We start from the raw sequence: 72,089 nt of genomic DNA on the forward strand, positions 1-72,089 counted from the left end.
AATGTTCTGACCATTGGCTAGATCTGGGTCGGGGTTTAAAGTTTACCGCCTGTATTGTCCTTGGCTGGTGTCTTAGTTTGAGTGGGACCCCTGGGCCCAAATTTGCCTATCATAATGTTCTACTTGTAGGTTTCTAGGACCCTCTGGTAGCATGCAATTTTAATCCCAGCACCAATAAGGTATAGACAGGGACATCCCTGAGACTCACTGGCCAGTCAGCCTAGTCACTTCGTGAATGTAGGTTGGTAAGAAACTCTGTTTGAAAAAAACAAAAACAAAAAACAAAAAACAAAAACAAAACTGTAGGCTGGAGAAAGGACTCATTAACTAAAGCCCAGGACAGTTCTTACAGAGGACCCAAGTTCAGCTTTCAGCACCTACATTATGGAAACTTACAACTTCCTGTAACTTCAGCTCTAGGAAATCTGATATCTTCTTCTGGCTCTCCTCCTTGGGTACCTGCAGACACACGCACATATCCACCTACACACACACACACACACACACACACACACACACACACACACACACACGCTAAATAGATAGATAAACAAATAATAAAAATAAAAGATTGATGACACTTGCGGAATAACACCTGTCTTCATGTCTTCATCAGGGTTACTACTGCTGTGATGAAACACATGACCAAAAGCAGCTTGGGGAGGAAAGGGTTTACTTGGCTTCCACTTCCACATGGCTGCTGCTCCTCATCAAAGGAAGTCAGGACAGGATCCCAAACAGGACAGGCACCTAGAGGCAGAAACTGATGCAGAGGCCACGAAGGAGGTGGTGCTTACTGTTTTGCTCCTCATGGCTTGCTCAGCCTGCTTTCTTATAGAATCCCAGACCACCAGCCCAGGGATGGCCACACCCACAATGAGCTGGCCCCTCCTCCCACACTAGTCACCAATTAAGGAAAATGTTCTACAGGCTTGCCTGCTTACAGCCCAGTATTACGGAGGCATTTTCTTAACTGAGGCTCCCTCCTCTCAAGTGGGCATAAAACTAGCCAGTGCAACACTCGAGGTTGGCTGTCTTCTGGACTCCACATGCACCAATACACATGTGCACACATGCATACTTGCACACACGAACGCATGCACAGCTCAGGCTACTATAAATGTAAGAGACTGTTGCTTATAATACATACCCATTACCCACTGCACCAACATAAGCTGATATCCTGTTAGGCAATACTTATATTTAAATATTTTGTACTGTTTTAAGTTACAGCATATGGCAAGTTTCACATGCTCTGTTTTTGAACTTGTCATTATGCATTAAACACGTCGCTTAAATATTTCACTTGACGTGGCTTATTTAGTCCTTACTTTTGACACTGAACAATATACACCATCTTAAGGTGGCACCAGAAGTAATTCAGAAATTGACTTATGGTTAAACAGTTAGGTCACGTGTGTTTTTAGGGACGGTGGAGGGGCATGTGAGAAATGACATATTTATATATACACGTTATCTCATATTTTAGATGCTTTCTTTCTTTAAATATTTTCTCTTATATATATATATATATATATATATATATATATTTTAGTTTAATGAGTGTGAATGTTGCATGCATGCTGGGAATAAAACTCAGGGAAACAGGCCCCATGGCGAGATGTCTTTACCTGATGAGTCAGCTGACTGTGGCACCTTAGGTGGGTTTTTTATGAGTAGTTATGTCTTAGAGATTAAAATGGCTGGGTTGTGATACCCGTTAACATCTTAATCACATGTTTTTTTTTTTTTTTTTGGTGTGCATGCATGCACTTTTTTTTTTTTAAATCCGAGGTGGCCCTTAGCCATGTACAGCAAGCACGTTGAGCTCAGAGGACAACTTTGCAGGAGCTGGTTCTCTCATTCCACCACACAGATCCTGGGAGTCATAGGAATCAGGCTTGGTAGGAAGTACCATCACCCAAATTGTCACCTCACGGGCCTAATTAATATTTAAAACTCGTAGCGTAGTATCAAATTGCTTCTGAGTGAGATTGCTTCTGAGATTGACAGCTTTGACAAGTACCTTGGCCCGGTCCTACACTTTGCTGGACCCATCTGGCTTCCTAACCTTAGTGATTAGGGGAATAAGCCTGCAGGTGTGTGTGGGAGGAGGATGCCATATCTGCTTCTTTCCAGTTTCTTCCTGATGCCCAGCCCCTAAGGGTTGAGTTCACCTGCAGTGTATGAAGCCATGGGCCTCGTTTGGTTTAAGTGGGCACTTGAACATCGTCAGTGGGACATCCCTGGAAAAGCCCCTCATAATTTTGGTAGAGCTTGCCTTCCTGAGGGTGTAGATAATCAGCCCAGGGTTTTACTTTCCCCAGAATACCAAGACTTATAGAATCCCTGGGACTTTGGTGTTCATAGTACACATCTGAAATATCAGCACTTGGGAGACTGAGGTAGGAAGATCAAAGGCTTGGGGCTGGGATAGGCTAGATAGTGAGACTTTAGAGAAAAGAGTGGGTAGAGGAAAGGAGAAAAGGAGGATGGGGAGAAATGGTGAAGAGGATCTTTCTTCATACTAGGTACCACTAAGCCACGTCCCCAGCCCCCCACTGGGGGACTCTAGGCACGTGCTCTACCACTGAGCCACACCTCCGTCCCCTCACTGGGGGATTCTAGGCAGGTGCTCTACCACTGAGCCACACCCCCAGTCCCTCACTGGGGGATTCTAGGCAGATGCTCTACCACTGAGCCACACCTCCATCACCTTACTGGGGGATTCTAGGCAGGTGCTCTACCACTGAGCCACACCTCCGTCCCCTCACTGGGGGATTCTAGGCAGGTGCTCTACCACTGAGCCACACCCCCAGTCCCTCACTGGGGGATTCTAGGCAGATGCTCTACCACTGAGCCACACCTCCAGCCCTTCACTGGGGGATTCTAGGCAGGTGCTCTACCACTGAGCCACACCCCAGCCCCTCACTGGGGGATTCTAGGCAGGTGCTCTACCCCTGAGCCACACCCTCAGCCCCTCACTGGGGAATTCTAGGCAGGTGCTCTACCACTGAGCCACACCCTCAGCCCCTCACTGTGGGAAGCTAGGCAGGTGCTCTCCTAGTGAGTTGCAACCCAGCCTGGAGGACTGCATTCTCCCAATGCGCTATATCTCCAGCCCTCTCTTTACATTTCATTTTGTGACAGGGTCCCATTAAGTTGATCTGACTGGCTTTGAGGTTTGCCATCATCCTGCCTCAGCTTCCCTAGTAGCTGTTAGTGGCTGAGGTTATAAACTTGTGGCACGAGGCTGGGCTAGAACAGAAGGCTTGAACTAATTCAAAGTCCGACCTGAATGTTTCAGAGCAGTGTCAATTCATGTCCTGAAGTCACCTCGAGTCAACAAGGAGATGAATTAGTTAAACCGCCAACATGCGAGTTGCTTCCTCGGGGTCCTCTATGCCATCATCTTCTACAAACACTAGGCAGAATCCCTTCATTTCTTTGGGATAGTCAGCCAGTAAATGCTTTAATTACAAGTTGAAAAGGATGAAATAAAATCACCTAGTGGAATGGCCTTAATTGGAATTTAGTGAGTCAGGCAAGCAATTAATGCATCTAAGAATAAAGGTTATATTCACATATTTGCCTCTAGTTGAGCATCTCTAATTTACATGAAGAGTTGACTCAGATTCCTCAAGCTAAACAAAGGCCATCATGGTGATGGTAATCAGGTAGCTTGAGCTAATAACAAGTATAAAGGCTAGGGTCTTCTTCTGCACGTCCCCTCATCCTGATGGTTGAACATTCTGGCACGTAACAAGCTGTGGTTAGGACACAGCCACAAAATAACTAATATAATTAAGATTAGTAATTAATTCCAGTTGTCATATTTATTACTTAAACATTTTTTTTGTGTGTGTACATTTGTGTATATGTGCATGTGAGTGCATTGCCCATGGAGGCCACACGAGGTCACTGGATCCCTTGGAGATAGAGTGACAGGTAGTTGTGAGAGGTCTGACATGGGAGCTGGGAACTGAGCTTTAGTCCTGTCTATTCAGCCATCTCTTTCGCCCCATCAGTTTTTTTTTTTTTTAAATTTCTCTCTATCTGTCTCTGTCTCTCTGTCTCTGTCTCTCTCTTTCTGTGTGTGTCTGTGTGTATGCAAAAGTTTATATGCATACATTTGTGTATAGTGGCCAGAGGTCAACTTTGGGAGTCATTCTTCAAGTATCTTCCATCTTATTTTTTAGACAAGCTTTCCCAGCAAGTAGGTTAAAATGACCAGCCAGTGAGTCTCAGGGATTTTCTCATCTCCACCTCCTCATCTCTAGACTTACAAGCCTTTGCTGCCATCCTGGCCATGGGACTGGGTTCTTAGCAGCCTTAACTCAGACCTTCATGTTTATGTAGTAAATGCTACCCTGCCTGAGGCTAATCTCCTCAGCCTCTAATTTTAGTTTTTTTTTTCTTTTTCTTTTAAATTTAATCACTTTACAGCCTGATCCCAGCCCCTTCCCCATCTCCTTTCAGTCCTGCCCTCATGCCCCCTCCCCCATTCCCCTTCTCCTCAGAGAAAGAGGGGTCCTAAAGGGTCCCAACCCACCCTGGTACCTCGAGTCACAGCAGGACTAAGTGCACCATCTCCTACTGAGGCCAGACAAGGTAGCCCAGCTAGGGGAAAGGGATCCAAAGGCAGGCAGCAGCCAGAGACATATCCCACTCCCATTGCTGGGTATTTTATTCTTTGAGAAGTTTGTACACATATTACAGTTCATCCTGAGCCCCATCTTAAACCACGTACAGACACCAGCCCCACCATGTCCCCCTCTCTTTCAACTTCACGCACCTTTCATATGTGCCTAAGTGAAGCATCAATCTTGGAGCATGAGCAACCAGGGGCCATGTGACTTTCTTTGAAACCAAATTACCTGAGAGAGAGAGAGAGAGAGAGAGAAAGAGAGAGAGAGAGAAACAGACAGACAGACAGACAGACAGACAGACAGACACAGAGAGAGGAACAAGAACAAAGGGAACAATTTGTCCCACAGACTCAGGTATTTGAACACTGGGTCCCCAGTTGGTGTTGCTGTTTTTCTGGAGGAATTATATAACTGGGGGTAGGGCTTTAGGTTTTATGTCCTGTCACTACTTACTTCCTGTTCTCCATCTCTGCTCCCTGTGCTGTGTTCCAGTGACTGGCTTCCTGATCCTGTTGCCATGCTTTTCCTGGCCGTTGCTATGCCTTCTCTTCCATAACGGACTCTGTTCCTTTGAAACTGTAAGCCAAAACAAACCCTTTCCTAGTCTAAGAAGTTGCTTTTGGTTATGGCATTTTATCACGATTGAAAAGTAACTAATACAATTTTTGAGCCCCTGCTGTATGCCACATATTACTCAAAAAATGTATACACCTTGTGCTCTTCAGATCCTTCATGACTGAGACAAATACCCGAGGGAGGGAGGAGAAGGAGAGAAGAGGGAGAGGGAGAGCGAGAGGGAGAGGGAAAGGGCAAAACACTTAAATAAGGAAAGATTCAAGAGCTGTTAGGAATTCCAAGGTTTCCATGGTGATCTGGATCCATTGCATTTTAGGCTTGTGGGCAGTGCAGGGGCATCATTGCAGAAGAGCACAGTGGTAAATCAGTGCTCATTTCATGACAGCTAGGAAGCACAGGGAAACCAAAAAAATGGACAAGGGACAAGAAATAGCCCTTATGTAGCCAATCATGAGCTCGAACTCCTGGGCCTTCTGTGTCTACCACCCACATGCTAGTATCACATGTGTGCACCACAGTGACCTGATAGGGCTTTGTACATGAGAGACAAGCTCTCTACCCACTGGGATATAGCCAGAACCCCTGCATTTTCTTTCTTTTAATGCATAATAGACTTCCAGAACACGGTTGCTAAACTGAATTGAATTGTATACCTTTCAATATCAGTTCATTGTACTTTCTGTTTTAGAGGGGAAAAAAAGTGCCAAGGAGACACTGGCAGAAGACAAAGCCCCAAGGAAGAACTTTGACCAGTGTGTGAGTGTGTGTTTGTGTGGTGAAGTGAGTCTAAGGATGCTCAAAGAAGCCAAAAGAAGGCATCAAGTTCCCCAGAGCTGGAGTTACAGGCAACTGTGAGCTGCCCACTATGAGTGCTGAGAATGGAACTCAGGTCCTCTGGAAGAGCAGCATGTACTCTTAACTGATGATCCATTTCTCCAGCCCCAACTTTTACCCATTCTAATGTCACTCTTCTGTCCCCAAGCCACCTCCTCTCCTTTTCTCCCCACGTGGATGGCTCTGGGTTTAGTACTTTGTCCCTTTAGACATAATTAGTCAAACAGTTCCCTCTGCCTAGGATGACAGCTTAGCCTTTGCTTGGAGGAGCTTGTAAATATTAGATGGAAATGCCACTTATTAGCATAGACCTGGGTGTCTTACAAGACATGTGGGCCCAACCTGTGTTTCAAGACACTGCTGGTTCACTCGTGCAAGTGGCTGACCCGCATCCTGCTCCCACCAGGAACTGAAAATCAACACTTCTTCTCTTGACATAGAGGACAAGCTGCTTCTACAGGAACCATAGTTGTTGGGTTTGGTTCCCAGACACCCACTTTGCACTGGTCCCTCAGATGCTCAGTTGTAGGCTCATCCCACCTGCAGATCTACTTGCAGAGGGTGAAAGAACAGCCAGGGACGGTGATACTTTGGTTCTTGGGAAACTAAGTGTGACCTTGGCTTCAAACAGTTGGACATGTGAGCTTTTTGTAGAATGTTCCAGTGTCATTTCCTGCTAGCATTTGTATATGTATGTGTGCGTGTATGGATAGATGTATACATGTGTTTGTATGTATATAGACATGTGGGCATATCATACTCAAGTACATGTATATATACTTGTATGGAGGCTGGAGGGCAACCTTAGTTGTCAGTCTTCAGATGCTGTTCACCTTGGTCTAGAGCAGTGGTTCGTGTCTCTCACTGCTCTAGAGCAGTGTTTCTCAACCTGTAGGTCTTGACCTCTTTGGGAGCGGTGTTGAATGACCCTTTCACAGGTGTTATATAGCAGATAACCCTGCACACCAAACATTTACATTACAATTCACAACAGTAATGCAAGCATGGAAGCACAGGCCTGTAATCCCAGCATTCAGCGGTGGGGACAGAGGCAGGTGAATTGCTGTGAGCTTGAGGCCAGCCTGGTCTACAAAGTGAGGCAAACTTGGTCTATAAAGCAAGTCCAGGACAGCCAAGGCTACACAAAGAAATCTTGTCTTAAACAAAATAATCATAACAGTAGCAAAATTTACAGTTATGAAGTAGCAAACAAATAATTTTATGGTTGGGGTCACCACAATGTGAGGAGCTATATTAAAATGTCACAGCATTAGGAAAGTTAGATCCACGGGTCTAGAGCTTGCCAAGTAGGCTATATTGGCTGGGCAGCAAGCTCCAGGCATATGCCGGGTTTTATTTCCATAGCACTGAATTTCTAAACAAATGTCATTTTTCTTGGCTTTTTGTGGGTTCGAGGAATGAAACTCAAGTTTTCAAGTTTTCTGAGCTGTCTCCCCAGCCTTGATTTCTAGTCTGTGCCACCCTGAGGCAGTCATTGCTCCGGACCACATCATGGTGTCCTTGTGCTACCTTTGCCATCCAGTCCCTGGAAATGAAGCTTCCTGTCCACTATTATTGTCCATCAAGAAATGAATAGTAGCTTTTCCATATGCCCCCGCCATCATAATAGGAGCTGATACACTGTGTCTGAGTCAGCATGAGACTCTGCGCTTTAAGGGCATTGCTTCCATCTTCAATCTCGAGGCACTTGTAGAGATTTCCCACTCCCAAGGGGCTGTGGCTGTTTTTCATTATTTTAGTTACATTCTAATTTTTGTGACCAAATACATGGCCAGAAGCAAACTTAAAAGAAAGAGGGTTTACTCTAGCTTACGGTCTGAGGGTACACAGTCCATCAAGGCTGAGAAGTCATGGCGGCAGAAGCGTGAGTCAGCTAGTCACATTGCATCCACAGCGAAGGAAACAGAGAGAGAGAGAGAGAGAGAGAGAGAGAGAGGGACGAGTGAGAGAGATTTGAGAGGAGAGAGGAAGAAAAGAGAGAGAGGAGGCGAGAGGATGGAGAGAGGGGAGAGCAGAGAGATGATGCTATGCTGCTCCGCTCTGTTGTTTTATTCAGCCTGGGACCCCAGTTCATGGACCCTGCTGCTCACATTTAAGGTGTGTCTTCTTACCTTCAGTAGCTCTAACTAAGAAAATACAGATATGCCTCTTAGTTATTTCTATGCAATTCTAAGTCATGTCCAGTTGAGAATCAATTTAAATTGCCACACTGCCCTTGAGGGAAAATTTTCACCTTCTTCATGCTTCCTCTCGGAGTTGTGGATGTTTCAGGAAATGCAGTTCTTAATTTTTTTTCTGAAAAAATTCTGTCTTGCCTGTGTTCTAGCATTCCACCCATACTTGCCAGTGGTCCAGCATTCTACTCTTGCCTGTCATCCAGAATCCTCCTGAGATGCTACATCCTAACTCTCTGATCATTTGAGCTGAGGTAAGATGATTTAAACTTGTGTAAATAACAAGTCCTCAATTGTGTTTAATAAGAGTGGGTAGGTCAGGGTGTCAACATGACTGGGCTTGGCAATGCCCAGATGGCTGTTAAAATATCATTTCTGGGTATGTAAGTTAATTTTGCATTGCTGTGATAAAATACTAGGCAGAAACAACTTAAGAAAACAGTGGCTTGTTTTGAGCTTGTGGTTGCAGGGGCTTTAGTCTATGGTATTAGGGAAGACATGGTAGAGCTGCTCCCACTGTGTGACAAGGGTACATCAGGAAGGCTACTTTTCACTTCTTGGAAGGCAGGAAGAAACCAGATCATATATCCTTAAGATAACATCACCAGTAACCCATTTCTAAAGGTTTGATGACATCCCAAAATAATACTGCAGTTGGGGACCAAGCATTCAAAACATGAGACTTAAGGAACATTCAATATTCAAACAATAACCCTGAATGTCTGGGGGGAGTATTTAGAAATGAAAGAGCTCTTCATTAAGTAAAGAAGATCCATGTTGGGGACTAGAGAGGTGGTTTGGGGCTTAAAAATGCTCACTGCTCTTACAGGTGACATGATCTCAGTTCCTAGAATCCTCATCAGTGTGGGAGAACATCAAACAGCAGTGTTGGACAGAAATAAAGCAAATAGGTAGGAGGGTGAATTAAATCTTGTTGTTGAAGCCAGGAAAGCCACTGACTCTGTGTTCTTGACTTTTTAGTTTTTGAACTCAGACTGGCTTACAACACTGGGCTTCCTAGTTATGCTTGCAGATGAAAGAGGATTGTGGGAGTTTTAGCCTTCATGATCATGTGAGCCAATTCTTGCTATGCACACACATGTGCACACATACATACACACATTCATGTAATATATTCTGATGTAGCCGTTTAGTCTGAGATCAAACAGTCCATCTTGGAGGGAGGCCCTTTAAGACATAGGTTGTTAAACATTACATCCTGCAGGAAAACTCATTAAACTCGTGCACTAAACAACTCAAAAGCCCTAGGAAGTTCCCAAAACTGACCAGATTCACTAGGCCTCTCCTTCCCAAGCTTATATAAACAGTAAGGACTGCTGAGAGACACACTCTAACAAGCCACACTTCGTAGAAGAGGCTGAGGGAAGTCAAGCTACCTGGAAGGCAGACTAAGCTGAGTTTTCTAGAAACACAGTCCACTGGAGGAATCTGGAAGAGGCCCAGACCATCTTAGTTGCTTGGAACACACTGTAACCTGTTGAACCTCTTGTAAGTTTTTGGACTGAGCTCCATGTTCACAGCTTTCATGAGCTGCTACCCCTTCTGGTCTGGATTTTTGGTCAATCTGCTGACTTTGAGCAGTTTCTGCCCCTGTAAGTAACCCCAATACAGCTCATTAGTTCACCAAGTTGGGTTTGGATGATATATTTACTTTTCTTTGTTGTCAGTTTCCTATCTGGGGTGAGTTGACATTTGTTCACATCTCCCTATGAGTAGTGTCAGTAGACACACACACACACACACACACACACACACACACACACACACACACACACACCACCTAAAACTCAAAGAATTCTTAAAGAGCCAAAGTTTAGAACACAGTGTTTTAGGGGGAAACCACATAACTCAAGAGTCCATACAACTTAAACCATGAACTGCGTCCTCGAACAAAACCTAGCTTCCAGGTGAGGCTATTGGAAAAGTCAGAGAAAGGTGCACGCATCACTCCTGTCCTGGAATACATCTTGTATCTGGTGTCATGATACAGTCGTGGAAGCCCTGGTATTGCAAAACCCGCCATGAGGCCAAGATCTTTTGCTCCCATTCCTAAGATCCTAGAGCCTTCATGGATGCAATGTCATTATACTCTTGTCTGGGGCGTTTGTTCAGGCTTGTCATTCAGTCTGGTGCCCTCATTCAGTCTGCACAACCTGTGGAGAGATGTATATCACTTCTCTGTTTAGCCTTAGCTTCACTACACTACAAGAGCCCTAAATGAAACCATCTCCAGTAGAATAAAGCATCCTCAAAGCAGGTAATTGTGGAGAATTTCCCATGAGGTGGGAGATACTGGAAGGCAGCTGTAAAGTCTGCCTTCATGCATGATTGTCTCCGAGCTAAGCCCAGATGAGGGTGCAGAACGTGGAAGCCTTGTTGCAGAGTTTATATAACCCAAGCTGATCCCGAAGCAATCATTGTGGGAGTTAGCTAATGGCAGGGTAGGAGGGCCTCCCACTGAGATTCCATTACCTTGTAATTTTCAGCTTGTTCACTGTTGCAATAAAGCCCCTCTGTCTTATAATCCCCCAGCATTCACGTCTCATCATCTTCTCAAGAACTGAAGTATGTAAGATGCTTTCTGCTGGGGATTCTCTGAGCTACGTTATTGAAGTCAAGCCGAGAGGCAGGCTTCTGTGCTTAGCTAGCTATTCATCTCCAAATTTATGTTCACGCTTGCTTTTGAAGGTCTAATGTAATCTCAAACAAAGTGCTTTCTTTATGTCTAGAATTCATACATTTTTCTAGGGTATAGAGGTGAGGGAGAGAGAGAGAGAGAGAGAGAGAGAGAGAGAGAGAGAGAGAGAGAGAGAGAGAGAGAGAGAGAGAGAGAGAGAGAGAGCCAGGAGCTCCCACACTTGAGACTCATTAGCAATAAGGGGGCTTGGAGCAAATGCCTTGTTTTGATGTAGTTTCTATGGAACAGGAGATGTCCACACTCACATCTGTTCATCTGGAGGAGTTACCAGTGTCTATAGGAACTCATTAACCTGGCCCCAGAGTCAGACTGTGTGAGTTTCTGGATGATCTTGGTTTTGTAGTTTGCTCCCCCTCCACACCCCTTGAGCATTGCTCTCTCCCACATCTTGTTAGTTGTTTCTTAGACACATGCCTTCACTTCCCTCTGTGTATATAGCCCTCCAACTGCCCTTGTGTCCCTTCCAGCTCTAAGGCTTGTTGTGTGTGTTAGCCAACCTTCTTTTACTGGTGATAAGATTCAACTTAAGAGAAGGTAAGGTTTGCTTCTGGTCAGATCCAGTGGCTTCAGTACATTCTTGGTCCAGTAGCTTTGGGTCCTATGGTGCAGTAGGTAGTCATGGAGGCAGGGAGCATGTGATTGATGAGGTTGCCTACATCATGGTGTCCAGGAAGTAAAGAGGAAAAGAGGAGGGTCCAGGGGCAAGACATGCCCTTTGTAGCAGCTACTTTGCTCACTGCTAAGATGAAAATATCTAATTAAAACAATTTAAGAGAAGAAACATTTAGTTTGGCTCACAGTTTGAGGGGTCACAGTCCATCATGGCAAGGAAGGCATGGTGGCTGGAGAACAAGGCAGCTGGTCACATGGCATCTGCAGACAAGAAGCAAAGAGAGATAAATCCTGGTGCTCTGCTTGCTGACTATCTCCTCATTCAATATAGAACCCAGCCCAGGGAGTAGAGATAGCCATGTTTAGGATGAGTCTTCCTTTGTCACTTAAACCAATCTACAAACTCCCTTATAGACACACTCAGAGGTTTGTCTCCTAGATGACCTTTGATCCTGCCAGATTGGCTATCGTTACTATCCTACTAATCAAATGCATGAAATGCCACCAGTTATCTATTTCTTTCAACCAGACACGGCCTCTGAAAGTCCCCTCCACCTCTCAATAATTAAAAATAAAAAAAGCTAGGGTATGGGAGGACCATGAATTAGAGAGGATAGTAAGTGCTATACTAGTTAAATCGAGGTCAACTTGAACCACACCGCCACTCAAGTGCATCTGGCTCTATTTGGCCCCTAGGTAAAGAGTACCTACACATTCCAGAAGCTTTGGTTTCAACTGTTTATTACTTCATTTGGTTGATTTTAAAAACAACTTCATTTTTATTCTAAACGGACGTGTGCACGCACATGTGCATGCTCACCCATTGAGTACAGGTGCCCAGAGAGGCCACCAGTATCGAAACCCTCTGTACCTAGAGCTACAGAAAGTTGTGAGCTGCTTGACACGGGTATTTGGAACCAAAATTCAGGTTCTCTGCAAGAATTATAAGCATTCTTAACCCCTGGATCATCTCTCCAGCCCAAGCTGATTGGCATTTAGTTTAGATTTGTTTTGAGAGAGGGTCTGGCTATGAAGGTCATGCTGGCCTTGAACCCACTGTGTAGCCCAGGGTCAGTTTGAATTCTGTGTAGTACAGGCTGGCCTCCAGGTTGCAGTCTTGTTGCTTCAGTCTCTCAAGGACTGGGTTGCAGCTCAGTTTCACAATGCCCAGCTTCGTTGATACTTAGTGCCATTCACCTACCAAGTGGTAAACTGAAAGCAAGGCATAGGAGGGATACATGGATGCTGGGGAAGCCCGCTTTGTCGATGCTGGCTCATCATTGGCTATTAGAAATTCAATTCAGAATTTCCATAAGTCACAGCCACAAGACAAACAAAGCAGGGCACAATTGATTTGAAACAAGAGGTACCCCTCCCTCCCCATCAACTTTTGTTGTTGTTGCTGCTGCTGCTGGTGGTGTGTGTGTGTGTGTGTGTGTGTGTGTGTGTGTGTGTGTTTGTTCATGATCACCTATATGTACAATTGTGTGTGCTTGTGGTGGCAGAAGATAATCTCAGGTGCATTGCCTACGTTTTTCCTCCCAATGGAGTCTTTCACTGGCCTGGAACTTATAAACAGACTAGACTAGCTGGCCCAGAGATAATCCTGTATGCACTTCCCAAGCATGGGGATTACAAATATATACTCCCACAACTGGCAATATTTCTGTGGGTGTTGGGACTCGAGCTCAGGTCTTCACACTTGTGTGGCAAACACTTTACCTAGGGATCCGTTTCCCCAGCCTGTTTTCCTTCCCTTTGCATCACTCTCAGGCGGGTCTGAGCATAAATGCCTGCACTCAAAGGGCAGCCTCAGAATCCCTCTCTGTCCAATCCCAGCTTTTTGCCAGCTGGCTACAGAAAAGAGCCTAGGAAAGCCTCATTAAGCCACACAAAGCCCGCCTAAGAAGCTACAAAGTGGACTGCAGCTGCCTTGCCAGGCTGCTGCGACTGATTGCCTGTGATTCCCCAGCAGCCTGCGGCCATGCTGCCTGCTGACACAGCCTGTTGTGTTGGAGACCTTATTACTGTAAATCCCATTTCCACATTTTGGGTTCTTTCGGAAATTGCAAACATGTCTACCTGTGGCCGGCATGACTAGAAAGGTCACTATAGCAGCCTCTGGGTCCTGATGCTGTTTCTGCCACTCACATGTATACAGGTCGTAAGTCCTCAAGGTCAAAGCATCAAGGGCAGCCCTTCAGACGTGAGACTGCTTAATTCCAGCCAGACTCAGATAGGACCCCCGTGCAGAGGACCCCCTTTGTCTGTCTCTTTCTCTGATCTCTCTCTTCTCCTCACTCATTTCTATATAATCTGTCTTTCCATATCACTCTCTCCTCTCCTTCTCTCAGTCTCTTCCTTCTCTCTCCTCTTCTCTCTTACTCTCTCTCTTTTCTCCCCCACCCCTCTGTGTGTGTGTGTCTGTGTGTCTATGTGTGTATGTGTATTCCTTTCCTAAGCCTTGGTTGTTTGCTTTTGGGAGACATGGTTTAATTGAGCACAAACTATCTTTCAACTTCCTTGGTCGTCCAGGATGACTTTGAATTCTTCCTCCCTCCTCAACACCTCAAGTGTTGGGATTACAGGTTAATGTAGTGTTAAGCATGGAACCAGTCTTTTGTGCATGCTAGGGCAGCCCTCTACTAACTGGCCTGTATTCCTAGCCTTGTTTGTGTTTTTGAGACAGTTTTACTACAGCCAGGCTGGTCTTGAACTTATGATGCTCGAGCATCCAATTCCTGAGTACTATGCTAATAGGCCTGTCGCATATATTGTGTGACACTATTCTTGGAGAGATGTGGACAAATACCTACTTTCACCAGATAGCAAACCAGCAACAGAGCAAAGGAAAGTTACCACTGAAGTCCAGCTTGATGAACCAGTAGGGTTTATTGGGGTTACTTACAGGAATAAGGGAGAAAAAAATTACTGAACTGACTCAAAGCTGCATCTACAAAAAGCCATCTCAGTATGAGTGAGAGCTCACAAAATCTGGAAACCTGGAATCCACTGCACAGCTTACTGGCGGCTGCTTGATAAGAGCCGTCTCTTGTCAGCTTAGTTGGTATGAGCCTCTTCTAGACAGTTCTGCTTGTTGGAGAACATCTCTCACCAGTCCATTCTTACATAAGCCAGGAAGGGAGGGACCTACTTTACCTGGTCAATTTCAGGAACTTGCTGAAGTTTCTGAGTTTTTTTTTTTAAAACAAGTTTCCCTGTGGGATGGGATGTTTCAACCCGTTTTAGAATATTCTGCATCATCAAGAACTTCTCTCCAAGAGAGAATGTTTTATTTTGGGGGAAACTGCTGCATGCCACCACACAGAGCTTTTCCCACTTAGCACCTAGGACAGCACCCAGCACATAGTTACTTCCCAATTGTCTGTGGAGGATGAACAGGATATTCTCCACCATTGAGTGGAGAGTGAGATCTGACTCTCACACGAACTCTGGTGCCCCTTTTCTGACCACGTCCCCTGGATGTGGAGACCTGGTGGCACTCAGAAGAAGGATAGCAAGTTACCAAGAAGAGACCCGATATTCTAAGAGCATATACAGGGGGAGGAGGTCTCCCTCAATCACAGACATAGGGGAGGGGAGAAGCGGGGAAGTGGGAGGGAGGGAAGCATGGGAGAAAACAGGGGAAGGGCTAACAATCGAGATGTAATATGAATAAATTAATAAAAAAAGAATAGTTAACTTTGCGCTAGAATAAATTTAAAAAAAAAACTAAAAAAAAAAAAAAAAAAAGAATGAACAACTAGCACCTGCCGCCAATTAGTTGTTTGTTTGTTTGTTTGTTTGTTTCTGCAGACAGAGACATCAAAGCCTAATGTCAGCGGATCTTGCGTTTGGATCTGTTGCAAGCAAGTGATCTGAGACCAGGAATAGGAGCCTTCTGCCTCCTTAGCCTCAGTTTCTCTGTGATGCTCCCTTCTCTGCGGTATAAACACAACTCATGTGGAAACAAAGGGTTAAACCTGGGGGCTGGAGAGATGGCTCAGTGGTTAGGAGCACTCTCTGCTCTTGCCAAGGACCTGAGCTTTGCTCCTATCACGGACATGTCAGCTCACATCTGCCTCTAACTGTGGCTTTAGGGGATCTGACACTCTCCTCTATCCTCCCCAGGCATACTACATGGATAAAGATAATTTTTTAAAAAAGAAAGTTAAATATGAAAGAAAAGAGAGAGTTTCTATACCATGGATTCTCAAGAAGACAGGACAGCACACAAAAAAACACACACATACACACAAACACACACACACACACACACACACACACACACACACACACACACGGCAAGGGAAATTACAAACAAAATACTTGATCTGAATAATAATGAATAAAAACCTCACATTTCTGCTTATTGTTTATCTAATTTTGAATTTTAATGAATAGCAGGGATGGTAATTACTCAATTCCTGTGTTTATAGAGAACCAACACAGGAAACCTCACCGCTCAATGCTTATGAGGCGTCAGGCTCTCTTAAACACTCAGTTTTGCAATTAGAAAGGGAGCCATTCATTAGCATTTTCAAGCTGGATAAATAAAGAATATGGTTGTTATTTATTCATTAAAAATTTAAAAAGTGGAAATTACAAGCTCATTTTTTTTTTTTGGACGTTACACACATCATTTAATTAGTGGTGAGTCAAAATGTTCCTATGAAGCCTCCATCTACATACCCAGAAACTAAGTGACTTGTTAGCAAGCAGAATGAGTTCACCTGGTTAACAATTAAATTTATCTTCTATGTATATCAACGACTTGTCCCCAGCTCTCTGGTGACCGAGGGAAATATCCCGGCTTACGATATCGACAGAGCTAGCTGCACTTGAATTCTTTCACTTCTGAGCGTCCTTCAGTAATTGGCCCAAACACTCTGAAATCTGTTCTCTTATCCATAAAATGGGATCATAATCTGGCCTAATGAGGAACTGGGGGCAAATAGATAAAATATAAAATAGTACCCAGGGCTTTGAGCATGCTAGGCAAGTGCTCTACGAACTGAGCCACATTCCTAGCCCTGTTTGTGTGCTTTTGAGAGACAGAGTCTCACTAGGCAGCCCAGGCTAGCTTTGAACTGATGAGCCTCCAGCCTCTTACTCCTGAGTGGTGTGATGACAGCCATGTGCCGGCACACCTAGATTTTACCCAACAGAGTAGACCTGGCCACTTGTCCTTAATGCACCAGCTAAAGAAATGAATCATGGCACAAAGTAGAGAAAGGAGATTTGATTGCTGTGCAGATTGGGAAGAGTAAAAGGGGACAGTGACCTCAAGTCCACCTTCAGTGCCCTGATGTAGCTTGGACTTAAATAGAGTAAGTGTTTAGGCAGGGATGAGAGGCACGCATGCTTATGCAATCTTGGTCAAGCTGTGGTCTGGATCATCACTGTCTCTGCCCTGGTCTTTTGAGATGGCCCAAAGAAGTCTTGCTGCTTGACTTGACAAGCTCTCTCTTCCATGAGGATCATTTTTTTTTTTTTTTTTTTTTTTTTTTTTTTTTTTTTGGCTTAGGGTGTCATCTCATAATGGGATGATCTGCCTGCATTCCTCCAATCCAAGGAGACTGGTATTTATGATAGCGACTGGAGGGCTTTAGGCATCTTTGAGGGCCTCTGAAGGAGACACTGTAAATACTGACAGGAAGCTGTCTTAGTGACTCGCCTCTCTGCCTCCATCTTTGAAGGGGAAGGAGACATACCAGGTACCATGTCTCAGTGTTGTTTAGACAGATCCTCACTGAGCGATTAACAGGCACACGTGCAGAGGTGTGCAAGTGGCCCCACCCACAAGTGACCCATCATTTTCTGGTCACTAGTCTTATCCTGCCAGGGTGTCTGACAAATGTGAAATCTCTTTTCAGGACATAAGTGTCCCCATCCACCCCCACCCCCGGCTCAGGGAAGGCAGCAACTTTTTCCTTCTCCCAGTATAATTTCCTGGGGGTAGGGGTGTGGGGTCCTATTTCTTGATGTCCATTTTCCCCCCAGTGATACTACAGGTTGTGAGACACAACTGGCTCTTTAAAGTACCTTCACTTCTGCTATTCTAGTTACAGTGCCAGGCTTTCCTCCTGGCTATCTTGTGGAGCCCAGAGCGAAGTGATGACTTTTAAACAAAAGCAGCTTCTAAGGTGCCTATTGTGCTACCAGCTCCCTATAGCATGTATTCTGTTTGCTATTTACCTTATCATTGTGGCTGTGTAGCTGATAAGAATTAACCCAAGGAAGGAAGGGTTTATCATGACTCACAGTCCCAGGTACAGTGATGGAGTGACAGCAGGTATATGAGGCAGCTGGTCACACTGCATCTACAGTCAGGAAGTAGGGGGAGAGGGAAGAGGGAAAGGGGGGGAGAGAGAGAGAGAGAGAGAGAGAGAGAGAGAGAGAGAGAGAGAGAGAGAGAGAGAGAGAGAGAGAAAGATATGCTTGTGCTCAGCTTACCTCTTCCTTTTGAGGCCCAGTCCATGGGATAGCCCTGTTCCTGTCCATATTTACGGTGAGTCTTGGATCCTAAGTTCTTAAAGGCAAGCCAAGAACTGGTGTCTCCAGTCGGAAGCTAATCAAGTGGGTAATGAAGATTTCTATTACATGGCCCTACTAATGGCTACTAGACATAGGGCCCAAATCTGCTGAGTAGAAAGACCTCAGTCCAGTCTCTCTAGCTAGTCAACGGCTTGTAGATTATATTCACTGTGGCTCCCATGATATTAAGCATGTCTTCTTATTCTGATGGTTTGGAATCTGGAGCTTTCCCAGAGTTAGTTGATTCTCAGAGATAGCTAACAAATGTACTATGAACTTGCATGTCCCACTTAAACAGACAAAAAGCACCTGTTCGTTTATAGAAAGTGCAAGGGTATACATGCCAAATTGTACTGGATTCTGTAAATTATATATTGAAGTCCTAACCCCAGTACATCAAAGTGTAACTGAATTTGGAGGGAGGATCTTCCATGCCTTTCCTTGGGGAGATGCGAACAAACACTTTACCTCTGACCGGGCACCAGTGAAGCAATTCTACCCACCTAGTAAACCACTGTTCTTATTGACGTTACTTACATAGGTGTGAGTGAGGAACCTGTCACTTGTGGGAACATGGATAACTTAACCACATTATGAAAAAAAAACCTACTCCACCATGAGTAATAACTCACAAAAGCTGCATGATTGCAATGCTTTATAGGACTGGCAGACAGATGGTCTGCTCAAAGAGTCTCCCTTCCAGGTGATTATTATTGGTTATATAAACATGGAGCAGAGCCTTACGAATCTTGTAAGTTTGGGTAACTTCCTGAGCCTTGTGAGTTTTATTAACTTCCGGAGATTTGTGTGTTTCATTTACTTCTCAAGTCTTAATGAGCTTCCCTCCAGGAAGGAATGTTTCAATTCAGAGGAAGCAGTCTTACAACACTATTTAAGGAGTTAATATGCTAAAATTGAGGCATTAAGGTATGCTATAACCAAATGCGGCTGTTGTCTTTTTAAAAAGTGTACTTAGGAAACATACATATTTAGAAAATATGTGTAGAATTTGGCCAGCTACAGGAAAAGGAGCAAAGCCTCAGATGAAATTAACTGTTGACATGTCCATCTTAAACTTCCAGACTCCAAACCTCATTCAAAATGAGTTTCTACCATTTTAGCTACTCAGTTGCCAGCCCTTTGCTCTTCTCCTCCACCATCACGATTTATCTTAGGAAAAGGAAAAAAAAAGGGGCCCTATAGCACAGTAAAATAGAAATGCCTTTTATTTTCTCACACAGACTTCCAAGAGAACTTGCTTGGAGTCCCCAAATTAGATGCCGGTAGCAGTGACAAGTGAAGTTGCTGCATCAAAAAAAATGGGATTGCGGAGCATGGGTTTGAGCAGTAGTCCACAGAAACTCTTATCTCTCCCAAGGGCCCGCCTCCCTTTCCCATAAAACTGCCCTCATCAAAAGTGCTTTTGAAGTGTAGAAATCCTGAATCATCCCAAACTCCAACACTTTAATCGACCCTATCATGCTGTTGCTAGGTTGCCTGATGAAGGAGAGTTGAAAGGGCTAGTCAGAGCTTTTAACAGGGCCATGCAAATAAGGATGTCTGACTTGCAAGGCCCTGGGATTCTTTCAAATGCAGAATTTGGCTCATATTCTCCATCTGAAGACTGCAAAGTTACTGAGGCGAAAGACTCTGCATTCTGATTTCTGGCTGGACTGGTTAAATCTAGATGTTTAGAAATACAGAAGAGAAAGTGCATTGGTTTTCTTACCACTATGAGCAAAATCTCATAAAAAGCAACCCAGGGAAGAGGGACGGTGTATTTTGGCTCACAGTTTAAAGTGAACAGTCTGTCCTAGAGATCTTTGTCAACTTGACACAGTCTAGAAGCACCTGAGAGGAAAGCCTCCATGAAGAGTTCCCTAGATCAGATTGGCCTGTAGGCATGTCTCTAAGTGGAGTGGTTCTCAACTTTCCTAATGCTGCAGCCCTTCAATATAGTTCCTCATGGTGTGGTGACCCCCAACCATAAAAGTATTTTGTTGCTACTTCATAACTGTAATTTTGCTACTGATATGATCACAGTGAAAATTTCTGGTATGTGAAAATCTATCCAACCCCAAAGGGGTTGTGACCTACATGTTGAAGGGGTTGTCTTGATTATTAACTTATATAAGAAGGAGCAGCTGACAGTGGATGGCATCATTCTCTGGCCAGGTGGTACTTAGCTATCTAAGGATGCTAGATAACTGTGAACCCGCCAGAACTCCAGCAAAAAGTGTTCTTCCGTGGTTATAGCTTGAGATCTGCTCTCATGTCCCTCGATGACGGGCTGTAACTTATAAGATGAGATAAACCCTTTCCTCCCCTCAGTTGCTTGTAGTCACAACAAGAAAACTACAGCACAGTACTTCTTGGTGAGGAAGCCATGGTAACGGGAGTGGTAGAGTCATGGTGAGCAAGCCATGGTAATTGGAGTGGTAGAGTCATGGTGGACAAGCCATGGTCATTGGAGTGGTATAGTCTTGGTGGGTAAGCCATGGTGATTGCAGTGGTAGAGTCATGGTGGGCAAGCCATGGAACCTGGAATGGTAGAGACATGGTGGGAAAGCCATGGTGATTGGAGTGGTAGAGTCATGGTGGGGAAGCTATGGTCATTGGAGTGGTAAAATCATGGTGGGCAAGCCATGGTGATTGAGTGGTAGAGTCATGGTTGGGAAGCTATGGTCATTGAAGTGGTAGAGTCATGGTGGGCAAGCCACGGTAATTGGAGTGGTAGAGTCATGGTGGACAAGCCATGGTCATTGGAGTGGTAGAGTCATGGTGGGCAAGCCATGGTGATTGCAGTGGTAGAGTCATGGTGGGGAAGCCATGGGACCTGGAATGGTAAAGACATAGTGGGAAAGCCATGGTGATTGGAGTGGTAGAGTCATGGTGGGGAAGCTATGGTCATTGAAGTGGTAGAGTCATGGTGGGCAAGCCATGGTGATTGAGTGGTAGAGTCATGGTCGTCAAGCCATGGTCATTGGAGTGGCAGAGCCATGGTGGGGACACTATGGTGATTGGAGTGGTAGAGTCATGGTGTGGAAGCCATAGTAACTGGAATGGTAGAATCATGGTGGGCAAGCCATGGGGATTAGAGTGCTGGTCATATCACATTCACATTCAAGAAACAGAGAGAGATAAATGGGCACTGCGTAGCCAGTTATCCTTTTATTTGGATATTGCTGAAACTGGAGTTAGGCTGAAATACATCAAATTGTAGCTCTCCTCCGGCCCTTGACCCCTTACAGCACTGTCCTTACAAGGATGTGTGCAGCCGCACTTGGCTATTGACACAAGTTCTGGAAATACAAATTCAGAACTTTGTTCTTGTATAGCAAGTATTCTCACTCAAGGAACCATCATCTCCTCAGGGCAGTATATTTCCTTTTAAATCCATAAATTCTCATTTTTTTGAGCAATGCTGTGAACTTCCATTTACATCATGTTTCTGCTTAAACTTTTGCACCCAGTTGACTACCCCACTGCTGTAATTATTACCTGTATTCTAATGGTGGCTTTTTTCTGTTTTCTTCATTGTATTTTTGTCTACATTTGTTACATAGTATTTTTGAAGTAAAGACTTACCTCTTGTTTTCTATTGATTTGCTTGTCTTACTGTGAGTTTAGATCATAATACATGCATGAATATGTATTTCATACTTTAGCTTTTGGTTCAATCCCAGATTTGGTCATGTAGTGCCTTCAAATTTGGGGTTTGTGTCATTGCTACATGCCATACCTTATGCTTCTTTTTGTGTGTTTAGATAGCTGAGTCATTTTGTTTTGATTTAGACATCCCTTACTTTCTGGCACCATAATATACTCTGGGATCATCTTGCATTATATCCACCATAGTTTGCACATACTAGGCAGGTGTTTATAACTGAGCCCCTTACTGGGGGATTCTAGGAAGATACTTTACCACTGAGCTATGTGACTATAATTATAGAGTACTTGCTTACATGCTTGATTATGGAGACACGGCCTCCAGCCCCTCTCTAGGGAATTCTAAGCAAGTGTTCTATAACTGAGTCATACCACCATCCTCTAACTGTGGGGTGGCTGGCAAAGGCTTTACCCTGGACCCATATTTCTAGGCCCTTACTAATGGGCCCTAGGCAAGTGAGCTACTATTGAGTCATGCCTCCAGCCCCTTACTGAGTGAGTCTGGGCAGGTGTTCTACACCAAGATATATGACTCAGTTATAACACATTTGCTTATGCGTGCTAGGCCAGTGTTCTACCATTGACATGTGGATCCTACCCTCTCTGGGGGAATTCTAAGCAAGTGCTCTACAACTGAGTTACAATGCCATCCTATAGCTGGTGGATGCTAGGCAAAGTCTTTCCTCAGAGCCATATCCTTAGCTCTTATTAGAAGATTCCAGGCAAGTGAGCTACTACTGAGCCATGCTTCTATCCACTCACTGGGGAATCTTAGGTAGGTGCTCTGCCCTCCAGCACCTCAATAAATTTTTCTAAGCAAAAGCTCTGTCACCAAGTTCATGTTCATCCCTCTATTCACTATTTATGCAGAAACAGAGTCCTGCCAATTTGAACATGCCAGTCTTGAATTCCCTCTGTCCCCCTTAGAAGAGATAATAGGTATATCACATGTTCTACATTTTATTACCAAATACCAGAAGCCTCAAACAAACAAAAATGTTGCAAAAATAGGAAGCAATTTATGCTATGGAAGGGAAATTGTGGGTCCAGTTTTTTTATGAGCCGAGCTTCCTATCCATTTCCCTGACCATCTCTACTTCCTCCTGTATAGAAAGAGTGATATCATCTCATTAAGAAGTAATTAGTAGGCACTTAGGATGTAGCAGCCCTGGCTCCAGTGAAATTATGTCAGATAGTGCCACTTCCTGTATCCAAGAGGTTCTTGGTCCAAAGAGGAGATGATTTTAGCAACTGATCTCTAAATACATAAGGTTTAATACCCAGCAATAAAAAGCACATCAAATATTTATAGTTAGACCCTTCTCTGCCGATAAAGTCAAGTTGATTTTAGATTCTATATCTTGAGACAGTGCCTTGGTACATGTAATAGGCTCAATGGTTGCTTCCCAAAGATGTCTACAGTCTCATTCCATTAACTTATAAATGCATGACCTTGCTAAGCCAATGGGCTTTGACTATGTTATTAAGTTAGAGATCTTAAGATTGGTAGATTGCTCTAGTTATGTTTGATGGGTTCAATGTCATCACACAAGACTTGTAAGAGTCAGAGTGTTAATCAGGGAATGAAGACAATGATTTTGGGCCATGAGCTAAAGAATGTAGGCAGCTCCTTGAAACCGGAGAAGGCTACGCATACTCCTCTGTAGCTTCTAGAAAAATGAAGCGCTGTTGTTTTATTTAGCTCATTGCACAACCTTTCAGGTAGCTCAACAGGTCAGAGAATCTCCATCAGGCAGCTCAGCTATTTGGACTCTCCCTTTCCCAGCAGTCACTTGCTCCACCCATTATCTTTGGGAGAGGTCTTAAGAAGCCTGTCACTTTGATGTTCCATTTCCTCTCTTTTTCTTCTTCTTTCCTTCCTTCCTTCCTTCTGTCCTCTTTTTCTTCCTATACCATTGATCAATGGCTCCCAGTCCCTCACTAGATAATCTAGACAAGCTCTCCACCATTGAGTAATGCCCCAAGTCCTTAGCGATGGATTCTAATCAAGCAATCTACTGCTGAGACACCCTATTCCATCTCTTGTGGGTGCTAGAGAAAGTTCTACCACTCAGCCACATATTCAGCCCATCACTGGGGTTTGGTAAATAATCTACTCCTGAACCACACCAACAGCCTCTCACTGAGGGAGTCTAGGCAGGTATTCTACCACTCAACCATGCCTCAGCCTTCTTTTTACTTGAGATAGGATCTCATTTATTTCAAGCCGGTGTTAGTTTTCAATCCCCCTGCCTCAGTATCTCAAGCATGTGAGATGTCAAGCCTGGGCATCAGTTATGTCAGTTGTGACTTTTTTACTTCCAAACTAGAAGGGTAAATGGAGTAGTAATTGATTTTGTGTTGTTTCCAGTGCCTAATCTATGACAGTGTGGGCTAATAGCAATACAAAACAAAATGATATAGCATGTACATTCCATGCTTGCTAATAATTGTAAGCCACTGATCTCCTACTGTTGAATGCAAATCATCAGGCAAATGTATAATTGCGATTTTTTTTTCTGTGATGGGGGACAGTGGCTTTGTGGTGTACATGAAGAAAAGTTTGTTTAGACATTTCGTAGGATGCGAACAACCTTCTATTCATCAAATAGGGAGTTAACGATAGATCAAAGAACCGATTCTACCAAAGTCCATCTTGGTGAACCAGTGAGTTTATTGGGGTTCACATGGACATGGAGGAGTCAAGGGCAGCCTCATCAACAAAAAGGCAACCCTGGTGTGGGTGATGATTTGTGGAAGCTGTGACTCTGAAGCTCGTTGCACACCTTCAGGTAGCTCAACAGGTCAGAGAATCTCCATCAGGCAGCTCAGCTATTTGGACTCTCCCTTTCCCACCAGTCACTTGCTCCACCCATTATCTTTGGGAGAGGTCTTAAGAAGCCTGTCACTTTTAAGAACTTCCTAAGACTTGTGGGTTGATTATTTCTTGAATCTTGTGAAGCTCTCTCGTCCATCTTGGAGGCAAATTTCAGGAAACTACTACTGTACAACAGAAAAACAGCCATTCAGTGGAAAAATTTAAATGTATCTTGGGCCATATCAAGAAGGATATTGATGTATTTTGCAAGCAAAATGTTTGTTCCTATTTTATACCTAAAAACTTGTCACCTGTAGCACACCTGGGGCCTGCATATATAGCCCACCAAAAGAGAAACAGAATTGAATGCATGTGCAGGATAAAATTCGCAAGTAGCTAAAACTACGTAAGGCTTCATAGAAGTCCCCCTTTAGTCCCATGTTCAAACTGCTGTGCAATACTCTGATAGATAGTAGAAAGAAAAAAGAGGGTTTCCATCAACCTTCTAATGTGGTAAACAGACTTCTAGGAAATGCTGAGCTGCCTCCTCAGATTCCTACTCCAAGATTCCTAACTCTTGTGTTTTCATTTGGTGACGGGGTGGGGGGGGGTCTGTGGCGTTAACTGACACATATAAATCCAGGGGCCAGTGAGATGGCTCAGAGGGTAATTGTACTTGTCGTACAAGCTTACTGACCCAAGTTTAAACACAAGCACTCACATGAAAAACAGAATGTGGCTGTACACACCTATAATCCCACCACTTCTGTCTTGAGGCTGGAGGCAGACTCAGGACACTCAACCAGAGGTTTGTGGGCCTGTAGAATTAAGGTGTTAACAGTAGGGCCCTTTTCTATGCCTGCTTTAGCTCCCAAATAATGTCACAGAGAGCTATCAGGTTTATTCAACAAGCCTTAAACTCTGTAACTGGGCAGGTATTCATCTACTCTAAACCAATTATGCCAGTGTGGGTACCTTTTAGCCACGTGCCCTTTTACTTGACATCTCAGCCTTGCCTTGGCCTTCTGCTGTAACTCTGTCCTCATGGCAAACTCTTCATGGCGCCTCTTTCTTCTCTTCTTCCTTCCTTCTCCTCCTCTCTGGTCCCTACTTGAGACCCTTAGACTGAATAAACAAGCAAGAAATTCTTTGTGAAACGTAATATCTCTGCCTTGGCTTGGGTTCTTCATATTAAGGAATGATTTCTGCTTTACAAAGATTGTGGGTGGGCATATAGCAGCTTCCTGCTAATTGAAACATTCCCTCTAGGAAAAAGGAAGAGGCTCATAAGACCAAACTTCACAAGTCTGGAAAGCTGAAGTGTGCAAGATTCATGAGGGCCCCTCCTCAGAGTTACAGATGCAAACGAATAAATAAATAAATAAATAAATAAATAAATAAATAAATAAATAAATCTGCAAGAGAAGGAGATTGCCTGGTTGAGCTACCAAGAAATTTTCAGATCCATTGAGCTACTTGCAAGCTGTGCAGAGAGCTCCACAGTGGTAGCCCCTGAGAGTGGTCATCTGTGTTACACTAGGCTTTCCAGTGTTGTGGGTGCCACTGAGTCACCCATACACCTATAAGCAACCTAAATACAAACTCATTGTTTCACAAACATGGACTTCATTGTAATCATTACTTTGGTCTGCCATGGTCTCCCTAGCTAGAGTGAGTAGGTGTGTGTGTGTGTGTGTGTGTGTGTGTGTGTGTGTGTGTGTGTGTGTGTGTGTGTGTGTGTGTGTGTATGTGTGTGTTGTTGTCTCTTCAGGAAAAGTCTCACAGACACCATAGGCTGTACATCACTGAGAGTCAGATAATTAGTTTAAAATGCTTCCACAGTGTGCCTGTCTCCCAGATGGGTACTTTTTGCTTATTTCAAAGACAGAGTATAATTATCTTTAATTCCCTTTTGTCCACCAAGAGATCAAGTAAGAAAACTCCTAAAGAAATGAGAATAAAAGAAGCAATTGAGCGATGCTTGTCTGGCTGAGATAAAGCATTTTCAGGTTGCGTTCCACTTCTTAAAATGATAGGAAATTGTAGTAAGTATCTCCATGTGGGTCGAGTCCATCTTTTCTGGGTCATTTTGAAGAGGACTCACTTGAAGAAGAGCTTTCAAAATAGTCAAGCACTGGTCTACTTGGGTTTGAGATCTAGTAAGTTGAAAAATGTTTTGATTCTTCAAAATGTCACCAAATCAAGTCAAAAGTAAAACACATTTTGAGTTCTGTGGATTTAAATTTTATGGCTTTCCTACCCAGTGAAAGGGGAAACCAACATTTATTAACGATTTGCTAAAGTGTTCTGAGCTAGGAGGATGGCTTACTTGGTACAGTGCTTACCATACAAGCGTGAGGACCCGGGTTTGATCCCCAGAGTCCATTTAAATAACTCTGAGCCATGGTGACATATGATTGTAACCCTTGCACTGAGGAAGCAGAGAAAGATGACACCTAGAGCTTTCTGACCAGCCTAGCCAAACGACCAATGAGAGGCATCGTTTTAAAATCTAGGTGGATGGCCCCTGAGGAAGACTTGATGTTGACCTTTGGCCTTCATTGGCATATGCCCTTGCATTCACACGAACACACAGTTAATAAAATAAAATAAAAATAAAATAAAAGTGTTTAATGATAGTATTGGTGTTTTACATATTTCTTGTCATTTCGACTTCACAAGATCATGTCAATCTTGTTCTTCCTTCTCCCTTTGTGTGAATCCTCATGAAAGCTACAATTTGGCTGTGCTCTATGCATAACCTCTCAGGCAGCACAAAAGGTCAGACAGTCACCTCCAGGCAGCTCAACTGGTCAGTGTCTCCTCACCCAGCAGATGTTCACTGCTTCCATCATGTCAGGGAGAGGAGCCTTGTGAATCTAGCTTGTTTCAGGAACTTCCTGAGACTTATAAATTTCAGAAGGCCTGAGTCTCCAATGTCTTCCCTCCTCTCTCCTAGAAGGAATGTGTCAATTTTGAGAAAATTTCTATATAGGAATTCATTTTTTAAATGAAACTCCTAGAGTTCATTAGGAGAACCAGTACTTCATTTTATATGTGTTGAGCTCTAGGATATGAAGAGAACATCACATTTTGCAACTATTTACTGTCTATCTCCGACTTCAGTCACTTGCACAATTTTTTTTCCCACTATTTAACAAGTGAAGATAGAAGTGCCTACCTCAGGGTCACTGTATTGTGCGCGCATGTGCGCATGTGCATATATATCTCCACACACGCATATATGAGAGGTATCAAGGCACAGTAGGTGTCACGCAAATTATAGCTACTATTACGCAATCAGTAAGCAAATTACAGATTCCTTAGTCCTCAAGAACTGGGCAGGGACACTGCACAGGATGTTCTTCAATGGCTACCAATTATAATTGTGTCTTAACTAAAGCAGTGGCAACGAATCTTGTACTGCAACCATCAGCATCAGCCTTCACTGCCAACTGCACTGGATTCAGATCCCAAACAAGGTACACATTTGGTATGTTTCTAAGTGTGTTTCTGGGGAGGGGTACACCTAAGGAGGGAGGATTCACTGGGGTTGTGTCTGGCATCAGACTATGGGCTGGGGTCCTTCCTGGTGTGAATGAAAAGGAGAAACAGGGCTGAGAACCAGCATTCCTTTCTTTCTGCTCTCTGGTGGTAGATATAATGTGACCAGCTGCCTCACACTCCTGCTGCCATGCCCTCTCCACCATGATACTAGGAGCCACAATAAACCCTTCCTTCCTTATCTTGCTGTAGTCAAGCATCTGTCCACAGCAATGAGGAAAGTAACTGATGTCATAACGAATGATTGCGGATGAATTTCCTATACACAGAGGCACCATGTCAGGCAGTAGTGGGGATTTTAGGGAATATTGTGAAATCTTAAACAACGAGATCATGATCTATAATGACACTGTAAATGAACAAATCATACATACCAGAAAAAAAATCAACTATCTAGGTAGGCTTTGATCTTTTAAAAACCTACTTTATTTGGGGTTCTTATATCTCTTTCTCCCTTCTCTACCTCAATCCCTTCCAACACCACAACACCGGGTAGGAGAGAGTGAAGGTTAGTGGGGAGAAGGGGCAGGGTTTTCCTTAGCTACTTCCTGCTGTTTAGGGTTGTAGGGTTCTTTGGGGCAAGTCCAATCTCTGTTGTCAGGATACTCAAACAGCAACGGCAAATGCAGCAGCAGCCTTTTCTTCCTTCTCTGACCATTTTCCCCAAAGATTCTTCTTGCAGCAGCCCTCCTTCCTCCCCTGTGCCCCCTCTCTCTGGGCTCTCTTATATTTTCCAACTGGCAATGATCACACCTCCACCTGAGGCAGTTTCCACAAGAAGAACATTATGATGGGCAGATCTGGGTCCAGGGGTCCTGCTCAAACTATGGTACCAGCCAAGAACTACATGTGCAGTAAACATTGAACCCCTACCCAGACCTAGCCAATGGACAGGACATTCTCCACCGTTGAGTGGAGAGTGGAGACTCACTTTCACAAGAACTCTGGTGCACGTCCCCTGGATGGTGAGGTGTGGTGGCATTCAGAGGAAGGATATCAGGCTACCAAGAAGAGACTTGATACCCTATGAGCATATACAGGGGGAGGAGGCCCCCTCCGTCACAGTCATAGGGGAGGGGAGTAGGGGGAAAGCAGGAGGGAGGGAGGAATAGGAGGATACAATAGATGGAGTAACTATTGACATGTAATATGAATGAACTAATAAAAAAAAAGGGGGGGGGGGAGATTACCCGCTCTGCTCTCTCACAAGGCTGTTACCAGCTGTGGCCAAACTGGAGCAGCCCCTATACCCCACACCTGGGATTAAAACAAAAACATGTTTATAAAACATAACTGAGTTTTTAAAGAAAACTTTCACAACATATCTAGGATGAGAAGAAGGTACAGTGGCTACTGTACTTGTTGTGTAAGCATGAGAGCCTGGGTTTGAATCACCAGCACTCTTAGACATGCTAGATGTGCATGGTGGCTATGAGTATTCCCAGTGCGTGGGAGGCAGAGAGAAGAAATCCTTGGAGTGTAGCAAGTTGGTTAGCTAGAGAAGCTAATTTGGTGATATGTATGTTCAATAAAGAGATTATTGAACACTAATGAAGATATCTGACATCAATCTCTGCACATATATGCACATACATGTGTAGGTACCCACACACATGCAAACATGCATGTACACCATACATACAGATTTATGCAAAAAAATCCTAATTAATTAAAGCTCTCTACAGATTATGAAATTCTTCCGGGTAAAATGTACTCCATCTGCAGACACTTCTGGGCTTTTCAAGGGTACTGTGTGCTCATAGCTACAGTAATCCATTTCCAGGTATGATTTTCAGTGTTGTTATGGTTGTTGTTGTTATTGTTGTTGTTGTTAAAACTGTCTTAACCAAAACCCATCTGCATGAATTTTCACCCTTCAATTTGCCTCAAAAATAAATCTTTCCTCTTGCTTTTGAAAAAAGACAAATGGGGCTGGGGAGATGGCTCAGTAGGGGAGCATTTGTCATGCAGGCATGGTGACCAGAGTTTGGATTTGCAGAACTCATATTAATGCTGGCTGGTTGGGTGGTGTGATTGACCACTGATTATCTCCGCAGAGACAGTGGATTCCTAGAGCAACCTGGCTTGCTAGACAAGCTGTATCAGTGATCTCTGGGTTCAAGCAATACAGCATGAACCTCTGGTCTACACATGCACGCATGCGCGCACACACACACACACACACATACACTTTCAGTAACATGTACATGTACCCATACATGTGAACACACACAGACACATACCCACTTACAACACATACATGCACATGTAACAAAACCAAAAGAAATAAAGGTCTGGAGAGATGGTTTAGAGATTGAAAATGTTTGCTGCTTATTCTGACTAGTTTTATGTCCACTTGACTCAACCTGCCGTCCCCGGGAAGACATAAAATGCCTCTATAAGATTGGCCCATAGACAGGTCACTAGTATATTTTCCTAATTAGTGATTAGGCCTAAGCCATTGTGGGTGGTACTGTCAGTGGGTTCATAATCCTAGGTTCTATAAGAAAACAGGGTGAGAATTAAGGATACTCTGTTATGCTTAGAGACAGGAGTATAACTTTACTATTCTCTGAGAGGCCCTCACCCAGCAGCTGATCAAATCAGATGCTGAGACTCACAGCCACACATTAGGCAGAGGTCAAGCAGTTTTGTAAAAAAGTTCATGGACAGGATAGAAGGACCTAGAGGGGACAAGAACACTGCAAGGAGACCAACAGAGATAACTAATCTAGACCCATGGAGGCTTGCAGAGATGGACATAATAACAAAAGAGCATGCATGGTCTGGGCCTAAGCCCCCTACACATATGTAACTGGCAGGCGGTTTGATCTTCATGTGGGTCCCCTAGTAAGTTGAGCGGATGCTATCTATGACATGGACTCTGCTGCCTGCTTTTGATCACTTCATCCTAACAGAGCTGCCTTGCCTGGCCTCAGTGGATGGGGAGGAGCTCAGTTCTGATGGGACTTGATGTGCTGGGCTGGGTTGGTGGTGAGTTTTCTGTGGACAGTGGAGGAGAAAAGGGAGGTCACTACGATCAGGATGTAAAGTGCATATATAAATTAAAAAAAATTTTTTAAAAGAAAGAGAAAGAGAGAAGGGAGAGAAGGTCATGTAAGCAGCACCATTCTTCAGCCTCTGCATCAGCTGCAGCCTTTCGCTTCCTGTCTTGAGTCCCCGGACAATGGTCAACCAGTCGTCATATTAAAGAAACCATTTCCTCCCCAAGGTGATTTTCATCTCAGTGTTGTATCACAGCCAACCAAGACACTGCTCTTGCAGAGGACCTGAGTTTGGCTTCCAGCATCCAAATTGGGCCACTCACAACCATCTGTAACTCCAATTCCACGGGGATCTGATGCCCTTTTATAGCTTTTGCTAGCACCTGCACACAAATAGAATACTTTCAGTACATATACACATAAGTAAGATTAAAGTAAATCTATTTTTGGGGGGTGTGGAGAGTATTGTCAGTGCAAGTGGCATAGCTTCCTTTAATATATGTGTTGTAAATTGTAATTAAATAAACTATAAGGTACCTTGAGGCTTTATCAGATAACCTTGGCGTCATTGGCCTCTTGTCCTTCCTTTTTCCGGTACTGGACACAAAAGACTTCCTTTCAAACAATTGGTCAGAGTAGTCCATCTGACTCCTAAAACAATATGGACTGTTGCTGTTGTGCTTGGCTGCCTCTCAGAGGTTGGAGGTAAGCCCATATAGCTGACGATTCCATCTGGATTTAACCTAAAAGCCTTCTTCCTCAGATCTAGCTTCCCCAGCACCAGAAAACACTACGCAATCTGCCAAACAAGGGAAGCAATGACTAGTCCTACCCATCTTCAACACCCATGAGTTGCAATAATGACCAAGATAGCAAGATACCATAAATGTGCAATAGTGGCCCTCACATATTGGTGGTAACCAAAAGCTGTCTAATTGAACTTAAAACCTACTAAACAGGATGAAAAGCATGCCTGGTACAAAAAAAAAAAAAAAAAAAAAAAAAAAAAAAAAAAAAAAAAACATCTAGCCATCCTCCTGGGGTTAGTGGGGTCATGCATCCTTGAAAAGAACCCACGATTGTTAGTTTTCTAGACTAGCATACTTCCTAAACTTATCACTATACTCATAGACAAGTATAGCTGTCGCCCCTCATAAAAAATATTTATCTCCAGTGCACATGAAGATAATTACAGAAATCCACAGCTGATGCAGAGATCAACAGACTGTGGGGAACCCAGGTCCCCCAACGGATATACCTACATCACAGCCCCTGCATCTAAGGCTCAGGAAACATCACAGAGAGAGAGCTTAAGAGGCAGAATGCCAGGAAGTCCATTGAGAAAGAGTCACTCCTAGAAATAGCTGCATGAACAAGATTAGAACAGTGGCAATATCAATAGACAGGCTCACACAGAAGGGGGCAAATCTCACAGGGCCATACCCCTGGACAAGAGCTACAGCCAGCTAATGACTGCTGAGAGGAGGAGAATTAACCTCTCCTAGGAATGAGCTCTCTAATTGATTATCCAATACAAAGTGGTCCTCCTGAAGCCATAGACACACAAACAACAAAATTAGACCTGGCAGGTTTTGTGTATATATTTGTGCATTCTTATAAACGAGTACTTGCGATTTTAACAATAATAAAAAAAAAATAGGTATCAATTTGAGAAAAAGGGAAGGGACATGGGAGGGGACTTGGTAGCAAGTGGAGGGGGAAAGGGAAGGGGTAAGCGATGAAATTATATTTTAATTAAAAATGTATAAACTTTTAAAAGAGTAAAAAAAAAAAAAACCACAGAAATAAATGAACATAGACAACCTATGTATTCTTCCCTCACTGTATAGCATATCACTGCGCAAAAGAAAACTAATAAGTACCTCCTGGGGCTTTGAACAATGGTCTTAGAGTTGAGAAAACATCAGCTCTAACGACTGAAATGTGATTTCTTTTTGCAAGCCTGGTGCATTTGGAGTTTGTGCTTTCAATTTGAAAAATGCGGCGAAGGGTGCAAACAGGCAGGGCTCATTTTGATTGTGCCGTATCAATAGGAGAGTTTTCAGGCGGTCCGGAAAGACTGCGCACCCTATGGCTCTCTTTAATCCCCATCTCTTCTACTCATTTGACAAGATGAGTTTCCTCAACAGTTAAGTAGACAAACACAGAAAGTCAAAAAGAAACATGTATCGCTGCTCTTCTTCATGAATCAAATAAACATGTTAGCTTTTAAAAGGGTTTATTTCATTGTAAACTGTGTGCATGTGTGTATACTTACATATGAGTGAAGTGCCCAGAAAGGCCAGAAGAGGATGTTGGACATCCTAGACCTGGATTTCTAGGCAGGTGCAAGCCACCTGACATGGATGCCAAGAACTAAACTCAGATGCTCGGCAAGAGCAGCAAGGGCTCTTAAGCACTGAGCCATCTCTCCTGCCCCACAATACCCATTCTGAGATACATGACCCAAAAGAAAACAATTACTTTTCTGTCATTAAGATAAGATTTTCTTTATCCTCTTTTGTATGTAGACATGCTTGTATAGCTATATGTGCTGGGGTGGAGGTACAAGGTAGCTCGTGTGTGTGTGTGTGTGTGTGTGTGTGTGTGTGTGTGTGTGTGTGTGTGTTTGAGTGTATGTGTGTGAGACCCAAAGGTCAATGCTATGTTTCTTCCTTACTCACTCTCTGTCTTATTCTTTTTTCAGATAGGATCTCTCACTTAAACTGCAGGTAACTGATTGGCTCAAGTAATTGGCCAGCCAGCCCCCCCCCCCCCCAAATGCACAGATCTTCCTGTCACTCTTTACCCAGGGCCAGGGGTTACAGGTATGAGCTGATAATCCTGATTTAGTTTTTGTTGTTGAGGATCTGAATCCAGGCTTTCAGCTGGAATGTGTGGCTTAGTTGGGGGTTCTTGGGGTCTTGGAATATGCTCCTGGAAGAGACTTGTTTCTGTTACTGGTTACGATATGAGCAATTTTGTCCAACGTATGGCCCATCATTGCACATACCACCCTCATATCATAAAGAGATACAGCAATCACTTTATATGACTCTGGACTAGAATTTCAAATCAATCAGCAAAATCGTGTTTTGCTGTTCATAAGTCAGTTGGAAATTTTGCTGGTTAATATTGTTGTTAACCTGATTGGCCCTAGAGTCAACTGTGAGACACGCCCCTGGACAGTTCTATAAAGACATTTCCTGGGAGGATTAACTGTAGAGGGAGACTGTCCCTTAGAACGATTAGCCTTTTTTAGTGGTAGCTCACATGTAAGGATCTCCCAGGGAATATCTATTTCTTTTGGATTATCTACCTTCATTTCCTGCTGGTGAGCACATCTATGCTGCTGCTGCTGCTGCTGTCACCATCCTCCACTGGCATCAAGACCTAACTTCCTCATCTTTCCAATGTGAAGTGAAGGCCAGTGCCTCTTCAGAAAGTCCCATGCCTTCAATCACCAAATTGGAACCGTTGAGGCATCCAGTCTCATGGACTGAGTAGCTAGTGCTTTCTCCACCGCTCTAGTGTGTAGACTGTCATTGTTAGAATACTCAGCTCACATCATATAAGCCAGTTTAATAAACCCCTTTGTCATGTATATTTATCCTACCTGTCCTGAAGCATGAATCCACACACACAGAATCTTGCCAAAGGACCTCACACATTCTGGTAGACCATCTTTCATCTCCACCATATGTGCTCAAAGCCAGTTCCAGCTGTTTCTCCCGTTTCTCCACAAGCATGCTAATGAATGCCTTTATTTCTTTAACTGGTATAGTTTTAACGGTCTAAATTTGCAGAGGCTGCAGCAGGAAGCTTTTTGCAGAAACACAGTTACTGGTGTGAAAGGTATCTTTGAGCAAATAAAGAGTGAAGAAATCCTCCGGGGGAGAGAATTCATCTTATTTGTCTAAAAGAGTGATGATTTTGCTTAACCCGGCAGTCACCCCCTCCTTCAACTCAGTGCTTGGAAAATAATAATTGCTGACTTTTTAATTGTTTGGGCTGATAAAACTGTCAAGTGAGCACAAGCTATATCAAAACCAGCTGCGTGTCATTTTCTTTTGTGTGTATATATGTCAAAATCTGTTTTTCTACACTTAAACTTTCTGTCTTCTCTTCGTAGAGAAAACATAATTAGCCCCTTTTCAAGGATAATTTCATATTTGCCTGAATCCACTTGCCTCCACTTTCCGTTGTTTCTTTTGTTTGGTTTTGTTTTGTTTCTTCCTTTGGGGAAAGAAAGGTTAAAGTATTTTTGCTAAAGCAATTGTTCATCTCTTATGTTCAAACAATGAGTTATTAATCTATGTTTCTTTACTGTATGCCAAAAGTATATTAATTTTAATTATTTTATTATTATGTGTGTGAGTGTGTGTGTGTATGTGTTCTTGCAAGTGTCTACTGTAACTAGAAGAGGAGTGGGATCTGCTGGAGGTGGAACTACAGTTGGTTGTGAGCCATCTGACTACACGGGTACTTAGACTCAATCAAAGGTCTTCAAAAAGAGCATCAAGTGGTCTTAACCACTGATCCATCACTGTATCCTCTGAAAGTCATATTTATGTAAACACCTGTATTACTTACCTCTCAGGCCATTGTGGTAGAATACTTGATAAGGAAGAATAGTGATCTAGTTTGCTTCTCTGTTCCTGTGATATAACACCAAACTCTCTCTCTCTCTCTCTCTCTCTCTCTCTCTCTCTCTCTCTCTCTTTCTCTCTCTCTCTCTCTCACACACACACATACACACACACACACATGCATGCAAGTGTGTGCGCACACACACACACACGGTGTGGGAAGGAAAGGGTGTATTTTATAGTACAGATAATAGTCCATGAATGAGGAAAATCAAGGCAGAGATCTGGAAGAGAAACTATGGAGAAACACTCTTTATGGCTCATTCTCATACTGCCCAGACCCTCCTGCCTAGGGATGACACCACCCTCAGTGAACATCAGTTAGCAATGAAGAAAAACACTTCCCAGACATGTCCATAGGCCAATGATATGGAGTCAATTCTTCACCTGAGGTTCCCCATTCTCAGGTGACTCAGGGTTCAGTCAAGTTGACAACTGAAGCTGACAGCGAGAGGCAGATTTATTTGGGTTCAGAGAGTTCCTAATGGGGGCTGCTTACATGACAACTCACCAGGACAACGTGGAACTCCTCTGTAGCTATTATCCTATCAGGAAATCTGGCCCATGAAGCAGGTGGTTCTGGCTACTTCAAGTGTGGGTCGTCCTCTCTGGTCACACTCTCCCCAAATGCTACAAGAGGCATGCCTTGGCCATCTCCTAGGTGACTATTAATCTAACCGGGTTGACAATGAAGGTAAAATCCCAATGTGGGCTTAGTTAAAATCTGAAACTAAGGAGGGGGAGACTCGCCCTGATAGTGATAAGGGGCAGCACTTTCCTATAGGGTACCCATCAGGTCTTCACTTTATATAGGACCAAGGTATGAAGAGGTGTAAAGAAGAAGCTGTGTCACTTGCTTCCTTTCACTTCTTCTTGGGTGTGTCTACCTTTGCTGTCATCATCCTCTTCTGACATTACACCCCCGGATTCTTTGACTTGCTAGTGCTGACTCTCAACTACTCCTGACTCTCTAGGGAACATCTGTGATTTCATCTTTATTGGGACAACTGAGGCACTCAGCTCTGTAGAGTGAATAGCTACCAGGTTCTCGGCCTCTCTACTGGGGTGTGAGTAGCAGCTGTTTAGACATCTCAGACACTATCTTGAGAGTCAATATAATAAATCTCTTAAATCTCTCTCTCTCTCTCTCTCTCTCTCTCTCTCTCTCTGTGTGTGTGTGTGTGTGTGTGTGTGTGTGTGTGTTTGGTACTGCTCCTCAAGAGACCACTGGGTACTAATACACAGGTAAGCACTTCAAATCTTTACAAAGGTTGCCAGGCACACTGACATAACCCAGCATCTGGGAGGCATTTGCAGGAGGATTGTAATTCAGAGCCATCCTGAGATACGCAAGGAAACATTTACTAAGATAGATAGATAGATGACATATGATAAATAGATGATTGAGAGATGATAGCTATAGATAGACAGATGATAGCTGACAGATTAGATGATAAATGGTATAGATAAACGATAGACAGATGATTAATAGATAGATATAGACAAATAGATAGATATACATAGACAGAAAAGCAGACAGATAGGTGGATGAAGAGCTTGAGAGAGAGCCAACCTCCCTTGAGGAAAATCCCCTGGACTGCAGTCACAGGTCTATGAGCCGCCTGGCATAGCTTCCGGGGATTAAACTCTGCTTCACCCTCTGCAAGAGCCGCGGATGGTTTTAACCATCTTTCCAACTTCAGAACACATTGTTTTTAACATCAGATTCCAGCAAGTTCAGATCCACATTTTCCCCCTAGAGCTGCTGAGCCCGGGAGCCTTCAGCTCTTCTTGCCTTCCCACCCCACCCCGCCCCCTGCTCAAAACGATTTGTGTTCATTTATTTTATTTTTTTTATCCTTTAAAGTAAAAAGAGATCCTGACACTGCATTTCCTACCCGGGGATGATGCAGAATTACATCAAGCAGAGTCTGTAAAGAGGCAGTATGTGCTAGCTACAGTGCCAGAGACCATTTATGTAGCAGCACAAATTGGAAAGGATTAAATGAAAATCACGGGGCTGGATAAGATCAGGAGGCAGTGAGAACAGAACAGAACCTTGCTTGAATTTTAACTAAAGACCTTCGGATCCTGCCAACTCCACCATTTTACAGAATGACAATAGGAGCCTTAATTGCTTCCATCACAAGACAAGAACTGAAGGTGTGAGTGTGACATAGGAAAGGCCTCTCACTGTAGAAGGCTGCCTAGGTGATAAAGCTTCATAGTCACTCCTCAACTGTTCATGTTTAAGAAAGGCTCCATGTGCAGACGGAGAGGGTGTTTATGAGCACTTGTGCAACTGTGAAGATCAGAGTTCAAATCCCAACACCCATACAACAAGTAGGGCTTCTCACACATGCCTGTAAAACCAGATGTAAAGGAGGTTGGAGACAAGGGGGTCTTAGTTTGGGTTTTATTGCTGTGGCATGACACCATGACCAAGGCAGCTCTTAAAAGGGAAAACCTTGAATTGGGGCCCGTTAACAGTTTCAGAGGGTTCCCACAATGTTCATGCCATGGTGGGAAGCATGGCAATAGGCAGGCAGACACGGTGCTGGAGAAGGAGCTGAGAGCTCTGCAACTTGATTGGAAGTCAACAGAAGGAGGCTGTGTGCCACACTGGGTGGAGCTTGAGGACACACAACCTCAAAGCCTGACTCCACAGTGACGCACTTCCTCCAAGCAGGCCACCACCTACTCTAACAAGTCCATACCTCCTAATAGTGCCATTGCCAGTGGCCACACATTCAAGTACATGAATCCATGGGGGCCATACCTATTCAAACAACCACACAAGGGTAGCTGGGGCTTTCTGCCTTCTGGCATAGCTGAGAATATATGAGCCCCGGGTTCAAGAAGAGAGCCTGCCTCAAAGGAGGAGATGAAGAGTGATGGGAAAGGAACCCCAATACTCTCTTCTTGCCTTCTGCACATGCACAGAATTATATAGCCTATACATCTGCATACACACTTAAACTCAAACACACACACACAGACACACACACACACACACACACACACACACACACACACACACACGGTATTTTAATCTTTGAGAAAACTTTACTTCTCCTCCCAGACAGTCATGTCCCTGTTGGAACAGTAGGAGCACCCTGCCTGCCAGGACAGTATAAGTAACATGCAGGGTTCACATCTTAAAAATATTGATAGCTTTTCTCCTCAGGCAGCCTGTATAGCAACTTCTGGCACCATGAATGCTAGCCAGCAAGAAGGCAGCTTTCAGCTTGGTTGAAGCTTTGTTTCTTGGTAGCTTGGGTCCGGATGTGCGCTGTCTTCAGCAACACGGTCTTTCCATCTAGTTCTAGCATGCAATCAAAATCCATGACAACAGCTGTATTGTTTGGGGAGCTACTTGGAGCCCCCAGCCCCTCATCAACAACTCACAGTGAGATTTCCCTTTACAAACCTGTGTCTTCTGGAAGGAGCACTATTTAATTTGCATCTCGAAAGCAATCCATTAGACCTAGCCCATCCGAGAACATTAGACATTTCATAGCACAGCTAAACAGCCACCTTTTCTACATCTAAGTGGGTGTCAGGTCACGGAGCAGATTCCTGCACGGTACGCACAAGCTGTGGCTACACTGGCAGTCTCTGTATGGAAGTTGTTGTGACAGCCCTGAAATAGTAACAAAAGCACTCTACTGAAATATGTACAAATGTCACAAGAATGGATGTCATCTCTCAGAAACATTCCCATACCCTGTATCTCCACATTCTTATGCAGTAGAGACTTCAGGGCTGTATTCCAGGAAATATTTGCTGTTCAAGTCTAAAGATCTGAGCTGGGTCCTCCAGAGCCCACATGAAAATCCAGGCATTGAGTCATGTGCCTGCAATCCTTGCGCCGTGGGTCACAGACAGGCGGGTCTGCAGAGCTCAGTGGCTAGCCAGTGCTATGGAACTGGCAGAGAGAGAGAGAGAGAGAGAGAGAGAGAGAGAGAGAGAGAGAGAGAGAGAGAGAGAGAGAGATGCTATCTCAGGAAACGAGGATAATGGCTCTTACAAAAAGATATTTGAGGTTGACTTCTGGCTTCCACATGCATGCACACATCTCATATGCACCTATATTCACATGAGCATCCACACACATGTTCACATAACACACACACACACACACACATGTGCACCACATAATGCAGTCACACTACAAGAAGCACATAAAACACACACACACACACACACACACACACACACACTCATAACGCTTATACGATTAATAATAGGGGTAACAGAAAGACCAAATAGGGGGAGGGGTGTCACAGAAATCACAACGCATCTTATACATGTGTGATATTGTCAAAGAAAGAATGGAATAAAAGTTAAAAAAAAAAATTGTTTCCCCCTGAGTTCTGGAAGACAGCTCAACGAGGAATAAATGGGAATAGGAGCTTGCAAGAACTGTGGAAAGAGGAAACACTGGCGAAATGCTGCTTAGACACTTCCTGCTGACATGGATGAAAGAACTGCCCAGAAGATAGCATGAAGGGAACAGAGGAAGCCCCAAATATCTCTATGGCATAATCATTAGCATGCTAATGTTGGAGCCAGAGGGACTCCTCGGTGGCTAAGGGAGCTCGCTGTGCAAATATGAAGGTCCAACTTCAAATTTCCACTACCCACGTAAAAAGCTGGGTGCAGCTATGCATGTATCTATACCCCAATGCTATGGTGGCCAGAGGCAGGAACATCAATAGGAATTGCCCACCACCAGGCTGTCCAGTTGCAGACTCTACTTCAAGTGGATGAGTGGAGCACCTGGTGTCCTCCTCTGGCCTCTGTATTGAGGGCATGCACGCACACAGGCACGCATGCATGCAAATGCGCACACGAGCGTGCGCACACACATGCACTAAAGAAAAATTTAAGAAAAGAAAAATGAGTCCTGTCACATTAGTATTGCTGTGCCCAGCAAAGAATGACTGTAGGGGCACCTTTTGTGGTCTGCGTGGGTCCCCCATAATTAAAAGGTTGAATTAGTCATGTAAACAAATTACCTTGAACAAAGGGGTTTACAAATTCTGGCTAATTGGCTTAAATTCCCTAAAGCTTTCCACCGTTTTTTAATTCAATAACACAGTGTAAATTTTCCAGTTAGGGAAACTCTAACAGGAATTGGCAGAAAACTAAATAATTGATATTGTCAGCAAGAGCACCGGTGTTATTGTTTGCCAGCAATTTCCAGGGAGGATAAAGCATGAGGTTTAATGAATTAACAATAGAAGCCGTCAACAGCTGGTTCTCAGTGGCCTCTCCATAGGCTTGGCCTCTGGCTGGGAAAAAAAAAAAAAAAAAAACAACTCCTAAAGTACATATGACTAGACATACTGCTGGCTTGGAATATAACATAACACACCGTGGCAACTGGCGCTTTATGGTGGGCCTGGAAAGCATAATGAACTTATGTAGATTATCTGCACGCCGTTCGCTGTCTCTGAGCTTTGCATTCGTCGTCAGGAGGAACAAACATCCAGTATCAAAAAGGATAATGCCAACTGTAGAGTCTCCAGACACTCAAGGGCTTGAGAAGGCAAGAGGGAGTTTTTGTTAGTGACAGTCAGAGTTTCCAAAAGTCCACTGTTGGTGTGACTGCAAATTGATGCAGTCACCATGGAAACTAGTGTGAAAGGTCCTAAAAAAACAAAACAAAACAAAACAAACAAACAAAAAAACCCATAAAAGTAGAACTACCATGGGCTCCAGCTATGTAACCCTTAGATATATGCCCGAAGAAGTCTAAGGCACTCTACTACCAAGATGTTTGCCCTTTGGGGCTGGAGAGATGGCTAACTGGTTATAAGCTCTTATTGCTCTCGCAGAGGACCTAAGTTTGGTTCTCAGCATCTATGTCAGACAGTTTACAGCTTTAGAGCCATCTATAGCTCCAACTTTAGGAAATATGATACCCTCTTCTGGCCTCTGCAAATACCTGAACTAACATACGTACACACACACACACACACACACACACACACACACACACACACACACACACACACACACACACGTCTGCATGCACATATACATGCGCACACACTTATAATTATAAATAAAATAAAGCCCTTTTAAAAATTATATTTGCACATTCATATTTTTTGTAGTACTCTTCACAATAAGCAACTTACAGAAGCAGCTTAGATGCCACTTGATTGATTGTGGAACTATAGATCGTATACACAATGGTATGTTTTTAGCCATAAAGACAAACTAAATTATATCAATTGCAAGAAATGGATGAAATTGGACATCATTATGTTACATGAAATAAGCCAGACTCAGAAAGTAAAACACCACGTGTTTCTTCTCATAAGCAGAACCCAGATTTTTTTTTTTAAACAGTCATGAAAGGAGAAGGTGAGCTATTTTGAAGGAGGGAGTGACTGGGTGGGAAGGCCAGGAAAGCATAGTGGGAGGGTGAATATGATCAAGGAATGTTATGTATAAAAAAAGTCTTTGTGAAACTTAGATTTTTTGCAATTAACAGCAATTATAAATAAAAAGAATCTAATTTAAACTGCATATTTACTCTGATGGCCAGGGTTAACTGTTAGCTTGACAGAATCTAGTTGGCATCACCTGGGAGAGAGCTCTCTGGGCATACTTATGAGGGGGCTTATTTTGATTGCATTAATTGAGTTGGGAAGACTTGCGCCCATTCTCAGGGCTGGGACTAGAGAAAGCAAGCTGAGCACAGGCGAGCATGCATTCGTCACCATCACCTCGAATGTGATGATGTGATGGATAAACCATTAAGTTACTGCAGCTGTGCTGCCCCTGTCATGATGGGCTAGGCCATCACTTGTCATAAAATAAGCCTTCAGTGGGACTCGCATTGAACCCTAACAGTTCTGGCCAAGCCCCAGGGAGAAGGATGAAGTCATAATACTTAAATGCACACTATTTAATAGTGTTCATGTTTAACCTGTTTTTATGCATATGAGTGTGCATCCTCATTGGGCTAGGTGCACCTAAATGCAGTGTACACAAAGTCCAAAGTCCAACAGTTTTGGATCCCATGGGCTGGAATTACAAGTGATTATGAATAGACCAACTGATGTGGGTGCTGGAAACCAAAGTTGGGTCCTCTGCAAGAGCAGCGAGCACTCTCAATTGCTGATCTGACTCTCCAGCCACTTGCTGTTAACTGACACAATAACTGGACATGGTTAGGGGCTGAAATATGTTAAATCTTTATCTTTCTGCGTATATATGATGCTTGTGTGGGCTCGCGTGTATGTTAGCATGCACATGCCAACGTGTGCATGTGGTTGTTAGAAAGGAACCTTAGGAATTGCTCTTTGCCTGCCACCTTGCTTGAGACAAGGTCTCTGCTCTTCACTGCCGCATGCTTATGAGCTCTCAGGGATTCTCCTGTCTCCATATCCCATCTCCTGGTAGGCATTCTGGGATTACATGAGCTCTGGGGGACCTGAACTCAGGTCCTCAGGCTTGTACACATGCTCTATCCACCGAGCCACCTCCCAGCCCTTCAAGTGTGTTATTTTTAATACAAACATACAATAAATATGTAATAATCAGGTGAGGGTAATGGGCCTCTCCATTGCTTCAGACAGTTATCATTTCTTCGAATTCTGAACATTTGAATTCTCTCTACTAGATTTTTTCTTTTTTTTTTTTTTTTTTTTTTTTTTTTTTTTTTTTTTTTGGTTTTTCGAGACAGGGTTTCTCTGTGTAGCCTTGGCCATCCTGGACTCACTTTGTAGACCAGGCTGGCCTCGAACTCACAGCGATCCGCCTGCCTCTGCCTCCCGAGTGCTGGGATTAAAGGCGTGCGCCACCACGCCCGGCTCTAGATTTTTTTTTTTTTTTAAGTATAAAATTAATTGCTGTCAACCTCAGTCACGTGGCGGTGCGAGAGAACAGCAGAAGTTGTTCTGCTGGGTCCATTACACCCCTTTGCTTTACGTGTCAGCCACCCCTTCCGAGGCTTCCCTTGAAATGTTCTCAAGTGACAAAGCAAGCCTGATTTAAAAAGCCATATAAAACTGAAAGACGAATGCTAAAACCACGACAGGGGTCCTGCCCAACCCAGTGGAATAAAATGGTTTTGAACAGGAGGTATTTCACTAATGTTTGATTCATTCCATTTTCCCCAAACATTTTTTTTTTACTGTGTTTTCATAAATCTATTTTCTCTAAATGAGATCTTTCTCCTTTTATCTGTCAGTTCACTTTGAGACATAATATATGGAAGATGGCTCAATGGGTAATAATAGCACTGGCTGAATAAATGTGTGTGTGGTGGGGGGCAGACAGATTTCCAGGACCCATATAACAACCTAAGCACAGTGCTGTGTGCCTATACCCTCAGAGCAGTGGGGGGCAGAGATAGGAGGATTAGTGACATTCAGTGAGAGATTCTGTCTCAAGGGAGTAAGGTGGACAGAGAGATAGAGCAGGACACACCAGATATCCTCCTCTGACCTCCCATGTCACACGGGAGTGCACACTCACCCACACACATGTTCATATATTACACTTAGATATACACAGTCACGTGCACATAACACACACACACACACACACACACACACACACACACACACACACACTCACTCACATCTCAAAGAAGACATAGCAGCTTTCAGTTTTGATACATGAGAACTTTTACTTCCCTTCATATTATTTCTGGTGACTTACAAGTGCCTTTTTAGCCCCATATTCAGTGTTTTTGTGCCTGTGCTGTGATTACAATGGAGCTAACGGGAATGCCTTCTTCCTCGTACTGCTCCCCCACCCACTGTTTTTAATAATTGTTGTATTTGTCTTTGGCTAATTTCCCACTGACCCCCGAGGAGAAGTTTCTGAGATCCACCTTTGTCCATCTTTATGATTCTCTGAAGCTGTTGCTTCATTCGTTTCTCAGAGATGTACTTTATGGGGCCATCTGTTCTCCAACAACTGCGGCCACTGTCATTATGGGTTTAACTGGGAATGTCTTCTTTGAACTGTTTTACTTCTCTCAAGTGCACTGATGACTCCGGGGAGATGGTTTGGTGAATAATCCACTTGCCACACAAGTGCGAGGACATGACTTCCAAGTCCACATAAAAGCCAGAAGCAGAGACACTTGTCTGTAATCTCAGCACTCCTGGAGGTGGAGGGAGGTGGAAGGCAGAGACTGGGGAACCCTAGGATGCTCTGGAGGCAGAGAGCCTTGTTACGGACTAGAAGGCAACACAAAGAGACTCCTTCCTGTGGAAGCCTATGTCTGGCAGCTGAGGCTGTCCTCTGATCTCCATGTGTACCCTATGCACATAACACACACACACACACACACACACACACACACACACACACGCAAACACACACTCACACATGCACACACACTCGCACACCATGCAAACACATGCACACACAAGCACATGAACACGCACCCTATCACATAAAAACACATGCATCACATGCACATACATGAACATACATGGATATGCACACAAACACACACATTCACACATGTGCACGCACAGAGACACACAGACGCGCGCGCGCGTGCACACTTACATAAAGTAAGCTTGCATCCACCTAGATTTTGGTTCATTACTTTTATTCTGTCTTATTTACGAAGGTGTAACCCCACTGTCTTTTGGTGCCAAACATTTCATTTTATAAAACTGAGGCTGTTATTGTTCCCGGCTCCCCTTGGTTCCTTAATTTGTTGTCTGGAAGCCTTTTAACTAGTTCCCTCTAACCCCCTTCTTTCTGAACTTTGTTTTGTTTGTTTGTTTTAAAGATTTATTTATCTATTATATATACAGTGCTCTGCCTGCATGTGCACCTGCAGGCCAGAAGAGGTCACCAGATCTCATTAAAGAAGGTTGTGAGCCACCATGTGGTTGCTGGGAATTGAACTCAGGACCTCTGGAAGAGCAACCAGTGCTCTTAATCTCTGATCCATCTCTCCCAGCCCCCTTTCTGAACTTTTATAATGATTTTTTTTCTTAGTCTTTCATTGTGGATTTTTTCTACACTGTTACTTTGATCATTTTCTGTGTCCTGTTTTTGTTTTATAATTTCTCAAATACTTCATCTCCAGGGTAGAAACATTTATTTTATTATATCTTATTTTTCTTGTATTTTAATCAGTTGACGTGTGTGTGTGTGTGTGTGTGTGTGTGTGTGTGTTTGTGTGTATGTGTAGGTGGTGTTCATATGTATTTGTCATGGTGTGTGTTTAGAGGTCAGAGGGCAACTTGTGGGAAGTCAGTTTTCTCCTTCCACCACATGGGTCCCAGGAATGAAGCTCAGGTTGGCCCTATATTTTAATTTCTAGTTTTCATCCCTCTCTCTCTCTCTCTCTCTCTCTCTCTCTCTCTCTCTGTGTGTGTGTGTGTGTGTGTGTGTGTGTGTGTCTGTGTCTGTGTCTGTGTCTATGTGTGCACATGCAGGTGCATTTCTTGGCTTTTCTATACAGCCTCACTGAACTATTTTCACTACTGAATTTTACAATCTGATTTTATTCAATTTCTAAAGTAGAAGGCTGGCTTACTTCTATCAGTCCCTTGCTGTAGATCTTCTCTTACACAGTCACTAAGGGCTCAGATGTAATGTCCCCTCTGCCTGTTACCATCTCACTCTGTTTTCTTACATCCGTGCATTGTGACCCAGAGCCTCACCATCTCTATGCCCTTTCTACCATTGTGTCTCATGCATATTTGTATTATTAATTTCGCAGAGACACATATGTGAGTTTTGCTGAGATATTGGTTCTTGTTAAATAAGATAACAAAATCTGAGTCGAGGACTCAAAAGCACAAATACATTCTTTGCAAATATGTAAGTTCCATGAGTTTTTAAAAAGACTTGGAAATGCGGCCTAGTCTCTAAATCCCAAAGCAGACTGCGGTTTTGATAGTTCTTCCATTGCTTGGTTCATTTGTCTCTGTTGGAACAAAGTCAAGAAGAGAGTTAGGCCCTTGTTAAGTGTGTGAGACTGTGGTGGCCGGAGGCAGTCCCTGGATGTGTAAAGGAGTAATTAGAGTTATGGTTATGTCGTTTACTCCAAGTTAGTGTGTCTTACTTATCGGTGCCAGTGAGTGTGGAGGTCAGAAGAGGGCATCAGATCTCCTGGAGCCGGAGTTACAGGCGGTTGTGAGCTGCCCGGCGTGGGTGCTGGGAACCAACCTCAGGTCCCTGCAAAAGCAGCCTATGCTCCTAAGCACTAAGCCATGTCTCCAACCCTGTTTTCTTCATCTTTAAAATAATGCTTCAAGGGCCAGAGAGATAGCTTAGCAGGTAAAGGCACTTGTAACTAAATCTGACAACCTATGTTTGATCCCAGGAACCCACATGGTGGAAGAAGGGAAGGGATTGTCACAATTTGTCCTTTGACTTCCACACATGTGCCGTCTCTTTTGAACACACAGACTAAATAAATGTATGTAACATACCTGTAAGTGATGGTTGAACTATAATTGTGTTAGTCGAATGTTCTGTTGGTTAAACTATAATTGTGTTAGTCGAATGCTCTCTTGCTGTGACATAGTATATGATTTTAAAAATCATATATATAGAAAAATGTTTTTTATATGTTTATATAAAAATGATTTGTTAAGCTGGATGCGGTGGTGCACACCTTTTATCCCAGTACTTGCAAGGCAGAAACAGGTGGATCTCTGAGTTCGAGGCCAGCCTGGTCTACAGAGTGAGTTCCAGGAAAGCCAAGGGGACACAGAGAAACCCAGTCTCAAAAGACCCAATAAGTAAAATAAAAAGTAAGTTAGAAATAAATACATAAATAAGAGAGAAGGAAAGAAAGAAAGAAAGAGAAAAGAAGGAAAGGAATGAATAAATAAATAAATAAATATTTATTCTGGCCCATGGTTTTAGAGAGTCAGTCCACCATGCCAGGGAAAGCATGCTGGGGCAGAGGAGCTCACGTCATTGCAGCCAAGAAGGAGGGGGGATGGAATAGTGGGCGCCATTCATCTTCCCCTTTTGTTTCAGCCAGGGCCAAGAAGCCTACAGGATGGCACCGCCCACATCCAGGTTGAACCCCCTTCCGCCATATTTAGTTAATCCTTCCTGGAACCACAACTGTCCCAGAGATGCGCTTTACCCAATGTCTCCTAGGTGTCTCTCAATCCAATGGGATTGACGATCTGAAAGAAACAACATGATCCATAAGGGTGGCTTTATCACTAGACCAGGCTACAGAGACTAGATGGGAAAGAGCCACCACCAACACTTGGGTCAGCAGAATGGACGGACGCAGGCTCAACCCGGTGCTGACAATCAGCTGCATTTGTCTTAATCCCCTCAGCGATTTTGCAGATAGCAGGCAGATTGGCAGAGTTAAATTATAGCACCCTGTGATCTCCTCCAAAGCCTTTTCATGTGTCAATTCACGTGTCTGTTTTACTGGGGAGAGGGGTAGGGTAAGAGTTAAAGGCAATCTCTCAACACTCATTTTAACCCAACTGCCCAATTATGATTATAGTGTCTCGATGATTGAGCAGGACCAACAAAGCAACATTCACTTCTTAGATCGTAGTTCAAGGCCTGCTAGCCAAGCATGAAGTTTTGTTAATGAGCGTGAGAAGCCCACAGCCTAGTCTCTGGATGCTGCTATTAAACTCTACCTAATCCTTTCCTTCAAGGAGCATCAGACAATGATGATGGGCTGACTTTTTGTTCAGGCTCCGGGCCTTTCTGTTTGATACATCAGTTCATAAGTAATCGAGTTCTGCTAATTGATAAGAAATATCACCGTCACCAAACTGTACAATAAAAATAAATAAATAAATAAATAAAATCAAACTATGACTGGGGAGATGGCTCAGTCAGTAAAGAGCTTGCCTCAGAAACAATGACACTGGATCTAAGTTCTATTCCCAGAGCCCACTTTAGAAAGCCAGGCATTGTGATACATGCTTGTAATTCCACTTTTGAGAGCTGAAGATGGGCAGAGAGATTCCCTAGGGCTCTCTCGACAGGCAGCCCAAGCCCATTTGTTGAATTCTGGCCAATGAAAGACTCCGAGTCATTAAAAAGGTAGACAGTTCTCTGGCCTCTATAGAGATACTCACACATGAACAAGCATCTTCTCACACATGGATCCCTCCAAATAACTAACAAATAAACTAAGCCTTAAGTATTTTTCCTTTAGACCTGACTACGCAGAGTGAAGTGTTCCCCTTCTCTGCCAAGTCTGATATGACTATCCATGATATCAGAAATACTAACAGATGGTCTTCTGTGCTATGTGCCCCAGGATGCTTTAGCTGGCAACTGACTCCCTTACAATCTTTGCTGGTCCCCACAGAGGAGTTTGCATGGCCTTACTCTCTTATGACAACATTAAGCCATATGTAAGGCTTTGAGAGATGCAGTTAGTTTAGAGGGGACTCTGCCAGGTACAGGTGACAGAAAGATGGAGAGAAAGCCAGGCCAGGTAAACATGATAAAAGCTGTTGCTAACTAGGTGGGTACCATAGGCTGTGGTGGACTCCCCAGAGGAGGTGAGCTTGCAGGAAGATGAGTGTATTTGATCCAGTGCAACATGAGAGTTAGGACCCTATGACATGAGAGGGGCGTCATTACTTTTTGGTTTGCCTGTTTGTGTGAGTGCATATATATATATATATATGTGTGTGTGTGTGTGTGTGTGTGTGTGTGTGTGGAGTACACATACATGTAGGTGTTCATGCGTATGTGCATATGTGCGTGGATGCCAGAGAACATCCTCAAGGGGCGCTGTCCATCTTCTTTTGAAACAGGATCTTTCACTCCCCCCTGGAACTCCCTCAACAGCCTAGGATGCCTTGCCAGTGAGCCCCAGGGATCCACCTCATCTCTACCTCCCTAGCGCTGGGGTTACAAGCACAGACCACCACAACTGGCTTTTTTAAAATGCAGGTTCTGAGAGTTGAACTTGCTTCTTTATGCCTGTGAAAGAAATACTTTAATAACTGAGCTATGGGACCAACCATGGTTTTGCTTCTAAGAATTAGGAGCTGCTATTCTAGGGAGCTAAAAACAGGGCTCAATGCTTAAAGCACTTGCTTCCCAAGTGTAAGGACCAGAGTTTAGAGCCCCAGAACCCACATAAATGTTAAATGAGTGTGGTGGCTCAATGTAAGAACAGCCTGGGAAGACAGACAAGGGATGGAGCGAGCTAGCTAGCAAAACGGGCCGCATCACCCAGCTCTGGGCTCGACTGAGGAACTCTGCCTCCGTGGATAAGATGTGGCGGAGTAAGGCGGTAAAGGAGGATGATTCCGTATGTCAACCTTAAGCCTTCACATACATGAGTTCCCATGTGCATGCACACCCACACACATGTGTGTGGCCAAGCACACGGAGAACATGTATAAACACACACACACACACACACACACATACACACGCACACACACACACACCAAATCAATAAAGAAACAGTTCAGGTTGTGTGACCAGCTTCTGCTTTAGAATGTTCCGGAAGTCAGTGTGCATTTGCTGACTCCAGTGCTGCGAATTCATTCTGCTCCCTGAAGCTCACATGCTGAAAACTTGATCTATAATTCTACAGCGTTAAGAGGTGGAGCCTCTAAGAAGTAATTAAGTGTTGCACAGCAGTTTCTGCAGAGATTAAAAAACTCAAAAAAAAAAAAAACAAAAAAAAAAAAAAAAAAAAAACACTTGGAATTAAAAGGCAAGGGAAACAAAAGGATATTTTAGGGTAGAATGTTTACAAGGGGGTGGGGGTGGGGCGAGACCACAGGATGTTATAAGGTTCTCTGCCTGTGGGTCATGACCCCTTTGGAGGGCCACGTATCAGGTACCCTGCATATCAGGTATTTTTATTATGATTCATAACAGTATCAAAATTACAGCTGTGAAGTAGCAGTGAATTACATTTATGGTTGGGGGAGTCACACAACATGAGGAACTGTGTTAAAGGGTCACAGCATTAGGAAGGTTGAGGGCCACTGATGTAAGGGGAGGTGAAACTCTCCATCCTACAAGGAAGCTGTTAAGACAGGAAGCAAATAACTCCAAATAGCTCCATAAGTCACCTAAACGGACAAGACTGACTGGATCCTTTCCTCCACAAGAGCATCTAAGCAGTAAAGATGGCTGAAAGTCACTCTCAGACAAGCCCGGCCACCTGAAAGAAGCAGAGACCCGCAGACACGGCCAGCAGCCCGGCAGAGCCTCAGACCAACTGAGCTCACTGCAAAGGAACCCCCGCAACCTGTTGGGGAGCCTGCAGGCTCTGGTACATGTTCTCCCAGCCTCTAGCTTTTGTGAGCTGTTGTCAGGAATACTTGGATGGGCCTTTGGTGGTGAACCTGCCTTTGAGCAAGTAATATCTACTCTTGGAAGTAACCCCTCACCCACATCCCTGTAACCCTAACACTTACTGGTTCACCAAGTGGGACTTGGGTGGGATCTGTACTTTTGTCTCTTATCAGTTCCCTATCTGGGGTTGGTAGACATTTGTTCCTGTCACTCCAGATGTCACACAGCTTTAGGTTCTGCTAGCTTCGCTCTCCTGGGTGGACTTAATGTCATTATGGAAGGGGTGGGTTAGTTGCTATAAGGGTGGGTTCCTTATTTACAAAAGGATTGTTTTTCCACTCACTCCTCCTCACCACGACCTATCTCTCTGCCTTGCCCTTTGGCTTCCATCATAGAATGATCTAGAAAAAAAAGTCCCTTACTAGATATAGCCCCTTGATGTTGGTCTTTCAAAATGCATCTCTCTTCGTTGTAAGTTACCCAGGTGAACACCACAGGTGACTGAACTATGAAATATGCCTTAGATGGATAGCCAGGAGCAGTGCTGATTTCTACGCCGTGTGATGTAATGATTAGAGGGTGGCGTGTGGTGAGTGCACAGAATTTACCTGGACAGTGTACGTGTGCTCCATAGGAGCCCAGTAAATTTGTGCTTAAGGCTTCATTCCTAAACAAACTGTGGTTTCATTGATCTTTTCTGCAAGCATTTATTGAAAAATCTATGCTACGCCAGTCTCTGCATAGACTGGAAATGCAAAAGGACGTAAGATATAGCCCTAGTCTTAAAGAAATTACCCGGGTCCAGTCACGAGGCAGGGAAGCTCATCAGTGTATAGGACACTACATCAAGCAATATAGTAATTGCTGACATTATTATAACGTTTGCTCTATCAGGGCTAAGCACTTTAAATACACACTGAATTAATCCTGACTATAGTTCTGGAAGGTAAAGATTCGGATAGTTTTACTTCCGTTGCTGTGATAAAATACCCTAATCCCCTTCCCCCGAAAATCACTTTAAAGGGAAGTGAGTCTGTTCATCTTATGATTCCAGGTCAGGTCACATCCCATCAATGTGGGGAAGTCAAGGCAGGACCATGAAGCAGCCAGTCACATCATGTGCACAGATGAAGGCAGGAGAGTGAATGCAGCCATGCTTACTGCTCAGCTCCCCCTTCCCCTCCTCTCCTCTTCCCCTCCCTCCTCCGTCCTCCATCTTCCTCTTTCTGCCCTTACAGAGTTCAGGATCCAAACCAAGGAAGGGTGCTGCCCATCTTCACATTCACGGTGGCTCTTCTCACCTCAGCTAACGTAAATGTAATTTCCCGCAGGCTGCTCACAGGCCAACCTGACCTAGGCAGTCCCTTACTGAGACTCTCTGTGACTCCAGATTGTGTCACCTTGACAATTAAAGCTAAGAAGTGCAGATGTTCTTACTGGTCCTATTAAAGTAAAGGGTCATAAAAGAGATCGATCCAATAGCTCAAAGTTGCATGGTTTGGGGTATAATTTGAATTCAAGGTTACCTGGCTTCTCAGTGTACCCTGTTAGTAATGATACTCAAGTCCAAGGGACATAATAGGTTCAGGAGCTTTGAAGCTCAGAGGCGGAATACCCAAGTTAGGAAAGGGGAGAAATGGGTTTAAGAGAGGACAACCAAGAAAAAAAATGTTGAACTATGTTTAATTTTAATTCAACAGATCATTGTAGCATTCTGGAAATGGATTCAAGATATGCTTGGGGCCTAGGCGATGTCTCAGTCACTAACGGTGCTTACTGTACAAACATGAGGACCAGAGTTTGGGCCCCCAGCATTCACTTACAGAGCAGGGTGTGGCTTGTGGACTTGTAACTCCAAAGCTGGGGAGACAGGAAAATCCCTGAGGTGTGTTGATCAGTCATCCTATCCAAACTGAGGCGTTCTGAGCCCAATGAAAGACAGACACTGTCTTAAAAAAAAATAAGGTGGATATGTACCACAGTTTCTTTATCCACTCTTCTACTGAGGGACACTTAGAAACTGTGGTACATATACACTATGGAATACTACTCAGCTATTAAAAACAAGGAATTCCCGAAATTTGTGGATAAATGGATTGAGCTAGAAATGATCATAATGAGTGAGTTAACCCAGAAGCAGAAAGAATCAAATGGTATATACTCACTTATATCTGCATACTAGCCCAAGGGGCATGTCCCACGAAAGCCTTCACTTACCAGGAAACTGGGACAGAGGGGAAGGCATCCTATTGGGACTCTAAATGAGAGACGCATGGGAGAACAGCAAAATAAAAGGATCCAGAGGGTCCTAGAAATCTACAAGTAGAACAATATGATAGGCAGATTTGGGCCCAGGGGTCCCGCTCAAACTAAGGCACCAGCCAAGGACAATACAGGAGGTAAACTTTAAACCCCTTCCCAGATCTAGCCAATGGTCAGAATATTCTCCACAGTTGAGTGGAGAGTGTGATACGACTTTCTCACGTACTCTGGTGCCTCACATTTGACCATGTCCCCTGGAGGGGGAGACCTGGTGGCACTCAGAGGAAGGACAGCAAGTAGCCAAGAAGAGACTTGATACCCTATGAGAATATATAGGGGGACGTAATCCCCCTCAGGAACAGTCATAGGGGAGGGGAATAATGGGAAAATGGGGGGGGAGGAATGGGAGGATACAAGGGATGGGATAAACATTGAGATGTAACAAGAATAAATTAATAAAAAAAAAAACTAAAAAAAAAAAAAAATAAGGTGGAAAATCCTTAAGAAAAGACACTTGACATTGACCCCTGCCCTCCACCAGCATGTGCAAGCACATGCGCAATAGTCATGTACAGACATGCTTTTGTGCATATATATATGTATGTATGTACAGATGTATATACACAGGCCAATTTAACTCTTACCCACCACACAAATCATTGTGTTAGTTATTAAGCAGCTTATGCCGTGATGGATAAAGTTTAAAAGTAATCACAATAAGCACAATACAGAATGAGCAATGCTAACACCAAAAGGGTGTCATCTGTGCAAAGAAAAAAAGCCAGTCACACGGTATTGGCGAGGTCAGAGAACCACTTACAACAATGGCATCTTGAAGACGAGCTCTCTCAGGCCGCAGCAGCAGGAACAGCATGAGAGCCGGTACAGGAGAGCAATGTGGCTCGGCAGCACAAAGTGGTTTGAAGTGTATAAATTACCAAGCCACCTGACTTGAGTGGGTCGAATGGAATGAAGCAGAAATAACGGGGTTGGGGGGATGGGGGTGGGAGGGTGGCAATACAGGCTGGAGGCTGTGAGCTGCCTTACAGCACCTGGGCCAGTGTGTGTAAAACACATCTGCATCTCGCCTTGGCCATCCCCTCTAGTCAGATTATCACCCATCAGCCACCACAGTCAGTCATCTCATGGAAAGGCATAGAAACTCAGATTGCCCATGTATACTCACAGCATGTGCCTACATATAACTCTACATGTATGTGTGTACGTGCAGGTGCGCGCACACACGTGCGCGCGTGTGTGTGTGTGTGTGTATGTGTGTGTGCACATGGAATCCAGAGGTTGACACTGTTGCTCTCTACCCTTAATTTTTTTGATTATTAAAACCATGCTTCATTTTGTGTACAACAACATGTTTACATGTCAAACAATATTACAACTGAATGTTTGGTGCAGCTTGGTGATGAGGCCGTGGCGGTGAGGGCTGGACTTCCCTTTTCTTACCTCTGAGCATCACGCATAAAGAGTTAGATAGGACCCATCACTGTGTTGGTTGCATAAGAGAATTTTTAAAAATTCATTTCAGGGGAGTGGTTTTATAACCTTAAATTTCTCCATCTTTCTGCATATCTGCAGCCATTAGCTCTACTTAAAAAAAAAAAGGGGGACAACTTCTCGTTATTCCTGACAATTTTGAGGATGTACACAATAAAATATGGTAATATTCAACCCAGTATAAATCCCAACATGTCACCCTCCCGGCTTCATGTCTTTTAAAAACAAAACAAAACAAAAACAAACAACCCCACTAAAGCCAATATCTGCACATTTAGATCTCCAGGTAGCCCCCCCCCCCCAGAAAGGTGGCTCAGTGCTTAGCAGCACTTGATGTTCTTGCAGAGGACCCGAACTAGGCTCCCAGCACTCAAAGTGTCAGCTGACAACTGCCTGAATTTCTAATCCCTCTTTAAGGCCTTTTGGGGGCATCCATACATTCATCCACATAGCCACACATGCAGCAACATATACACAGAGCTAAAATGAAAATAGATCTCAAGGAAGGTCTCTTGTCTGTTTGTTTGGCTGGTTTGAGACAGGGTTGCTCTGTGTAACCCTGGCTCTCCCGGAACTCACTATGTAGACCAGGCTGGCCTCGAACTCACACAGATCCGCCTGCCTCTGCCTCCCAAATACAGAGCTTAAAGGTGTGCGCCACCACCGCCAGGTTCCAGGTAATCCTTATCCACATCAAGTTTGAGAAGCAAATGCACTCTTGAATGACATAGAGTTTCCTTCAGGAAGTATCTCTAACAAACTCTTGATGTCTTTCTGCCTCACTTCCCCAACATACCAAACCATTAGAATAGAATCATAGACCTCCTAGATTTTGGTTAAGATAACCAATGCCCGGAATTAAGACCTCACTGGGAAGCACAAGCAGGAAGCTCTTAAGTTCATGATCAGCCTGGGCTCTACAGCAAGTCCAAGGACAGGCCGAACTACGGAGGGAGAGCCTGTTTTTGAAACTGCTGAGAATCTGTGGTGATGGCTTAATGGGTAAAGTGCTTACACACAAATATAAAAGCCAGCTACATGATACTCAGGGTCCATGTTGAAAAGAAGTCAAGTGGTTGGGCTGGAAAGATAAGATGATTCGGCAGTTAAGAGCATTTATGCTCTTGCAGGGACTTGAGTTCAGTTCCCCGCACTTACATTAGGCAGTTCACAGATTCCTCCAACATCAGCTTCAGGGGATCCAGTGCCCTCTTCTGGCCTGGCGAGGGGGATGGGGGTGGGGGTGGGGTGGCAGGGCAATGCTCATAAGCAAGAGGCACAAGCATACCTGCACTCACACACAGAGGTTGAAAATAAAAACAAATAGTTTTTACTAGAAGAAGCCAGGGGGCTTGGCCCTCCACCTGTAGTCCTAGCATTTGGGAGGAGGAGACAGGGGATTTGATGAGCCAATGAGCTGGATTAGTCAAAACAGAGAGCTGTGGGTTCAATAAGAGACTCTGCCTCATCTTGGTAGCCTGCTTATTCTTTCTTTGAGTGAGACTTGATAGCCTATGACCATATAGTGGGGGAAGAGGTCCCCTTGATCGTAGACCTAGGGGAGGGGAACAGGGTGAAAGCGGGAGGGAGGGAGGAATGGGAGGATACAAGTGATAGGATAACAATTGAGTTGTAATCTGAATAAATTAATAAAATTAAAATTAAAAAATAATAAATTAAAACAAAAACAACAAAAAAGAGATCAAGGAAGACACCTAATATCAACCTCAGGCCTCCACATGCACATGTACAGGTAATAATATGTTTTCCACACACATACAAATACATATGTGTATAAAAAATAATAAATACATAATAAGTAAAACTAATCAACTCTGACTTCTGTCTTCCTGCCTACCCCAACAATTGGAGCAACTTGCTCCTAGAGGCTGAATAGAGGCAGCTCGGTTAACATGGATGAGACCCTAAGTTATATGCTCTTCACCGCCAGTGTGTGTGTGTGTGTGTGTGTGTGTGTGTGTGTGTGTGTATGTGTCCATGTGCCTTTGAATGCTGCCACTCATTTCTTCCATCATCTTGTCATAAGAGCAAATCAAGTTCCCTTGTCATTTACCATAGCCTTCAGTGAGTGGGCTCCCTGCATCTCAAAATTTCAGGAAGCCCCTCCCGACAAATGCACATTTCTACCGCCTCTGTGAATGAAGGATTCTTGTCTCCATCTTTATCCATTTAAACTCAGTGCAGTCAACCAGTTGGGAAGATAATTAATGTCTCTGAAGAATAAATTGTGTGGCACAGATTCAGATAAATGATTCAAACCCGAGGCGAGATTATGAAGATGTAGTAAGGATCCTAACAAGGGGAAGAAATCTGCTCTTGATACTGTTAATGAGATAAAGATAAAATATTTGCCAGACCAATGGCCAAACCACTAAGAATACTGCACAGGAACCAGGAACTGCATTTGGAAAGACCATCTGCTACAATTTATAATCATCTATTGTGCTTTGAAGCCCTTCCATCCTGGCGTGTGTCAGGCTTCTGTGGTCTCATGAATGAGATGATTTCTTTTAATTTTTTTCAGGAATGATTTGCTACTTGGATTTGATAAGGGGAACTCCAGGGGCATTCTACTTGGCTCATTCTTCTATATGCCAATCATTATTTCAAGACATGAGGATAATGATGACTCTAACCCATAAGGACTGGGAGCACAGAGGGCTGGGGTTGGGGGGTGACTTAGGAAGTAAAGTGCTTGCAAGCAAGCATGAGGATCAGAGTTCGGATCCCTGGAACCCACACAAAAAGCCAGATGTGCCTGAAATCCTGGTACTGGGGAGGCAAGGACAGGAGGGTTCTAGGGACTCACTGGACAGCTATCTAGCCAGTTAGTGAACTCAAGGTTCAATGAGAGATCATTTCAAATAATAAAGAAGAGAACAATTGAAGAAGACCCTTGTCAATTTCTGGCTTCCACATGCATGGCTACCTGCACACACCTACTTTCACATCTTACCAACATGCACACACACACACACACAGAGCAAGCCAATATTTTATCTGGTCTTTCATTATCTTAGAATAGCAACTAAAAGAGTTGAATAGTGTTTTTGCTTAATTTTTAAAAGTTGTATATGTGTGTGTGTGTGTGTTTACATACACACACACATGCATGTTGTGTGTCCCTGTGTGGGCACACGTGTGTGGGCATGTGGAGACCAGCAGTCATTTCTCGGGAGCCATTCATACTTTTTTGAAACAGGCTTTGTCACTGGCTGAGGCTATAAGCACAGGCCACCAAGTTCAGCTCTTTTGTTCTTTTTTTTGTTTTGTTTTTTTGTTTTGTTTTGTTTTTTAAGCATGGATTCTAGGGCTCAAACTCAGGCATATATGCTTACAAGGCAAACATTTTACCAACGGAGTCGTCTCCCCAGCATCACATTTGCCTGTTTGGTTTTTTTTTAATTTTATTTTTATGAGTTGCACAATGCAAGTGTATTCTGATTCTCACGGAAGTATATAATGTACTTTCAGTGTATCAACCCTGTACTCTACCACCATTCCCTTCCCTACCCTTTCTACTCCCATTATCCTCTTTGTTCTCCTAGGCAATTTCATTTCTCCTTTCATGTCCTTTGTATATATACAATGTATTTTAAAAATCTGGGACCCATCACTGACAGTAAACATGGCACCTGTGTTTCTTGACTCACTTGGTAAGACGCAGCAGTTTCTGGCTGTGTGAATCTTCTATTATATCTTCCTCGCAAAGAGTTTGAGATGGCCACAAGGGCGCAAAAAAAAAAAAAAAAAAAAAAAAAAAAAAAAAAAAAAAAAGTTTGCTTTTCATACACAGGAAAGAATGCAAACCCTGGATCAATCAATCACCCCGCTTCAGATAGAGTTATAGTAGCAAAATTATGAAACAATTCTTCCAGCCCTTTGCTTTCCAGGTACTATTGTACTGAACCTAACACTGATGTTGCCCGGTGGGACGCAATCACTTGAAAAACCTGCCCCGCAACCCAGCAAAGTGCCCTGAGCCAGGCATAAAAGGAACACTCCGAAGTATTTCCCCAGCTCTGCCCCTTTGAATGGAGTTCTTCATTCTGTGAAGTGCAGCTCCGTCCACAGCCCGAAACTTTCCACACTGTGGTTTCAAAGCCGTGTCCCTTGCTCTTGTATTTTCTGAGAACCTGTTTGCGGGGCTGTGTAAGCTGTGGGAGTGCAGCTCATTGAAGCAATGTCAGAGTGACCCGCAGGTCATAGCAGAAGATGCAGTCATCTCAAAAGGGCTGTGTTGAGGGCTGGGGGTGGAGGTGCAGGGCTGAGAAAAGCTCTTCTCCCTCTGAATTTCTCCATGGAACATAAATTTAAACGGTATAGCTTCTTACTAGTCACCCTCTCCTCAACTTCTCTATTTGTTCAGAAACAGGAGCCAGTAAAATGGCAGCAGGGCAGGCAGTCACCAAACCCCTGATGACCTGCCTGAGTTCTATGTCTGAAACCTCCACACATGCTCTATGACATGCACTTGCACACACATACTCACACATATGTATATACATATATATATATATACACACACACACATATATATCCATAAAAAGCATAAGACTGGGATATATAGAGTCTTTTTCCTTTCTTTTTTGAAGTCTCATATGTATTTACTTCCCTGAAAAGAATCTATTGGATGTAAAACACAAATTGTATCAGAAACTTTGTTGTTTTCAACAAAGTCATTCCTAACTTTTGGAAAATTATTAAAACACTGCCCCTCTTTTTTTTTTTTTTTTTTTTTTTATGTAACATGCTATTTTTCCCCACAAGAGAGACAGTGTTGGGGGCAAATGAGATGGCTCAGCTTGCAATGTGGTTTGCTGAGCAAGGATGAGGACCTAAGTTTGATCTCTTCTGTAAAAGCCAGGCATCTGTGGCACGCTCCTGTAATCCCAACACTTGGGAGGTGGAGAGAGGAGGATCATGGGAGCTAACTGGCTGGCCAGTCTAGCTGGATGAGCAGGCTCTAAGTTCAGTGAGAGGGCCTGTTTTACAAAAACAAGACAAAGAGTGACAGGGGAAGACATGCGACATGGACTTCTGACCTACAACACACACACACACACACACACACACACACACACACACACACACACACACATATGCATCTTGTGACTCAGTGGCAAAATAGCACTGTAGGTTTGTTTAGAAAAAAAATCCAGAAGATGGACTTTCATTTAAAAGTTAAGTCTTCATTTATATTTCTGAGATGAAATATCTTGACATTAAAACAAATTAGTGGCTTGAAGGATTTATTTGGGCGTAATTTCAGGTGATAGTTCCAGAAACATCACTGCAGGAACAACAAGCAGTAGATCACAGCACATTCAACACACCAACAGTGAAGAGCCAAGAAAGAATAAACATGTGGATTCTTGTTGGCTTGTTCCCAGTGTGGATTCTCTTTCCATGTAGTCAGGACACCCTGACTAGGGAATGATGCCACCAATGAGAGTCTTCCTGTACCACAGACCAACTTGGTCTAGATAATTCCCATCCACACACTCTGGCCAAGTGATTCTAGGTTGTCCTAAGTTGACAGCTAAAATTAGCCAGTGCAGTCTTCCCAAAGATACCTTCTACCCTGGAAATATTTAGTCAGAACATTGATTTAGTTTAGGAGATTAAGCCCTGGCTACTTCCAGTGCAAATACAAGATGCCAATAAAATCAGGACAAACTTTTATTCCAAGCTATATGCTGAGAAAGAAGACATATATTTGGCCTCCTTAGTGGTCTCCCTATTCATTTACTTTCTCCAAAACGAGAAATGTCTGTTTCCTAAGAATGAAACATTTACTCTTTTCCTTACTCAGAGGGGCGCAGGGGCGGGGCAAGTCCAAATATATGGTCTTCATAGAAAGTGTTTGTTGTCAGGATCTGTGTTAGTGTTTCAATCACTGGGTATTAAAATGGACCCAATTTCCTTCCAATGAAGAAATCACTGAGGTACACATTTGAATCCCAGCAAGGAGAAGAAGGGATTTATTCCATCCCACGTGTTAAGTGATCCGTTTTGGTAGTGGAATTTTTTTCATGGCTACCTTTCCCAGTCAGTACGGCAGAGCAAGGGAGACAGGAAACATATTAGGAATGCTTAGCACATACTGAAGAAAAGCCAGCTAGTGTGCTTCTAAGGCACACTGCGGCACACAAGCACGCCGAAGGATGCAATTTCTCCATTTCCAAAACCTCAACAATTTTTCTGCCGCACAGCATCAGAGGAACGAACACTGGTATTTTATGCGTCTCTTCCTGGAGTACTGTGCATTTATTTGGGAGGTGTCTGTAAATCACATCAATTCACAAAAGACCAAGTTCAAATCAGATGTTGCATGCACGCACACTCGCTACGGTCCTCCCCCAGCCTCCTTTGCTGGTTAGTTGTAGATTAGGGATTTGTAGTCCAAGTCACAACCCTCCCCAAGACTGGGAATGCGGCTAATGAATGCAAGGTATGCATCCAGCAAACAAGAAGGCCTTCCTGCCTTGCCTTCTTCTCTGCATTGCAGCACAAATTGCCTTCTCCGGGGAGCTTGGCTCTCCTTATGGGAACCCTCTTCCATCTCATATTTGTAATTATTATTTCTCAGCATTTACCCAAATGTGAAAGTGTGAGTGTCATCAAAACAAACACTTCAAACATAATATCTTCTGCATTTCATGTAAAGCCTTAGCTTTAGAGTCTAACCAGCTCATGGCACACACACGAGATCGAGATTCCAACCGCCTAAACCTGTGCTCGTGGCACCCAGAGCCCCTGCATTGGATCTCAGTTTCTTCCTGACAAATTTTTCCATAATGCATCAAATAGTATATTAGATATACAAGCCTTCATGGGCTACATACAATCTGCCCCTGCCTAAAATTAAATTGTAAAATCTTCTAAATATAAAACATTTCCTTTGAACTCTTGAGTCTTAGAAAAACAGGAAGCAGAGGCTGATGGATGAGTGGGAGAATTGCTTAGCGCGCGCGCACACACACACACACACACACACGGTCCCTGGACCTATTTCCCAGCACCAAAAAAGGGTGGGGGAGAGACAAGCAAGAGAGAGAAGGGGGGAAGGAAAAGAAATGGAGGAAGAAAAGAGGGATGGAGAAAGAGAATGAAACAAAGGAAACAAGAGGAGGAAGAAGGGAAGAAAGGCAGAGGGAAGAAAAGAAGGGAGAGAAGAAAGAAAGTGAAAGGAAATATAGGACAAAATTAAGTAGGAAACAGTGAATTTTCCTTGGGGTTACCCTTGGCATTTTCTCATGATGAAGCTGCAAAACACCCTAACAGGTAAGCAAAGCGTGTGGTGTTTGTTAAACTGTCCCAAATGCAGACATAGAGTGAGACATACATGAAGACCAGTTTTCTTTACACAAAGGGATATGCATATATTCCACACCCCACCCGACCCCCAACTCCAAAACACCGCAATTCACCTATAATTCTTTTACATGGGACAGGTTCATATGTAGTTTGCTCTTTCTCTGAAAGCACAGCCTTTCCTGGCTGCCTGGTTTATGTGGGTGTCTCCTCTGAGCCCAGGTTGGTGGTATCTTTAGAGCCTGTGCCGGTTAGCTTTCAGGGAGTTGCCATAGACTAGTATTACTTGGGAAGAGAAAACTTCAACTGAGAGATGGTTTCTACCAGATAGACCTGTGATCGTGTTCGTAGCATACTTTCTTGATAAGTGACTGATGAAGGGAAGGGCTTAGCCTGCAGTGGGTGGTGCCATATGCCTGGGTATGTGGTCCTTGGTTATATAAGAAAGTCGGATGAGCAGTCCATGCAAAACAAGCCGGTAAGCAGCACACCTCCATGGTTTCTGCTTCTGTTCCTGTCTCTGGGTTCCTGCTTTGAGTTCCTGCCAATGACTTCTCTCACTGTTGGACTGTGATTGGGACAAATAAACGACAACAACAACAACAACAACAACAACAACAACAAAAGCCCCACATTGCTTTGAGTCATGGGATTTTTATCACAGCAAAAGAAAGCAAACTATCTCAGGCCTCTATCATATGGCCCAGATTAAAAGATTTCCAACAAATGTCTCCGGTGCAGATGCCAAGCTCCAAGCTAATTTTAATCTGATTGCAAATTTCCCTGGGATTTGAGGCTCTGAGATTTCCTTTAATTTCTTACAAATTCATATTATTTTTAAATGTAGTTTCATGGGACTGGGGAGATGTCTCGGTCAGTAATGTACTGGCCTTGGAAGCATAAGGACCTGAGTTTGATTCCATCACCCATGTAAAAGGCCAGGAGTGCTAGCTTGGGATGGAGACACACAGGGAAAGAGTAGATGGCTCTCTGGACCTGGCTGGGTAGCTCGCCTAACCTAACTGGTCAGCTCTAGGTCCTAGTGAGGGACTCAGTCTCCAAAAGGCAAGGTAGATATGTCCTGAGACAGTGCCCAAGGTAGACCATGTGCGCATGTGCACGCACAGGCTTTTACATGATATTTCAAATTATTTATCCCAAGAGAGTTATAAAATCTGCTATACATCAGGAAATAGATACCTCAACCCACCTACCCCCCTTTTGTGCTTTTTGAGACAGGTTTTCTCTGTGTAGCCTTGGCTGTCCTGAACTCACTTTGTAGACCAGGCTGGCCTTGAACTCACATTGATCTGTGCACCCCCCCCATGTCCCGCAAATTCACAAGAAAATATTTCAGGCTGTTATCTTGGAACTTCCACCCTGGAGGAGCCACCATAACCACGAGCTACCTGGCATCTGCAACTCATCTGTCCCCAGGTTGTCAGGGCTGATGTTTCAAACCTCAATTAGATCAATTGTTCAGCAATGACAAAAAGCCTTCGGCCTTCCCACCTAGCAGATAATTTCCACTAAAGGAATGAGAAACCACTGTACTGGGGGTGGGGGTGGAGGTGGGGGCACATCATCTCAGGTGCAGGGATATTTTGGATATTTCCTGAATGCCTTGTAACAAAGAATGAAAAAAAAATTTATTTTTATTTTATCTTTTTTTTTCCTTTCATCCTTTGAGGGAGAAAAATTGTTCGGGCTCTTGATTTGTTTTGATAGTGAAACTAAGCATAAAATAACGTGCAAAACCAGTGCCTCATAAACAAATCACAGCAGTTCCAGGTTTACCAAGTGTGAGGTGTGTTGAATTATCCAAATGGCACTTGTGTTCCCTGTAGGCCTAAACCAAGTAGAGGGGGAACATTTTAACCATGGCCTCTGTGTGAGTGTTAGTATGTGTGCATTTAGCATTCATTCCACAAACAGTTATTATAGACACTTGTTCTGTGGAGGATATTACGTAAGTGCTGGAGCTTGAGAAAAAGGAAAAGGATCAGAGGGCAGGGTCTGCTCTCCTGGGCCCATTTTTTTTTTCACTTGCTAGTAGAATAACTCTGCAGATGAGTCATTGGGATGTTAGGGGTATCCAGCACATGGGGCTCTGTTTGTCTATGCATACTTCCGTGTTCATCCGAGCAGGCTCCTACCTTTTTAAACATGCCCTCATGGCTGTCTGCAAAGCCACCTTTACAACCAGTTCTAGTTTCATTTCTGGTGCTATAACAAAAATACCTCGACCAAAAGCAACTTCGGAGGGGAAAGGGTTTGGGATTCTGAATCCTGGTCACCATCCATTGTCGAGGAAAGTCAGGTTAAGAACTCAAGGTAGGAACCTGGCAGCAGGCCTGCTTGTTATTTCACGCAACCCTCTGATCAGGGAACTTGCTTCACCAAGAACTGCATCAAACTCCAGGAGTGATGCTGCCTGCTGGCATGCTTATAGGCTCATGCTTAGCTAGCTTTGTATAGCTGAAAACCACTTGCCTTAGGGAATGGCGCCACTCACAGTAGGTTGGATCCTCCTACATCAATTAACGTTCAAAATGGTATTGAATTTTTTTTTTTTTTTTTTTGGATAGGCATATCCATAGGCCACACTGATCTAGACAATTCCCCAATGGATATAGTCTCCTCACATCATTCTACATTGTAGCAAGCTGTCAGCCAGCTGAAGCTAATCATTTGCACAACCCAACTGGGAGACACCAGTGGGTGCCCCAAGTATGAGCAGGAGAAGTCAGGGTTTTTAAAAACGAGAAAACAGTGAGCCCTGGGGATCTGCCTGTCTCTGCCTCCACAACTAGTTTTCTACCAAGTTCAGGGATGCATATGGATTAGGGTGCATCAAGTTGCTGCCCAGTTCTGGATGATCCTACAGGATCCCAGTAGAAAGGGGATGACTCTAAATGATGAGGTAACCGAGGAGAGTATATGATAGGCCAAGGGCTGAGGAGACGTCCAGTGGGTGAGAGCACTTACTTAAATCAGCGTGGGAGCCCAAGTTCAAATCTCCATCGCCTATTTAAAAAGCAAGTAGTGGTCACGCCCAAGCACTTAAGCCCAGAGAAGAGACAGGAGGATCACTGGGGTTTGCTGGATGACAGATTAGCTCCAGGTTCAGTGAGAGGCCCCATCCCAAGGAAATCTATTACAGAATGATGCAGCAGGACACTCCATGTGCTCCTCTAGTCTCCTTAAATGTGAACATGGGGACGTATGTTAATACACACGTGTGAGATACACGCCCCAACACACACCAATGTTCCCTAAGCAGTGATGGACCCACGAGCTGAGCAGCAGGCATGAATGCATTTCCCTCAGCTCACGGGTGTAGATGTGATGTGATGTGTTATCCCTGTCTTCACTTCCCCTCAATGACGGACCATAACCAGGAATTATTGAGAGCTTAAATCAACCCCTTCTCCCCTAAACTGGTCTTTGTCAGGGTATTTTATTACAGCAATAGAAACGAAATTAATACAACAGCATAGATTATAGAAGGATGTACTATGTTTGGAAGCAACGGGGTGATGCTTCCACAGAGGGCACAGAGGGCACAGAAGGAGGGGAGAACTGCAATAGTTCTTGTAAAGAAGCCTTGCAGGAAGATTTCTTTGAGGAAGAAGTCTCCTTAGGTGTGCCTTTGTCCACTGAAGTTGACAAGACACTATTTGCAAGAAGTCAGGGGAGCAGAAATCTATGCCAAAGCTAGACCACATATATGGTAAACTAGGCCTGGGAAGCTCTGCTCTCAGAAAGGCTTTCTGTCCAGTTAGCGTCATTATCACTGCTATAAACATGAGTGAGGAAGGGCTTTCTGGCTCAACCTACGTTTGCGAAGCTTGTAGCCCAGGCTAGCTCCCAAATCCCTATATGCAAAGGTGACTCTGGAATCCAGAACTGCCAGATCCTTCTGCCTCTACTTCCCAAGTGCTGGGGTTCTGAGCATGTGCACCACCATTCCTGCATTAGAGCATGCTGGGAATGGAACCCAGGGATGGAAACTAGGGCTCCACTCCCTGACCTATAGCCACAGCCCTCCTCCTTGATTTTTCAGAAATAGCTGTAAAAACCTAAGGCTTCATGTCGAACAACCAACCCACAATCTAGAGAGAGATGAATAATGTCTGCAAAAATATCTCTTCAGTGGCATAGCCTTTGATAAGTTGCCCTCACTGTAGTGAACAACCACATGCCCATGCTCCTGTTAGTAATCCTTCTTTTAAAATTTTTTTTTATTAATTTATTCTTGTTACATTTCAATGTTTATCCCATCCGTTGTATCCTCCCATTCTTCCCTCCCCACCATTTTTCCATTATTCCCCTCCCCCATGACTGTTCCTGAGGGGGATTACCTCCCCCTGTATATGCTCATAGGGTATCAAGTCTCTTCTTGGCAACCTGCTGTCCTTCCTCTGAGTGCCACCAGGTCTCCCCCTCCAGGGGACATGGTCAAATGTGAGGAATTCCCGAAATTTGTGGATAAATGGATTGAGCTAGAAATGATCATAATGAGTGAGTTAACCCAGAAGCAGAAAGAATCAAATGGTATATACTCACTTATATCTGCATACTAGCCCAAGGGGCATGTCCCATGAAAGCCTTCACTTACCAGGAAACTGGGACAGAGGGGAGGACATCCTATTGGGACTCTAAATGAGAGAAGCATGGCAGAATAGCAAAGTAGAAGGATCCAGAGGGTCATAGAAACCTACAAGTAGAACATTATGATAGGCAGAGTTGGGCCCAGGGGTCCTGCTCAAACTAAGGCACCAGCCAAGGACAATACAGGCGGTAAACTTTAAGTTCCTACCCAGATCTAGCCAATGGTCAGAACATTCTCCACAGTTGAGTGGAGAATGGGATATGACTTTCTCACATACTCTGGTGCCTGTTAGTAATCCTGATTGAACCCTGTGGGTCATAAAGCTGAAAGACATGAAAGTAGGGATGGAGGTTTACTGGAAAGGACAGGGGCTCCAGAGAGAGTAGGAGGAGAATAAGAGATGAATATGATCAAAATGCATTGTCTGCATATGTGAGAATGCCAACAAATATACAGCAGTTTTTAAACTTCTAAATCTTTGTTGTGCACGCAGCTGATGAGAGCTTCTACCTTTTCTACCCTGACCCAGTTTGAGCCCATTTCCTCCTCTGGAATGTAGGAGTGTATTCTTTCCTTAAAGGCTATTCCTGGTTCTACTCAAAACACAAACCATGTGTGTGTGTGTGTGTGTGTGTGTGTAAAATGTCTCCACAGGAAAGGCCTCATACAACAGCTTGCTAGCATGAGGATGTGTGTCCAGACAGATACCTTTTGTAGTTCTGATTGAACCTGTGCTGCTAACCGCCAAGTCACAGAGGTGGGGCCTAGCATTTATTCCTTTCTCTAAATATTTTTATGTTTTGCACTTTTCCTGGTTTCTGTCTTCAGCTATATTAAGATGCCACTAATGTCTATGGCCTATAGTTTTTCTTGTCCTACACAGATGCAGAGTAAAGCTTTTGTTCCTGAGAGTAAATAGGGCACTCTGGCCTTGGTGGTGTTCCAGCCAAGGCTTCTGTTTTCTCGTGTAACTAGACTAGTGTGGAGAGCCTTCAAAGGCCAGTGGGGCTCCAATAGAAGACCTTTTAGCAGGCACATACTTCCCTAAATCTACATATATGTTTGTTAGCTTTAAGTGGCTGACCAATGCTACCTAGAATCACATGGGAATAACATGTCATGAGGGATTGCCAATATTGAGTTGAACTATGGGCTTGTCTGTAGGAGATTATCTTAAGTCAACTGACGTGGGAAGACCCAGCCCACTGTGGGTGGCCTCATTCCTTAGGCGTGGAGCCTGATCAGTCTACAGATTGAACTGGCCACAGGCAAGCAAGAAAACATGTATTCATTCTTTTTTTTTTCTTCTTCTACTTTTCACTGTGGTTGTAATGTGATGGCTACTCAAGTTTCTGCCTTGACTTCCTGCTATGATGGGCCGTAACGTGGAATTGTGAGCTGAAAATAAACTCTCTTATTTTAAATAATACCCTAAGTTGCTATTTTTTTTTTTTTTGTCAAAGCATTTTATCACAACAAAAGCAACTAAGACAGCACCCATCTCATAGGATGCCCCACTCACTCACTTGCTTGTACAAACAAATTGCAGCAGTTTGCTAACAATCTTTAGCTGAAGCTTCCTACATATTTTTTTTTATTTGATCAAGCGACATCCACTCAGGGAAACAAATGTTCATGTCTTCCTTATTCTTGCAGACATTCTTCTCTTTCCAGATTGCGGAGGGCTGATGGTTTGACACGAAGCCTCAGGTTTTTTACTGCTATTTAAAAAAAAATCAAGAAGGAGGGCTGTGGCTACAGCTTAGGGAGTGGAGCCCTGGTTCCCATCCCTGGTTCCACTCCCAGCATGATCTAATGCAGGAATGGTAGCACACATGCTCAGAACCCCAGCACTTGGGAAGTGGAGGCAGAAGGATCTGCAGTTCTGGATTTCAAGGTCACCTTTGGCCATATAGTGATTTGGGGGCTAGCCTGGGCCCCCCAGTGAGAATAAGTGGGAGAAAAGGGGAAGAAAGGAAAGAAAGAAAAGAAAGAAGGATGGAAAGAAGGAAAGAAGGGGAAAAGGGAAGAAATGAAAAGCAAAAGCAAAAAACAAACAAACAAAAAAACCAGTCTTAGTTTTCTTTTGTGGGGTTGGAGGTGTGGTCTGTTGTGCTCTCTCATCCGAGAGCTCAGTCTCCAGACTACTTGGATCAATGCCTTCTTATGGTTGCTCCTTGCCTGCATGCAGGGATCTGATTTAAAACAAGGGCTTCTGTGTTGCCACACTTCTCTTTCTGCCCAGACTTCCCCGGAATTTCTACCTGCCTCTCTCCAATAGGTACCCTCCCCTTGCTAACAGAGCTCTGCAGAATGCTACATGCTGTGAATATATCCCAGACTACTGAGGCAGAAAAGTAATGTGCCAGCAGATTCTTCTGAGCATCTGAAATCAGCTTTGAAAATGTCAAACAGTCCTTTGATGCCCTGCTGCTCCTGTGTGCAACATCCTAATTTTCCTCCGAGGGAGTCTCAGGATGAGGAATTGGTCTTGCTTTCATTCAGGCAAGTCAGTGAGACATTTCTAAAAGACCTACTATGTATCTCTGTGTGTAGATGTGTGTGTGTGTGTGTGTGTGTGTGTGTGTGTGTGTGTGTGTGTGATGTTTCATTATATAGATCTTGTCAATTTAGTAAACGTGGAGCTGAAAAGCAAGTTGGGCTGGAAATTACAAAGCAAATACAATAGAGACATGGCTTATCTTTCTTGAGAACCAAAATGAAGCCATGTTTGTTGTTTCTTTGTTTGTGTGTGTGTGTGTGTTTGTGTATGTAGGTGCACATGTGAGGATAGGCACTTGTGCATCTCTCTGTGTGTTTATGTGTGCATTGTACATTCATACATGTGAATGCTAGAGAAGAACATCAAGTTTTCCCCTCAGGATCTGCCTACCTTGTTTTCTTGAGACAGAGTCTCTCATGGATATAGAGGGCTTGCTCTTTTCTCTAGGCCAGTTGGCCAGTGAACTGCCTGTCTCCTCTTCCCTAGTTCTGGGATCACAAACACATGCTGCCATACCTGACTATTTGTGTGTGTGGGGGGGGGAGGGTCTGAGGATCAAGTCCTTGTTCTCATTCTTTCACAGCAAGTGCTTTATCTGCCAAGTTGTCTCTCTAAGCCTTATGATAGTTTCAAGCTCTGTGAAGGCCAATGGACCATGACCCTATTCTCCAAAGGAACAGAAAGTAACTCAGACACATACTATCTTGGCTTTAAGTGCCAAGGCTTCAAAGTAGCGTCTTGGGGCTAAAGAGATGCTCAGTAGTTAAAAGCACTTGCAGAGGATCTGAGTCCAGTTCCCAGAACCCACATCAGATAGCTCATAACCACCCATTGTTCCAGCTCCCTCTTCTGGCCTCTTCAGGTACCTACATTCATGTGCACATACACAAATAGGCACACACACACACACACACACACACACACACAATTAAAAGAAAGCAATCTTTTAAAAATAGTTATGAATGTTGTGAAGTTTATAGAAGACCCTTCCTTATTCCTATGTGTGCATCTAAATATGCATAAGTGGTAGATTAAATTACCTTGTTTGCTTATGACAGATTCCCTGATCTTAATGATCTTATACTACAGCATTTACCATTTGGCATTCTTCACTAGAAATGGTTTTGACTCGTAATTCTTTTACTTTCTCCAAGGATTAGAAACTAGCAACTACACGTCTCCATGGTGACCTCTGTAATGATCATTTGTACAATAGTCATAAGGCATCCTTGTCATAAGGCGTCCTTGTCATAAGGCGTCCTCACATCTCTTGGTGTTGCATGTTTGCATGGTGCTCCATAGTTTAATAATATCATCATGCCGTAGGTCCCTCTTTCCAGTGGCAGGTATGGAGTAGTATTTGGTAGTTAGTCTTTAAGTGTCAACTTGACACAACCTAGAATCCTAATTGTAGGATTGTTTAGATCAGGATAGCCTCTGGGTACATCTTCGGGAGACTGTCTTAATTGTTAATTGATTAAGGAAAAAAGCATGAATAAAGGGTGATTGTTATGTTTCTGGATACATTTAGCATTGTTGTACAGCATTTTTTTTTTTCTGAGTTGACACCTTCCATTCTGAAGGAAGTTCATTAACAATGAAAAGTACAACTCAGGAGATTCAGGAAGCCCCTAAAACTTACCAGATGCATTAGACCTCTCAGTCCCCAAACTTTTATTAACAGTAAACGCCACTGAGAGACACTCTCAAGCAATCTGCCTAGTTACTTAACAGAGACTAGTCAAGTTGTTATTAAGAGGCTTTGAGTGGCTGCCTGGAAGAGACATTTTTTTTTCAACTTGCCAAAGTGGCTGCAAGTAATGCAGTGAGTTCCAAGGATGCAGCTTTCCCAAGCATTTTCCAAATTAATCAAAGCTTTTGGTGATCCAGCTGTCTTTGAGTCACTCTGATCCTGTAACTAACCCCTGACTAGCCTTCTGTCAGTAACCCAAATAAAGACCTTGGTTTGTCAAATTGGACTTTGCTAGTGTCCTTGATTTGATCTTTCATTGGTCCCTGTATATGGCTTGTTTGTTCACATCTAGAAGTTTGTGGAAATCTCTGTGGGAATAATGTCACATGACAAGCATCTTGTGTTCATGAGATGCAGTGCATAGCAGTCAGTATACAGGAACGTTCTGCCTCATATTTGCACAAAAGCAACCCAATTCTCATAAAAGGAGAAATCAGAATCAAATGTTTATCTACCTAAACCATAAGTAGTCATGTACAATGACAAACTAGTTGGAGAATATGCAATCAGTTGACTTAAGGGAAGAGTCATAATATACGTATGGAGTGTGTGCCCAAGGGAGGGAGAAAATTGTTGGCTGGAGAATTTTGTTTTTAATTAAACAGGTAATGGATGCTTGTGCACCATCCTTTAAGGGAAAATTTATTCACCACAGAGGCAGGAATCCTATTAGGCCCTCCTGTACATAAACAGTATGGGTGATTACCACTGATTGCTGTACTATTAGAGACCTGTGTGTGGAGTGGCTTGATTGTAGCATGCCTAGAGCCTGAAAGAAGTCCCATATGCATTGCCCTGAATTGTGGGAACTAAGTGGGGATGCAGTTTGCCTGGAAACTCAAATGCAGGTTTGCATACTTGTGAGTGGGTGTGAGTGCTCTCTTTGTATAGGGTAAAGAAGGAGAAACAACTTCCATTGATGTGAGGGAAACTCGAAAGCCTCTGGTCTTTGGCAGAGCTGAGGTCCATGCCCATTCAAGAAGGTACCTGACCATCACGTTGGCTGGTG

This window comes from Acomys russatus, chromosome 19 (genome assembly GCF_903995435.1).
Source record: "Acomys russatus chromosome 19, mAcoRus1.1, whole genome shotgun sequence".
Classification (NCBI taxonomy): Eukaryota; Metazoa; Chordata; class Mammalia; order Rodentia; family Muridae; genus Acomys; species Acomys russatus.